Source organism: Amphiura filiformis, chromosome 12, assembly GCF_039555335.1.
Source record: "Amphiura filiformis chromosome 12, Afil_fr2py, whole genome shotgun sequence".
Lineage (NCBI taxonomy): Eukaryota > Metazoa > Echinodermata > Ophiuroidea > Amphilepidida > Amphiuridae > Amphiura > Amphiura filiformis.
In genome coordinates this window covers 15,673,139-15,745,227 of record NC_092639.1, presented here as the reverse complement: position 1 = coordinate 15,745,227, position 72,089 = coordinate 15,673,139, and the positions used below count along the sequence as shown (strand labels likewise).

General features: G+C 35.8%; 1 protein-coding gene across 1 annotated transcript; it reads left to right on the top strand.

Annotated features, from left to right (window-relative positions):
* Positions 1-41,595: 41,595 nt before the first annotated feature.
* On the top strand, positions 41,596-59,071 carry LOC140166656 (monocarboxylate transporter 13-like). The gene is made up of 4 exons (XM_072190155.1): positions 41,596-41,824; positions 45,436-45,579; positions 55,429-56,571; positions 58,404-59,071. Exons 1-4 carry the CDS (start codon positions 41,596-41,598, stop codon positions 58,586-58,588), a joined length of 1,701 nt encoding a protein of 566 aa, XP_072046256.1. The 3' UTR covers positions 58,589-59,071.
* Positions 59,072-72,089: the final 13,018 nt, after the last annotated feature.

The window sequence follows — 72,089 nt, the reverse complement described above, 5'->3', positions numbered from 1 at the left end:
CTGCTTCGACCAAAGGTGACATTGATTCGTGTGATATGAAATTTAAAATCGTACATGCAAAATTACAAAAAATGACTTCGGCAGTTATCGTAGTAGGCTGAAGATTATGTTTTATACATTACCAAACCTGATAACACAAACTCCCCAGCAAACACAAAAACGTTTTAAAAACATTTTAAATAAGTTATATTTTGGCTTTTGGTTTAGCTAAAAACGTTTTATAACATTAAAATGTCGGGTTATATAAAGGTCACGATAACGCACTACAACAATATTTTTAAATGTTTTCACAAAATGTTATTGTAAACTATTTTTGCAAACATTTTTGCCAAATATTGTGTTAATACTTAAATAACATTATGTTAAAATATTTGAACCCAGCAAACACAGAAATGTTCTTAAAATGCTTTTTCAAAACCTTTTAATAACATTTAAATGTCGGGTTATATAAAGGTCATGAAAACGTTTTTAAAACGTTATTGAAAATATTTTGGGCAAACATTTTTCGCAAAATATTTTTTCAACCCCAGAATAACATTCTGTTTATAATGTTTTGTATCAAGTTTTCAAGAATGTTTTTGGAATGTTATTAAAACGTTTTTATACCCTTTATATAACCCGACATTTAAACGTTTTCTGTAAAACATTTTTATTTGCTGAGCAGTAGATTATCAAAAAATGCTTTTTAAGGTTATGAAAACGTTTTATACTCTTAATATACCCTTTATATAACCCGACATTTATACGTTTTCTGACAATCTTTTATAACCTTTTGCGAATGATGTCGAAATCGTTTTGTGTTTGCTGGGTCCTGATGGCACAAACTAAAATCATGATCAGCCTGGGTAACTTTGTTTTAAACGAGTTTCCATATTACAATGCAAGGTAACCTGGCAAACACTAAACGTTTTCGACATTATTCGCAAAAGGTAAGAAAAGTGGCCAGAAAACGTTATAATGGGCATAACGAAAATAACATTCAAAAACATTTTTTGAAAACTTAAGCCCGACAGCAAAATATTTTACAAAATTGTTTCAGTGTTTTTTTCATACAAAACGTTTTAAAACGTTTTCATGACCTTTATAAAACCCAACATTTAAATGTTTCTAGAACGTTTGTACCAATGCCAAGACCCAAAATATAATCTGTTTAAATTTTAAAACATTTAAAACCAGTTTTGTGTTTCTGGGTACCCACATCCTATATAATGAATTCAGAATTTGGAATTAAAATGCTCGTATTGGCTAATAAAAAAGCGAAACAACGAAGCGAAACAACATGCACAAATCGTAAAGGACATAAAGGACATGTCGCTCAGCATTTCAATCAACAAATACTGTCAATAATTTTGAAAATGCCTAAAACTGACACATACATACCCCACCAGTCAAAAATTGCAACAATAAAATTGAAATTTAAAGAGGACGCTATATAACTAAATAATACTCTTTCACGAATAATGCGTTATCAGTATAGCTCAGTATAAATGAAAAATAATCTGGGTTTCCGTTAGGGTAAATGTTGTTAATATTAATTAGTAACTAATAAGATGTCCCGAATAACATTACATTACATTACATTAACCAACACTTATATAGCGCCTTTACCGCTGAATTCAAAGCAGCAAAAACACAAGAAAAACTAAACATAGGAAATCTGAAACGGATGAGTTTTGAGAGCAGATTTGAAGGTGTCAACTGTTGGAGAATTACGAATGTGATTTGGGAGATTATTCCAAGCTCTGGGGCCAGCCACTGAGAAGACCCTGTCTCCAGCACATTTATGTGTCTTAGGGACCTCAAGGTTCAAGTTGTGACAAGGCATAAGAAGTCCTAATAACAGGAATATGAAGTCCTAATTTGTTATTTCTCGACCCAAGGGCTAAGAGTAAAATTGTACAATTGATTTATTTCAACTATGATGCTTTAGCTCATGTAAAATTATTTTCTTGTCATTTGACAGAATTGAAATATTGGTTGACCGAATCAGAGGCACGGTTGTTTGATGTGATCATTTATTAAATTTACTAACAAAACATTATAATGTTCAATTCTAGACCTGGACAACACCAACAATTATCACACTAGTAATACACAGGTACATATATTTCCAGCTCTTTTTATCACAGATTTTCATTTCTTTTTCAACTTATTCATCTTTTTCTGCTTTTTGTGGTAGTTTTATTCTATAAACTCAAACTGTATATTTGTGTGCAAATTGAGGGCGCTATTTACATATATTTTAAATTTAATTTAGCCAAATAATATATTTGTTTAGTTATAGTTATTCCTAATATTTCATGATAAATTTCGTTGCTATTTGTTACTCTTTTTCTGATTTTCATTATACCAGTGCCTATCCGTTGTAAAAATGAAAACACGATTTAAGATAAATAGCGCCATCAATGCTCACCTTTTCTTTAAAATGACATAGTTTTACATCAAACAACCATGGAGGCGGTGTGACGCGTCCCAGGTCACAATTTAAGATAAGAAGGTTTATTACCAAAACATGTGTAAGTCGTACAGTGTCATAAACAAGTCTTTTGAAATCCGTGAATGTTACTGCATGGAATCAAGAATTTGCACGTAAATAGTATTCCTATCAATTTAGAATGATTCCATACACATGTCAAAAGTTTACTGGGAAAACGTAAAAGTGTTAGAGAGGGAGTCAAAGGACTTCCCTCGTAGGGTCTTGGAAGCAATCCACATTAATAGAACTAAGATACCCAGACTGAACTGTGGCAAAGGGTTAGACATTGACCCTGTCTGGGACAACCTACTCCTGTTACGTCATCGGAGGTGCCTGAATATCAGTAGCAACAACAAAACTTCAGAGTAATAACATCCGCTGAAGACCGGTAAAAGGGCTCCGGTGAGTGTACAAAAGTTTGAGCAGCGTAGAAGTTTAATTTTGCTTTCTATGTCAAAAGTTGTTTCAAATTAAAATTCTGATAGAATATCATTCATTTTAGAAGTCAAAATTGTGTCTTGTGTCATTTCTAGTTATCCAGCATAGTGTTTGCTGTCAAAACTCGTGAATTTAAAAGGATGAGATATTATGCCATCCTTTTTTTTTCACAACAAGTGTCATAACAAAGTCATAAAGTTGACACATTACTTTCATTATTTAACAATGAAACCTGTTAAACAAAATACAAAAAAATCTGAATACGTTAAGCTTTCAACAAACTTTTGTTTTGACGTATATTCATAACACAAAGATTGTTGAAAACCCTTACACATGACCGCAATAAATTTGACAAGAAGAATATTTGCCTGTTTGCAGGGACGTTAATCATTTCTTCCTAATAGAACTGCGAGTTGTCAAGTCTTCCTACATCTTGACACATGATAAAAAGAAGGAAATTTTTTGAAACTTGAAAGAAGACAATAGTAAAAAATGTAGGTGTTAAATAAATGATATTTAACCCTCTCCACGCGGGTGTCGAGTGCAAACGATATGTCAAAAATTTCAAACTTTTTCAAAAATTGTCAAAATTCAATTTTTCATTACCATATTTGGATTCAGCATGAAAAATGCATTCATATGAGTACAAACAAGCCTAGTATTGGTTCAGCATTGTTGAGACGGCCTATGTGATATTTGACAATTACGTCAGTTAGTCAACATTTAGCGTGTAAAGCATTATTAAGGTTCCAATAATTATTCCGTACTGTCTGGCGTCCCACAGGGCTCCATTCTGGGGCTTATTAATTGTGTTCATGTTCTTAAGTATGTGAACATGACATGTGAATAATCTCTGTTTATTACTTTTCTTCCAAAAATGTTCCCTGGTTCTTTCTTTTACAACCATGGATTAAGTACAATTACTCAAACATATCATCCAAGACATTGGCAACTATCAATTAAACATTTGCACTATGATGGGCACTGATTGCCTCACTACCAAGTCGAGCAATACACAAAAATATTCCCAGAAGAAGATGTCTTGCCCACTAAAAATATCCGAAAAACCAGAGATTGAAAGCGGCTCATTTTTAATCGGCAAAGTTGCTTAGCTATTCCAGGCATTTTGCTAGCGGCAGGATCGGATTTTTTTCAGATTGCGGCGCCCCTACCATAGCCGGCGGAAGCAAGGGGTGGGATACGTCCCCAAATTTGTTCCATGTTTTCCCCCACAAAAATCGTAATAGAAGAAAAATAAAGGAATGATTGCTCTGTGCACTGGCCCATCAAATACTAAAATTCACCTTGATTTTGGGCTTAAATAGTCTCTTTGTGCGCACATGTCCAAGTATTAGGAATCGGCACATGCTTCTGCCCCTATACTGCCTCCTCCGCGCCCTTGAGTCTGGCTGGATCCGCCCCTCACATGTTATAATCCTCCACCCAATGAGGTAGTCTGCCCAATGATGACCTCTTCCGTGTTGACAATATCCTGCTGGACACAACTTTACACTTTTTTTTTCTAGACCCCATTTCCATAACTTTAACATGATAACATCTTGAATAGCTACACTCTTGATCTACCATATCGATGCTCTTCATCCGCCATCTGGCCATTCTCGCATGCCTTCCATTTTTGAATCTTTTGCATCCATTATGTTCCCACTAAGTTGAACTAAATGTTCCTGAAAAATATTTTAATAGCATTTACTGTGACTGCTTTTAAATTGGCTTCAGTCAATATCTCTGATTTGTGTAGTTCCCCCTTTTGTGTTGTATTACTGTCTCCAAGCTGCCTTGACCCTTTTTGGGTCTATGCTTCGTGAAACATACCCGAAATCAGGATATTGTTAAGACTTCATTGAGTTGTATAATCTCTGAGGCTTGATACTGAGCTAAATCTGTGTATGCTATATGATGACAATACCCGTTGATAGGGTTTGTTTGCCGTTTTGATAAGACCAACATATGGGTGTTCCTTAAATTCACAGTGACCTTGATTTACCCACAATTGGAACTTGCTTAGCATCTTAGTTGATTTGATTTGATTTGATCGGGTTTGACAACCCTGGATAACCCAGGAAAGTATGCTAAGAAGCTTATTCAGTTGGGGTCCATCTGTACACCGGGATGGGTTGGGAACGGTCAGAGGTAGTCTTCTCGAAACTGACTGCGAGCTCTTCTGTACACGTTGCCGGTCCTACGAAGGACTGATTTCTCTCATGGCTCATATATACCCAACTCTAAATGTACCATGGGGGAGAGCGGAAGTCTGAATTTTATCTACACATCTTGCAAATTAAATTCAGACCACCAAACCCCACTCTTCCTTATTTGAATTATCTTAATAGAGAATAGCGCCACTACACAAGGTTTCTATGTCGATATGCACCATCAGTTTGAATATGAACTTTGTCGTGACTTTTGAGGTTATAAAAATAAAGGCCCTGGGAAATGCCTCGTGAATAATAGGAGCGATGACTCACATGGGTTGTAACAGAAATGGCTACCATACCCGAAGTAAAAAAAAAAAAAACCAAGAAGTGTACAACTGTATTTTAATCTTTCATCAGTGCAAATGATCGTTTCCGCTCCTTCAAATTCGTCGTAGTTTAAAACATTTACAGTGACACGAATGAGGTGGATTGAATTTGGATTAGATATACTCTAAAATTTGGATTGAAGTAAATCCTAAACTTTCGGGAAGAACTGTTGATTTAAGGGGGTACTACACCCCTTGATAAATTTATGACTATTTTTGCAGTTTCTCAAAAACTAATAATACACTGGTAACAAAAGTTATCCATATTATAGGGGCAAGGAATTCAGTTACTTCACTGGAATTTCAGTTACTCAAGACAAGTAGTTATTGATTTATTGATCAAATATTGGTTTTCCCTAATTTTTGACTGTAACTCCACAACTGTTGTCTGTGCTGAAATAAAATTTTCAGTGCAGTAGTTGTAGTCCTTGCCCCTATAATATACATATCTAACTTGTCACCAATGTGCTATAATTTTTGAGAAAAATGCAAAAATAGGCTCAAAATTGGGCAGGGGTGTAATACCCCCTTAAGGACTACCAAGTTTGATTTGCATTTAAAGGTCAAGTTGATATGTGTGCTTAAATCACATGACCCAACGTCAAGCGTTCTGAATTATGCCAAACAATTATTTTACTGTGTATATGGAATGCACTGTTCTATTTTTCATTGAAATGTCACAATAGCAAATACAAAAGTCTCAATACCAGAAAAAAAAAAGAAAAGAATAAAAAAGGAAGGGGAAATAAAATAAACGAGGACTGTTTTTTAGTTATTTCACAATGTTGACAACAAAATAGTTAAGCTACTTTTTGGAACAATAATTTTTTCCATTTACTATAATATGAAAAAAAAAAGCGTATTTCGTAATTTGTTTTCTTCATATTACAGGCTGAATCAAAATGGTTGGCACCCCTCTTCCAAATGCCAATATTGGGTCCATTTATAGTCAGTAATATTTTATCACATTAATCTAGTATAAAATATAATTGGTAGATCTTATGTTGCATTTTTTTTTTCAGGAACATTTAGTTCAACTTAGTGGGAACATAATGGGTATAATAGATTCCTAAAAATTGGAAGGCATACAGAATGGTGGATCAAGAGCATAGAGCATAGAGTTAAGGAATAAAGTAAATGACGAGTATGACGAGTTTACATCCAGCAGGGGATTGTCAGCAAACAAGATCAAGAGGTTATCATTGGACAGTCTTCAACATCGGATGATGATGATAACACGCGCCAGGGGCGGATCCAGCCAGACTCGAGGGCGAAGAGGAGGTGACGGAAGTATTAAAATTTAGGGGGTGGGGGACATTTTACTGGGTTATGTGCGCGCACCAAAGGTTATTTTTGATATTAGATGTGCCAGTGCGATTGTGCAATTTGGGCTTATACTGGGGCTAAAAAAAAAAAAAAAAGATGCACAGGGCAATTTTTGATTATTTTGTTCTTGTATTAGAATTTTTAGGAGGGACGTCCATCTATGGAAAAATGTAGAGGGAGGGGTGGGTGGGGCTCCCGCTTCCGCCACTTATGTGACTCTATTGATGACGATATTCCCTTCTCTAAATGTAAAAGAGTGAATTTCCACTCTTTCAAGAATTTGAACTAAGGACAACCCGTTTTCGAGTGGCAAACACTCTAAAATGAAAGAAAGTACATTTTTCTTTAGGCAATATTCACTCTTTTGAGAGTATACAGACTACTTTTTAGAGTGAACATTTTTTTCACTCCTTTTTTCAACTCTTTCCATTCGGTGTACATTTAGAGAGCAGTTGCTTCTGTCATGAGTCAGATGGTGACCTGCAACGACAGAATGGCATGTGGATTTTGTTCATTTTGACAAATGCAGATGTTTTACTCATAGTTTAGCGGCGTTTCACCACTTTCAGACTGGCAACTCATCTGCAGATGTTTTACTCATAGTTTAGCGGCGTTTCACCACTTTCAGACTGGCAACTCATCACATCAGACTGTTTCCTTTCATGGGCAACAGAAACCGTCGTAGAGGGCGTGATGAGATGTGATGAGTTGTCAGTCTGAAAAAAACACTAGTGTAACGGTAAAACGTCATTCAAATGTTAGTAAAGCATTTATATTTATCACAGGAATTGTTTGAAATGAACAAAATTCACAGTATAAATCAACATTCCAAATGAACTTGTTCAAAGATGTGAGAGAAATGCCCATCTTCTACGACTGCCTTCCATACGTCCTTGCATAATTATCGTCTCTCAAGGTTGGAACCATCTCGTCTGGAAATGTGGCCAAAATACGGCAATGTGTTGCACTCGGCGGTGTCATCGTATTGTGTACATGGGCAAGGCGCTTTACCTCAGTTGCCTCTCTCTGCCCAGGGGTGAAATATGGATCTGTTATGAATAGTGTCCATTATAATGTCGAACCCAAGACCGAACCCTATGTTGCTCAATGCGCGTGCCTAGCTTTCGCTGTAGAAGTAGTGATGTAACAGGATTAATTAGGTGAAAACAATGTTTGAATGTATTGCCCTCCACTATACGTACGCTGTAACACTGCATCGCGCCATTGATTATCAAAGAATAGGCATAAATACCTGGATCATATTTCTATGAAAAATGAGTCCATGTACGTGTCACTCGCACCTGTACGATTACATGTAGTGTCTTTGAAAAGAGCGGTATTGTATTCAATCTATGATTGCATACACAGACATGACATGAGTGCAACTAATTTAGAGTACAGCGCAATACATTCAGTTATTGTTTTCACCTATCTACGGCGAATATAGACGAATCCAATTTCACGCATTCCTACACCTCAATGGCAGCCATAGCTGGGTCCCTTGGTGGGGATATTAAACTGTATTCCATCACCCGGGTTACACGTAGACAAAAGAATGATGAAAGTTTACAACACAATACAATTCAACATCGATTTTTAAGCGGATTTAATCCACTTAATTGGGCAGTAACAACACCAATTTGGTGCAGACGGGACCCAGTAATGGCCGACTGAATTCTGACCATCACTTGGCTCGTTGGATTCGTCTATAGTATTGATTGGTGGGGGCAGGGATGGACCGATGGAGGTTGAGTAAGGATTAAGGATGACGCAATTGCAGCGAGGAAACAAGGACATAATAATAGAGCATGTTTTTTCAAACACATTTGACGATCATTGTAGGAGCCTCATAGTCAGGACTTTTACATGTCTAATGCTACATATAGGCTACACGTTCAATTTTTGAGCAATATCAAAGACCCTTGATACAAGAGTGGATTCAAAATCTACCATTGTACACGCACAATGGTAGATTTTGTATCCACTCCTGCATTAGGGTCCGCAATATTGATCAATATTGGGGACCCTAGATGCATGACTGGATACAGAATAATATTTCTCTTCAATATTATTGAAAAAATCCAATCTAGTTAAATTTTTTTGACTGTTGGACAATAAAATCACTATTATGTTCGTGTGTATGGTGCACAATGGTAGATTTTGTATCCACTCTTGTATCTAGAGTCTTTGATATTGATCAATCAAATTGATCGTGTATGGGCAGCATTAGACACCTTTCTCTTTCTGAATAACATGTGTTCATGTTTCAGAAACACTCTAGAAGACATAAAAGTATTAACATTCTACACGAAACACGAGATATAAAAGTCCTACAAACAAATTAAATCATTTGATTGTATTTTAATACGGTATACGCACAAATGTATATATCTTATGTAATTAAATATACTCTATATTTACAAATTTCAAGCAAATACACTTCTATGCGTTAACAAATCATATCATTTTCATTTTTAGCTGTTCGAAATTTCGATTCGAAAAGCCAAGTTTTTGACAAGCCAGGTTTCGCGGTCGAGAAAACAGGTTTTACAAATGTGTGCTTTTCGAATTCGAAAACCCTGGTTTCTCTATTCTATGTGGCCATATAGCCTATCTATGCAGTTTGGATGAGATTGTCGGTTTCTGGCCTACTAAAATTGGCCATGATGTAATGCATCTTTAAATGGATCTGGCTTGTGATTGGTCGCCCAGATCTCGTTATGGTTTAAATCCTCCGGGCACCTGCCATTACCATTAGTAACTACATGGTACACAACTCGTCGCCAGAGTGCTACACTATCGTAAGTGACATTTTTGGCCAAAATGAGATTTTGACGAATTATGGAAGGCCATATAAAAACGCACATTTTAAACCAGGTTTTAAGTTTCAAAATTGCTTAATTATTTTTTAATTAATAAAATAAAAGATCGTAAGTGCAACGCGATTTTAATTAATGCATGCAAGGCTATCGTATGTGCCACTTACGATAGTCTTGCACGGTAATTTTGTTTTTCATTTGCTGCAAGACCATCGTATGTGCCACATACGCTACTCTATTGGGCCTAAACAACAAAATCACGGAATGCTACACCATCGTAAGTGCAAAACAGTCTCTATCACATCACTGGCTGTGACGCTGACGGCTGTATGCGTTGTCATCATGCTGGCTAAGTTCATAGCTCCCGTGACTGGTAATAGAGACGATAAATCCGGTGTTTTTAGTTTTAGATTCATTAATAAATCTTGAGAGATAACATTACGGCAAAAGGTGTCTTGCTATTGTAAATATTATGTTCCAAAATAAATTAACACTTGTTAAGAAACATAAAATGACAAAATATTGGATATTTGAGCCGATATTACGCATATCCTAATTTAGCAATGAATGCTACACTATCGTATGTGGCACATACGATAGTGTTACACTCTACACTTATTTATATTTGAGTGCAACACTATCGTATGTGGCACATACGATAGTGTACACTCTACACTCATTTCAATTTGAGTGTAACACTATCGTATGTGGCACTTACGACATCTATATCAGTAAATAATTCATCGATTTATTAACTTTAACACCATTTATATAGTTTATATTATTAAAATCAAATTGCTTTACAATTCCCATGTCATTTTATGGCTACTTGAAACAAACGGCTACGCTAAACACAAAATGCTCCTCCTGTAAAACTGTCCAAACTGCACTTACGATAGTGTAGCACTCTGCCGACGAACTATACCGCCCTTTGTGTTGTCGGGAACATTAAACTCTCAGTAGGTATATACATGAGCGCGTCTTGTACTTGCTTGCGGTTTAATTGGATTGATAAACAAGTATGATTGATAGTGTGTGTGTTAGGGACTTTGCCCGTTCAAAGTCCCGTTTAAAATTCAAAGTGCATAGTCGATTTTTAACTCGGGCTTTTGCGATTAATAAACTGGCAGATTCTAAAATTATAATTGTTCAGTATTGAAGTACCATTATAGTTATGCCATTATGAATGATATGTTGCATTCAATAATATAAGCCTACGTATAATTTACTTTTAATGTCACAAATATAATTATATAAACTTTTTCATAACCATTTTATACTAGTATTTTGATGTAATAAATATCAGTATAATTTTGAGTTCAATTGAATGCGTTCAACATGAATAACAACATATTTTTATTTATCAAAAATCGACTATGGCATAGTCGAGGGAAATTACAGTTTGATCTAAACAGGCTATATCAAAATGATTGGTACCCATCAGATTGGAGATGTACAACCATCCATAATTGGGGATGTGGCGACCATGTTTTTGTTTGTAAAATATGAGCTTGTTTTGGATGACAAAATTTTATGTTTAATGTAATGGCCGTTTTCAAATGCAGATTTATTTTACAAATCCACATGTTACATTTTGGCGAGGACATCTGGTATGTTTGTCTTTTTAAAATGGGGCTACGTGTTTCATATACGGTATTCAACGAGGCCAGGTAAATGTTTGAAACAGATGTGCTTATTCTAAAGATTGTCCAGCCTATAATTGGCGAAAATAAATGAGACTCATCACCCATAACATCATAGAATGATTATGTACGAGGAGCGGTCAGTATGTAATGAGAGGTGACCTTTGACCCCATACATTGAATATTTGGATGTGATATCTTTAGAGACGCACCGTTAGGACGCACCATTAGATATTATGGGGGGGGGGGCGGTTTTTTTCGCTGCCTTGTGGGGCAATTTTTTTTCGCCGGCGAAGTTGTCTTTTTTCAAATTTAATGTATACCTTTATACAGTGTTGGGTAGGGATTTTTTTTTACTTATCAGTGAGGCAAATTGTTTTATCTCACTAGTGGACAAAGTTTTTTTTCGTCTCACTAGAGGGCGAAGTTTTTTTTTTTTCCAAAAAACTCCCTAGCCCCCACATCCCAATAATATCTAATGGTGCGTCCCTTATGATCACATAAAGACTGTTCCTTTGTGTTTCAACATTATGTGTAAATGATACCATTATACTTGATTACGTAACAGCATTAGCATAAAATCAATAGACTAGGGGCACTGCCAAATCGCGCAAAAAGGCGGGCCTTTCAAATAACAGCAAAGGCACGTGATTAAAACGTCCGAGAACAGCAAAAGTACATGGTGAATATGGCTAGTGAGACGGAATAAACACTAGGTCCTGGGTCTGCCTTTGGTAAAATCTGATACTTGACATTAAACATGGAAATGGGACGTCTTTGAACTTCAACATTTTTAGGACTTGAAGGAAAGCAACATTATTCTGCAAAAATGGCGAAAATGGAAAAGTAGTTATTACAACTGACATTAATTATCTCCAAAATGAAACAGATTAAAATATAATGACTGGTCACATGGGAGAGCTAGTACAGTACGATGATTACTGATGCAAATCAAACAACAATCTGCGCATGTGTTACTGGGATGACCGATACAAATGCTGGAAATGTATGAAAATTGCAAATTTCATGTAAATAAGGCTTAAAATATTACAAAATGCTATGTAAATAGAATTTTAATAATTCATGTGATTTTTTTTAATGGAAGATCTCAACCTCAAATGAACAGAAATTTAAAAAAAAATTCTCATCCAAACGATTACCCCTCTCTCTGTACCACTATTGTATAAATGTAACAACAGTAGAATAATAGTTATATTTTAATCACGGTTTCAAATATTTTCTAGGGAAACTTCCGTTATAATGTTTGGGGATTAGTCAACAGAACTGACAAGAAAAAATAAATTTCCACGTTTGCTATTGTTGGCAATATCAACATTTTTATAGAAAGAAAAGCCTTGTTTTTGTCGAAAATAACATATATTTGACCACATATTATAAATAAATTAAATATTTTCCAGCCCAACAAGGATGGTTTTATGAGCTGGCAGTTTGTATTCTATTCCAAAAGGCAGCAATTCCCGAGAAAATCTCCCTGGAAAATCTAAAATATACAACAATAACCTCATTTCAGCCTTTTATTTACCTTAAGGGGGTACTACACCCCTCGATAAAGTTGTGTCTATTTTTGCATTTTTCTCGAAAACTAATAACACAGTGGTAACAAAGGTTTTGTATATTATAGGGGCAAGGAATCCAGTTACTACACTGGAATTTCAGTGACCTAAGACAATCGGTTCGTTATTTATGATAAGAAATAAGGTACCGCTAGGATGTACCTCGTTTCCTATCATATATACTGAACCGCTTGTCTTGAATCACTGAAATTTCAGTGTAGTAATTGGATTCCTTGCCCCAATAATATACATATATTTTGTTACCAGTGTGTTATTATTTTTGAGAAAAATTCAAAATAGTCACAAAAACGATTCGTTTTTATCCAGTGACTGTAGACCATTGATTTTATGCTAATGCTGTTACGTAATCACGTATTTGATATAATTTTTACATGTGTTGTATGAAAGACAAAGACAACGATAATCTGACCTTAAACCAAATATTACCAGAAAACTTAAGGGATGGGATATGAACGTTTGGACAGTATTTATTGTGGGACATTAGAGCACATCAGACATATTGAATTGCATTCTGAATACGAAGAATGTCCTTCTGATATCAAATAATTTTGATTTTTGAAATTCGCAATGTATACACATTTTATGGCAAATGATTAAAATTTTTTTATATTTAACAGTACTCGAAGTAAGCTTTATAAATCTGATGATTTATACTTAAAGTGTATGTAGGTGGGATGAAAAGCCGACGATCAATTGAAAATTTTGACCTTTCGTATTGAAGATATGAATTTTTTCCCCAAAATACCAAAAACAATTAGGTCTTTTTGGGAAAAAAATCCATATCTTCAATATGAAAGGTCAACATTTTCAATTGATCGTCGGCTTTCCTCCCAGCTACATACACTTTAAGAATATATCATTAGATTTATAAAATTTACTTCGAGGACTGTTATATATCAAAAATGTGAAAAATATCAAATTTTAATAATTTGCCATACAATTTGTATTATATCGTGAATTTCAAAAAATTAAAATTATTTGATATCAGAAAGGCATTCTTCGTATTCAGAATGCAATTCGATATGTCTGATGTGCTCTCATGTCCCACAAAAAATACTGTCGAAACGCTCAAAACGCTCATTCCAGATCCCTTAATGATATTGGGTTCATATGTCATATTTAAACACATATTATGAATAAAACAAATTGAGTAAGCGAATTACAGGAATTGGCTATTCGATTTAAAATCCACACTACCCCTGTGGAAGATTTTAGCTAAAGTCTTCCACAGAGGGAGTATGAGTTTTGAATAAAATAGACAATTGGGTAACTTCAATTTGAAATACGCACTCCAGTTGTGGAAGATATAGGTAAAGCCATAATACAGGGGAAGTATGGGTTTCAAAAGGATGAACACTAACCAATTACATTTGAAAAACATACTCCTTCTGTGCAAGACATTTTCAAAATCTTCCACAGGGGTAGTGTGGATTTCAACTGGAACAGCCCAATAGACATTGGTATTTTGAATCTCTTTGAATTGGTCGGTGGAAGCCATAAACGTCCACACACACACTTGGAAGACATCGTCAGCCATATATGTCAGCAAAAACGTCTATAAAGAAGACGTTCTATTTGGATACACGTGAGATAAAAAAAAACAAGTAAAAGCCTACTTTGATTCTAGTTACTGATTTTGATGAACAATTTTGCAAGATTAACAATGAATGTAAATACATGTTTTTTATAACTGTGTATCTGGATTTGGGACATCATCATATACTCTTCCAGCCACATCATCCATGTACGCCAAATTGTCCTGATCCAGATAATGTCCAGACTGTTGCGAAGTTGACCTAGCAGGAGCCGATGGTTGTTCAAAGCCACCTGGCGCTACGATTTCATACGACATATCTCTTGATCTTTCTGCAGCCTGCCGCGACGTAGATCTGGAAGGTGTAGTTGGTTCAACTCTATATATAGAAGCTACTTCATAGCCGGATGTCCTGACAGCTGCATTGTCACCTGGTTGTCGCGTGGTCGGTTGATTCTCACCACCAATGGTAGTCAGGACATAGTTTGTAGGATCTTCATTTGGAGGAAGATCGTAAGGGGTTTCCCCAAGTTGGTCTCTGATTTGTGAGTCCGGTCTGTTGAGGAATGAATATGCAGGAATTGTATCATCAGTTGATTGTGTCACCATCGGAGGCAATCTTACACCAGACTGGGGTGCTTGTGTCATCATCGGAGGCAATCTTACACCAGGCACGTCATCAACAGGTGTGGTCACATGCTCAGAGTTGTGTGCATTACCAACAGTGCCATTACCAACAGTAACGCCACCGTAAGAATTGATACCTGCGTCAGTTTTGGGTAACTCTGTAGGAATGTCCATTTCTTTGGCTCGCTTATCTCTTCTGTAACGTCTGTACCTGAAGACAGCCCATACGCCAACAAGGATGAAGATGATGAGGAATAATACGACAGTGACTGCTGCTATTGTTCCTGAGTTACTGCTAGTACCACCTGGTATTAAAGTGGTTGCCGAAGGAGTTGGTGTAGTTGTTGTTAACACAGGTATCATACCATCAGGTTTAGGAGCTACAAATAAATTAGTTTGACCTCTTATGAGAACTTGCCGTAGACTAGTAACTTCGCTGTCAAAATAAGAACATCTATACTTTCCAGAATCATTGATAGTAACGCTAGATATCTTAAGGAGGCATATATGTATGGCATCTGTCTCATTTACACCGTTCTGAATCCGAATGTATTCAGATGTGTACACACCATGTTCACCTTTAGGACTCATCACGTTCGAATCAGTCACATTTTCCTCAGCAAAGAAGAAACGGGAATCGTCTATATTATTCGCAGTCCAGTCGACAATCCATGATATCCGATCTTTTGTTGTCTGTCTTTCAGTTAGAGTACAATTCAATATGATATTATCGCCTTCAACTACTTGTTTATCAGACAATTCTTTGGACAGAAGTCTGATTTGGCATTCTACGTGACGAAACAAGCTGCATATGAATATGAGGGCTACAAAGTCCTTAAGCTGTTGAATCACCATGGTACACGTCTATGAATCTAAGAAACGAAGAGGTGTCGTTATATTACCGTAAACCATACCCTTCTTGTCGATATACTTAGCAAAGTCCAATCTCGTTAGTTAATCACCAATCCTTATGTAAAAATGGTGGCCAAATATGAGGTCATAGAAGACCAATATGGCTGCTATGTAGTTGACTTGTCGTGAATAATCGGTTGAACTTCAACAGTGTTTAGATTTGTCATGTCACCTACGTAGCTTGCCACCCATACTAGTCAACCAATTCATCTATTCTTCATGTTCAGTCAGCTGAATCGGCAATAGCAATTAAGTTTGAACTTTGGGTAATTTCTGTGTTTTCCCAAAGTTTTAATATACATGTAGAGGAACTGTTCCACAGGTCAGACAGTTTGAACCATTTTTCCTCATATGGATTTTGTTTAGAATATAATGTAACAAATTTTGAAAACTGGATTAAAATTTTGTGTAATAATTTTCTGAAGACATGCATATATTTGTTTAAGACTCTTTGCGTAGGACAGCGTACTGTACGTGTAGGTGTACCTACCATTTTTAGGATACTTAAGATTACTGGTAAAATGTTTGCTACCGTGACGACATTCGATGAGTCATATATGCAACCACGGATCTAAATTGTAAGAAATATTGACAAAAATTGTATAAAATAAAAAAGTAAAAGATATTAGTCATATAAGCATTAAAATTCTTAAAGGGGAACTTTTGGGGTCATATCGTGTGCAATTAAATCTCCTTCAGCAAACACAAAACGTTTTGCAGAAAACACATAAATGTCGGGTTGTATAAAGGGTATAGGCTACATAATAACATTCAACAACGCTGAAAAACATCCTACCATAATACACTTAAAAATAAAAGTGTTGACTTAATATTTTGCAAACATGTGTGCCTAAAACTATTTTACAAGAACATTTTGACGACATTTTTAAAACGTTGTTGCAGTTGACCTTTATATACCGACATTTAAATCGGGTAACTCTCAGAACATTGGATAAAAAATGGATGTGTAGAAAACAGTTGGTTAAAAAATACCCAACAATGGTTAAGATTCTTGAAGTTGGCAAAATACAGTTTAATACATGGATGGTCAAACCTGTCAATATAGTATTTACATAGTTTGGGTGAATTCAGAGTTCAAAATTACCAATGTTGGTTAGAAGTTTACCAACCTTTGTAAAGAACATTCTTTTCCCGCCAATAAAGTATGGTTTTGCCCAACCATGGTCACTTGGTGTTCCTTTGCGAACTGTGATTGGTCATTTGTGTTGGGCAGAAATGCATTGCAGACAACAAGATGGCCGATGAGTGGCTTGCTGCAAAGCTTATGGATTGGGGTGTTCAAGATCTATTGGAGACGTTTGAAGGTAGAGGAAAATATATTGTAAAGTATATATCATTTTATCAGGTATAACACTTAGTTCAATTGTGTGCGAGGCCGAGACTGCGATCAAGACTTACGATGATTTATCGACGACAACTACCACCACCGTGCCGGTAAGCTTAATTTTTGCATGTAGGCTATTGTGTATCATGTTACATATACAATACATGCATGTGTGCAACTGTGCATACCGTCACTATCAGGACCATGCACAGGGAATATTCCGCTTGCTGGCCCCATGCAAGCACAAGCGGGATTCCCGCGGCATTGACTGAGGTAACCAACTGTTAAGCTTACCGGTTGTGGTGGTAGAGCTGTCGCCGATAAATCATCGTAAGCATGGTAAGTCTTGATCGCAGTCTCGATCTCGCACACACTTAAACTAAGTCTTATACCCGATAAAATAATATAGGCCTACTTTATAATATAATTTCCTACCTTCAAACGTCTCCAATTGTAGTTCACTGTGTACTCATTTAACCCGAGTCTATACATGAACTAACCAACATATTGGTTAAAATGTAAACAGTGAAATGAACTTCCCATTCATAGTGTTTAGCCAACTATTGGTTGTATTTTGCCCAACATATTTTGGTTTAACCAACTAATGGTTAAAAATTTGCCCAACGAGTTGGGTAAAATAATATTAACCAATATTTGGTTAAGATATTTAACCAACCACGAGTTAAACTGATAACCAACCTTTCATGTAGTGAATACATGGTTGGTTAAAATATTAACCAACTTGGTTAAACATTTCTGAGAGTGTAAAACGCGTTTATAACACATATATTTATAACGTTTTATAAACATTTCGACTGCTCAGTGCCAGAAGTGGGCAAGTGCAATAGCTGCTATGTGTAGATGAGTACAATATACTACGTGTAAATTGCCAAATGTTCACAGGGCAGCTCTTACACTTACCCACTTCTAGCACCGAGCAGTCGATTTTTGTGGAATTTTGGAAATAAATCTAGTACTGGAACTTACTTTTTGTAATTTTTGCTACGTTGCGTCTGGAACCACCAGACTTCATCAGGCAACTGACCCGCTGGACTGGTCACGTGATAGAGGGCTCTGGCCCAGTCTGATGCATGAGATAGGTTGAAGCGGAGTCCCCTTCTCTAGTCGACTATCACGTGACCAGTCCAGCGGGTTAGTTGCATGATGAAGTCTAGTGGTTCCAGACGCAACGTAGCAAAAGTTGCATAAAGTAAGATTTAAACTACTGCAAGAACATTCGATTCAGTCGATTTTTGTGTTTGCTGGCTTTATACATTATACAGTCACAAGTTTACAACAGGTTGAACAGGCGCATTGTATCAAAGATATGTTAAGTAGATGACTCAAAGAAAACAAATTGACTGTAACATTCTAAAGACACTAAACTAGTAACATTTTTCTAAACTTTTTGATTTTTTTTCTTCGTTTAAAAATATACCTTAAAATATTAAAGATACACGTTTATTCCCCAAAAGACCTAAAATTTGTAGGTCTTTTCGTGAAGAAAATGTTTACCTTCAATACGAAAGGTCAAAAGTTTTAAATGATCGTCAGCTCAGTACATACATTTTAAGTACATATCACTAGATCTATAAAGTTTACATCGAGGACTGTTAAATATCAAAAATAACAAAAAATTATGAAATTTTAATAATTTGCCATAAAATTTGTATTATATCGCGAATTTATAAAACATCTAAATTATTTGACACCAGAAGGACATTCCTCATTCAGAATGCAACTCAATATGTCTGATGTGCTCTCATGTCCCAGAAAAAAAATACTGTGCGAACGTTGCTATCCGATCCCTACTTTGGAATTTTTAAAAAGTGATGTTCTTGATATCTTTTAAAATGATCAAAAGAAAATTAGATGAATTCGATTCAATGTCTAATTTCCTATTCGGGGAGGATGATTCTGTACACGTTTTGGCGTTTCATACACTAGGATCCACAACATGTTCATATATCAAGGCACAGTTATGTAACCCCAATACATTTGTACATTCATTGAATGACCTTAGAAAATTTGGGTACACAAACTCATACTCCACAACTTGAGGTCAAAGTTTGCTCTTTGATTGTTTAATTGAGGTTATTGAAATATGGCATTGGGATGAGGCCATTGTTGTCCATAGTGATACCAGGAATAACAGGTTCATATCCTGGTCAAGGATGGCCAATTTTTCTTTATTTGACCGACTCGAAAGAAATAATAATTATGTTCAATTAAAAACATTTAAAAAAAATCATTTACTTTATAAAATACTTAATTAAAAATTAATTAAGTATTATAGTTTCATTCAAGTTGTAATTCGATTTATTTTATTTTTCAAATGATACACATACAGCAGAGCATTTATATCATGAACTACATGGAACCCATACAACATAATAAATTTCATGGTCCATTTACAGTCAGTGTTGGTGTTAATGACAAATCGCTCACACAAAACGTTTTGGACATCATTCGTAAAATGTTAGAAAAGGTTGCCAGAAAACATTTAAATATCGGGTTATATAAAGGGTAGGTAAAGGTTATAAAACGTTTTCATAACATTCAAACACATTTTAGATAACTTATTGCAAATATTCTAACATAATGTTATTTAAGTGTTGACAAATATTTGGCAAAACATATTTGCCAAAAATATTTTACAATAACCTTTTGAAAACATTGAAAAATATTATTGTTGTGTGTTTTCATACAAAACGTTTTAAAACGTTTTCATGACCTTTATATAACTCGACATTTAATATTATTAAAACATTTTTACCTAAACCAAAACCCAAAATATAACCTGTTTAAAATGTTTTAAATATTTTTTTTGTTTTTGCTGGGTTATCTTCTACCAATTACTGTTAGTCTATTGTTTTACTATTGTTGTTCGACAATTGTTTTATTTAAAAAAAAAACTTTTTTGCTGCTTTCTTTCTCTTTCTCTTAATTTCACTCTTTCTCCTTTTATAATTTAAATGTAATTTCAGAGCTATATGACAGTAAATGTTGGCAGTTAAAGGCGAACATTTTCAACGTGGATATAAAATAATAATAAAAATCTCAACAATGTTTATAATTATACATTATACTAGACAAAAAGTCAGATAAAAATGCAAATTTTACTTTTTTGTGTATAATTTTCCATGCGCTTTCATATCATTTATAAAGACTAAGCATAAAGTGTAAAATTTAAAAAAAACAACATGTTTTTAGTGGTAAAATACCTTAAAGGAAATGTGTATGCCTAAACTGTGTAAATATACACGCCACTTAGAAAATAAACTGTGTTAACATTAAAATGTAGAAAACAAACACGTACAAGGATGATATAATTATAATATAATTATATTATCCTTGTACTTGTGCGTGTTTGTTTTTAACCTTGTGCGTTTTGTTTTTTAACACACCACTTATCCGTTTTTCAAAGGCATTTTAAAACCACACACCTTAAGGCGGTGTTTATTGTTATACGCTGCTCTCCACAGAAACGCATAATACTAGAAACACCTTCATGCTAAACATGACCGACCTTGTAGAGCATTTAATTCATCTATGCTGTTCCGTGATGGAGCGATCTACAGTAGATAGCAGCATTATAGCGCTTGCAAATGGCATCAATATTCTCACCGCCGCCTCTCTTAAAAGCATAATTTGTAAAAAATCACCGCCACACCTGGGTTTTTTCTTCTCGGTTCATGTGATGTGAATATATACCCGCATTTCACCATTTAACCGACATTTATTAGGACGTGATGCATCTACTTATTCATATAGCGGGGGTTTGTTAGTAAACATTTTACAGCTGATCCTGATCCTGTATGCAGTATTTATATATAAGAAGCAAGGCACTGCTGCATCATCCAAGTGTGACAGTACAGGTAAGAAATTGGCTAAAGCATAGGATAGGCTTAGTATAGTGTCAAAATATATATTTATGTTTGCATCTCCAAAAAATTATTGTATCACATTTTATTTTTATTTTTATTTTTTTTAGTAAAAGCTCAAGGACGTCAAAATGGAGTTTGTATATTTTTGAGTGTGCACAGGTGTATATGCAGGCACTGTGTACATATATGCACATTCCTACACAGCGATACTATTATAATACATCCCTACTATACAACTCCATCCACAACCCTACCGACTATACACCCCTACCCGGGGGGGGGGGGGCACTTCAACATGAAATGGATATAGGTGTAGGGCTGGCACTTTCGCACTAAGGGGCATTCGGTGAGAGCAAAATGCAAAAAATATGGGGTCAATGGGTGAGAGCATGATTTTTGGCATTCGGTGAGAGCAAAATGTAAAAAATATGGGGTCATTGGGTGAGTACATGACCTTTTTTTTTTTTGGAATCTTTGGGTGAGAGCCGAAACAGCTCCACAGAAACCTCGAAAATCGAATTTCTAGTTCTAAATGGCTTCAAATTTCTTTGTTTTTTCAAAATAAGTAACAAAATCAGTGATAAATGAACGTTGCTGTTCAAATTGAACTTGTAAGGGTCTTTTGGGTGACAGATCAAATGGAAAAATAGAGGTCTTCGGGTGACAGATCATGTGTTCGTAAAAGAAATATGGGGTCTTTGGGTGACAGCGACGCTGAAAAAGGGGGTCTTAACAGTCCTACATACGCGTCACCTCCAAAGTTGGAGTACCCCCCCCCCCCCGGGGCACCCCTATCCCTCCATTATGGTAGTTAGCCTATATAATTACGAATTCGCTGACACATATTCAAATTGCTTTTTAGAATAAAATTCATTGTATATAAATAAGCTTCTATAGCTGTGTCTTTTCAGTGTTAATATATTTGATACAACCACCAGGCTATGGGTATGATACCAGGCCATCCCGTTTGAGGCGAGCGATCGCTCTCGCTCGCCACCGCTCGTCCAAACTCAATTTCTAGCGAGCGATTTTAAACTCGCCAAAGATACTAAATATCGCTCGCTGCGAATCGCCCAAAATTGAATCCAATATCAATTTACATGCAAGTTTCAGCACTTCTGTGTATCCTGTATCGATCTACCGTAATAAGTTAGCCTTAAACCAGATACGAAACAAAGGTTGTGAAGCTTTGTGAACAGTGTGTAATATTGTTTCAGATTAGTATATAAATAATGTTTCAGACCTAGCGAGTGATTCGATTAAAATGTAGAGAGTGATTCGACCACTCGCCTAGCATCATGCTAGCGAGTGATTGACCACTCGCCTTTAAAATCTAGACGGCAAGGCCTGGGTATGGACTACCCCCACTCCCCTCACCCCCAACACCAGTGTGGGGAGTTGATGTGATAAAATGCGAAGAACCATTATGATAATATTGTTAAACATGCAAGCATAATAAAACACTTATTATAGATTAAAAATTTATAAATCATCATTTATTTATCTGTTTTACTCACAAGTTACAATATCATTTAAAAGCCGTGTATCATTATTTCAGCTAGAATAGTTTTGAATATTGACCTTTTCGAAGAGAAAGAAAGAGACAAAGGGGAGGGAGAGAGAGCAAAAACAAACCTTGTGAATTTGATCTAGCTTTGTTGACCAATCTATGCGGACTACAAAATCGAAATGAATTGTAAACATCTATTCGCGGTAAAAATGATGATGTATATCGTGAATATTGTGAATATATCGCACTGCACTAGTACGTTCACGCAGTAGCCTACATCTGTATTGAACCATAGATGTCAAAGAACAGGGATAAAAACCTGGATCGTAATTTTATTCGCCGTAGAAGTGACGATGTATTACCGGATTAACTATCATAGCAATAGGTTAACACATTTTTGAATATATCGCACTGCACTAGAACGTTCAAGCGTAAACACCATATAGGCCTATATTTTATATCAGTATATAGATATCTAACTCACATTCACTGAGAGCGTGGCTTCGTGTTCGAATTCTCGTCTCTTGTGCATGAGGTCCCGGGTTCAATTCCCGGTTGTGGAAAACTTGCTGGGGTATTGAGTCTAATGACTATTGATCTAAAAAACGAAGTTTAAATTTCATTGACAACATCTCTTCCCATGGTGCATTTAGAGTTAGTTAAGTGAACCATGAATTGATTCCGTCCTTCGAAGGGGACATTAAGTCCTATATATACAGAAGAGCAATACTTGCTACAGCATGCCTACATCTATGTGTAGCTCACAGTCAGTTTCAAAAAGAGTCGGGCGTTAACCCCTGAGTGTCTCAACCTGTCTCGGTGTTCTCCACAACGGAAAGAGGTTTTAAAAGAGATTTTCTTGGGTATCGTATATCCAGGGTTGGTTGTTAAACCCGAACAAATCAAATCATGCATGCATTCTTACCTGCATATACCTACACACCTACCTTCCTGATACCCCTGACTCTGTTTAGAACTTCAATTCTTTATGACATTTTAATAACCAACTTGATTATTTTACCAATTTCAATATGCACGGCTAATTACATCAATCTATATAAAGGAAGTGGTACCCTCGATGTCGGTGATACAATACAGTAATACTCAGTTATATAAAGTATTATTTATTGAAAGGCTATATACATAATTGAAAAATAAAACGGGTTGTAAAATATAAATGAAAAAGGTAAATAGTAAATAACGATTACAAGAAACACCCAAAAAACAAATACCAAAGATATAAAATATAAAAGATTATCCCTATCATTAATATGAAATTAAACATATTTTTTTTAAGAAGAGTTTGTTTCCAAAAGGCGCTAAATCCAACGGCTGCTTTATGTAAAATTCAATTGCAGATATTCCTAAGAGTAGCAGTAACCTTGCCAATCTAATAACATTGAACCACTAGAATAGTTCTAACAATTCTTTGGATATCTTTAAAAAATAATTGCAAATCTCTTAAACCTCCCACGTGCGAAGACAAAAACAATAAATATAAAAGAAAATAATATTTTTTGTTCCAAAAGGCGCTAAATCCAATGGCAGCTATTTTAAAACGTTGCATTGGAAAATTTTTAGGGAACAAAATGATTTTGAAAATAGTTAAAAAATAAGATAGAGTTACTAACATATCCATTCCAATTGTTAAATGTCATTTAAACTTTAAAAATGTTAAAATATACCATAAAAATGTGACACAAGGCAGCTATTGGATTTAGCGCCTTTTGGAAACAAACTCTTATTAAGAAGCTCTTTTGTTCATTTAATAACCGTGATCGTGATTATCCTGTATTTTATTTCAACACATTTAAACAGATATACTTTCACTCATATCCCTTAAGGGCTGGGATAGCAACGTTTGCACATTATTTTTTGTGGGCACATCAGAAATATCGAGTTGTATTCTGAATACGGGGAATGTCCATCTGATATCAAATAATTTTGATTTTTTGAAATTCGCGATATAAACAAATTTTATTGCAAATTATTACAATTTGATAATTTATATATTTTTGATATTCAACAGTCCAAGAAGTAAACGTTATAAATCTAATGATATGTACTTAATGTGTATGTAGCTGGGATGAAAAGCCGACCATCAATTAAAAATTCTGGCGTTTCATATTGAAGATGTACATTTTTTTTGCCAAAAAGACCTACATTTTTTTGTGTGTTTGGGGAAAAATATCTATATCTTTAATAGGAAAGGTCAAATTTTTCATATGATGGACAGCTTTTCATCCCAGCTATGCACTTTAAGTACATATCATTAGATTTATACAATTACTTCGAGGACTGTTAAATTTCAAAAATATCAATTTTTAATCATTTGCCATAAAATGTGTATTATATCGCGAATTTCAAATTTGATATCAGAAGGACATTCCTCGTATTCAAAATGCAATTCGATATGTCTGACGTGCTCTCAGGTCCCACAAAAAAGTGAAAACGCCGGTATCCGAGCCCTTAAGCACTAATGTTAATGTTCAATTCCACCATGTTCTGAAACATACTGTATATCACTACATTTGGATTGTTCATCTCATTCGTCGAATAAATTATGTGGATAAAAATATTATTTCTACTGTTACTTAATCATTAATGCAATACTCAATAATACCCATTCAATCAATGTAGATAAATTATTTAAAGATACAATTTTAAATATTTGAAAACCTTACGTTGAAATATCTGTTGTAGCAAAAAACAAGAGAGAGAGAAGAAAGAGAGAAAGGCATACAGATAGACAGACAGACAGACAGGCAAACAGACCCGGGGGGGGGTTCTTCGAAAAAAAAAAATTACGGGGATGTGCCACGCAGACTTTCGGATGCTGACTTTCTCTATACCTACTTTTACTGTTTTGCTACCCATCAATATACCAATTTTCAACAAAAAGCACCCCAAAATCACCTAAATTTGCCCTAATTGGGCGCTTTTAAGGGCACTTTTGCCAAAATGCGACCAATTGGGCGCACTGGTCTCCACTGAAAACCCACCCATCGATATACCAAAATCGCTGAAAAGGTACCCCAAAACCGTGGCACATCCCCGTATAGGCCTACCTTCAATCAGGGAGAACCCCCTCCGGGAAACAGACATACAGAGATCCGGGACAGAGACGTACCGACAGTGGCATGACGAATAGGCCTAGGATGCACAGAAACGAAAAGAGTGAGATTTACGTTGTTAAAAATCAATACAAAAAGATTTAAAATAAAAATTCCTCAATGCAGAAGAGGTCTTGTAAATAGTTTGAGTCACCGTGAAAGGCATTTTTTAGGATCACGCTTACATCCATGTTACTTGACAGTTCACCAAACCATCAATGGTGAGAACATGCACACTGAAACAGCAAAAAACATTAACTCCTATAACTCCTGTCAACTCTTTAATTCATTACTCCAAATTGTTCTGTATTGTTGTCTTTACTGCTTTTTACCCATGCTTATTATTAAAATCAAGAAATACACTGCAGTTGTTAGTTAAAGGGCATTTCGTGATCCACACCTCATCCCCCACTTTTCTCAAAAAAAGTTGAGATTTTTATATCACTGGAAACCTCTGGCTACATAATGTTTATGTACAAAATATTTCTTGCAGATTAATTCGTTTTGCAAAGATTTCGTGAAATTTGAATTTCGTTCTGGTGCACCAGAACGAAATTACAACGCATTGTCTATGGAGCAGTGTAATACACATAATCATGCATATAAACTCGCAAACGCAAAATCGGAATCAACTGAAATTTTGGGAATAGGCTTTTTTCGTGGATATGTACTGAAAAATTTCATAAAAAGCCGGAGGATGCTAGGATCACGAAATACTCCTTTAATTCGCTATGTTAACTCAACTTACATGCACATTTTATTTTAAAATAATTTTATATTATTTCGCAATGTATAGTTTACTATAAAGTAGATAGTGGCAAGCACATGATAAAGGACTGATCATTCACTACAATCTTCACTTTTAAACTGTATTTTTTTTAATGTGTTGATTGTTAGTCCGAAACTCCTGCAAAGCTATGGACATGGCATCTAACCTACTCCATTCTGTAATAGTCTGCATTGTGTGTTTTCTCAGTCTTCAATCATTTTGTTGAATGTAATTTTATGAATCAAATAAAAAGATAGAAATTGGCCTCACTTTAGTTATGTGTCATTTTACAGTATTTATAGTTTATAAAGTAAGACAATAATTTATTTATTTTCTATAAGTGCATGTCAAAATATGGGATATATTGTTCAATATTATAGCTAGCCCCTAAAAAACTTTATTTTCAATCGGATTTTTCCCGTTGAAAAGACAAAACTGATGTTAAAGATAGCAATAATATCATCAATAACATTTTGAGTCAATTTTATCCATAAAACGATACAGGATAGGATAGATAATTACTTTGACTTCAATGTGGTCCATATAATGAAGATTTTGATTCTTCAACATTATTAGATCTGTTATCAACATATCAATTATGCACTCACAGGCAACCAAACATCATGCTATGCTCAGTAGTCCACTGATATGACCTCGTGATCATTCCCCCGCTTTGACCATGTCATTTTTTTGATATGCTGATTGTCATTTTACAGTATTTATAGTTTATAAAGTAAGACAATAATTTATTTATTTTCTATAAGTGCATGTCAAAGTATGGGATATATTGTTCAATATTATAGCTAGCCCCTAAAAACTTTATTTTCAATCGGATTTTTCCCGTTGAAAAGACAAAACTGATGTTAAAGATAGCAATAATATCATCAATAACATTTTGAGTCAATTTTATCCATAAAACGATACAGGATAGGATAGATAATTACTTTGACTTCAATGTGGTCCATATAATGAAGATTTTGATTCTACAACATTATTAGATCTGTTATCAACATATCAATTATGCACTCACAGGCAACCAAACATCATGCTATGCTCAGTAGTCCACTGATATGACCTCGTGATCATTCACCCGCTTTGACCATGTCATTTTTTTGATACGCTGATTGCTGAACAAGTTTATGTTTATATGTGTAGGCCTAACCTATGATAACTTTTTAAGTCATAATTAATTCAAACATAACTTTGGCAATACTCAATCGTTTTCGTTCGTTGAAACGGCAAAACATACTTTCTTTTCCTTGCAAATCGAATTAGCAGACATCAAAAACATTTCCACCACGAGAAGTAAAAAAAATTCATACCAATAGAAGAAGGCTATAATCTTAGCTAATCTTTAGTGTACACAAACCCCATCTCAGAAACAGGTACCAGCCCTATGGGCTGGCGAAAAATTATTCCAATGACCGTGAAGAACGATTATTTTATATCTACTTAAATTAATGTCGGGAGAGATAGATAGGGAGAGAGAGAGGGAGGGGGGGACAGCAAGCCAATAAAAGTCATTTTATATTTTTCAAGGTTTGTTTTCATCAATCCGAAGCTTATATCGATATACGAGGGTCATTCAAAAAGTTCTACCCCCACCTTCATATCTCAGCTTCTGCAACTAGCAGCCCATTCATATTTTCCATGATGATAATCTATGGTCTTTACTAGCTTATGTTAAAAGTTTGATTTAATATAATTTTCTCTTTGTTATGCGGGAAGTAAATATGAAACCAGGGTTCAGGAGAGTGGGGGTAGAATTTTTTGAATGACCCTCGTAATAATGAAATTTATTGCACGCTTTGAAAATACCGCACAGGTGTATCCTTTGATCAGCTGAATTCGTATTGCAATTTCAAACCCAACCATGTGTATTAATTGTTATACTTATAGACGTAATTTCCCCACTGTCTTTCTGACTCTTTCCATGTATTAATTTTCATTGGGCTGTTTCAGATGAAATCCACACTACCCCTGTGGAAGATTTTGGAAACACCTTCCACAGAGTAAGTTATTCAAATTTCATACACTCCTAGATAGTGAGAACCAATCAGAGCCTCCGTTAGTAAATTAATAGCCGTGCATAAATGTTGTACAATTGCACAGGCGCGCACTCCGCGTAGTACTCGCAGTGCTTTCAGACGCGTTCATTTTACTTGCGGGTTGTTGCATTTATATTTGCCTGCATTTTCCAAATTTTTAGTGACAATTTTGTTATAAAAATGCAAATTATCACAGGGTTTTTTAGTCGTGTATGAAATAGGTTAATAAATGCGTATCACTTATTGCTCGAGAAATTGTACAAAATAATGCACTTGTACTGAGATGTTGATGCGTCTAATGCACTCCCCCCTTCGGGGCTCGTGCACTAGACGCATATCTTCCACAACTGGGGTGAGTATATTTCAAATGGAAGATACCCAATTGTCATTCTATTCAAAACCCATACTCCCTCTGTGCAAGACTTTAGCTAAATATTCCACAGGGGTAGTGTGGATATTAAACGGAATGGCCCATTTTCATTACCATTCACGAACATACTTCATCTTCTAGAGTTATTTTCCATTCAAGAGCCCATATATTTTACACCAATTAGGGCACTTCATTACTAAATTTTTATAATGAAGCGAAAAGATAACTCAGTGTTCAACACGATCCATCACTATCATTATACATTAATATGCTTTATGTCATTCTAAATTATGTATAAGAATAAAATAATGCTACCTGTTAGCTTAAAATCTTTTCAAAATGTACTTTTTGAAATTTATCTCTAGGCTATAGCAATGGATTTTTAATATCACTGTTTTTTTAGCAAAAAACCCCAAACAATGTGATAATGGGCCATTCCATTTATGATCCACACTACTCCTGTGGAAGATTTAGATAACGTCTTGAATAGAATAGACAATTAGGTAACTTCCATTTGAAATACTCACTCCAGTTGTGGAAGATATAGGTAAAGCCATTATACAGGGGGAGTATATGGGTTTTAAAATGATTAACTTTGATCAATTACATTTGAAAAACATACTCCCCCTGTGGAACATATGTGACGTGTCATGTCAAAAGGAGACACTTTTGGGCAGGATCATAAATGGAGAAATAGCCAAAAATCTGCCCGGGGTGATTTTTTACAATTTGGGTTTGTTGCGAATTTGTGATGTTATTAATGTTGAAAATATTGTCTGATATTTTCAGACCGAAATATAACTGGCATCTTGTAATTTTTGAGACATTTTTCAAGGTAATTCCTACTCTCAACATAATCAATAATATTTTTAAAGGCCGATATCTCAATTTCCAATTTTATAATACCATAACTTACGAACTCAATATCTTCGCTTAGGAATGTTCGATTTCATTGGGGAAAACGGCATTGTGGAGCAAAATATCTCTATATTTAAGATATATAAAAACCTCAAAATTGATAACCTGCCCAAAAGTGTCTCCTTTGACATGACACGTCACATATTTCCAAATCAGCCACAGAAGGAGTGTGCATTTCAAGTGGAATAGCCTTATACAATTTAGTTATTAAATCAACGATAGTAAAATCACTTACAAGCAACGTTCCTTTACCAATGTTCATAGTATTATGCTAGGTTATTTTTACTTATAGTTATAAAGACTGTAATTATTTATCAATTTAATCTAGGTCAATGTTATGTAGAAAGTGTCCATACACATATTACCAGGCACTGAGAGAAAATACACAATGAATATAACAGTATCGCCAAAGGCACGTAGCAAACAATTTGCCAGGTACGCCTATTATATGAGTATTTGGTAGAATTCTAAATAGGTTACATGAATTAAGGTATATATCTTTTAAGGGGGTACTACACCCCTCGATAAATTTGTGTCTATTTTTGCATTTTTCTCAAAAACTAATAACACAGTGGTAACAAAGGTTATGTATATTATAGGGGCAAGGAATCCAATTACTACACTGGAATTTCAGTGACCCAAGACAAGCGGTTTGTTATTTATGATCAGAAATAAGGTACCGCTAGGATGTACCTCCTTTCCTATCATATATACTGAACCGCTTGTCTTGAGTCACTGAAATTTCAGTGTAGTAATTGGATATCTTGCCCCAATAATATACATAACTTTTGTTACCAGTGTATAATTATTTTTTTGAGAAAAATGCAAAAATAGTCACAAATTTACCATATGGGTGTAGTACCCCCTTAAGGAGGTGTTCCCCTTCCTGTTTTCCTATAATCGCAGTTTAACAAAACAACGGTCATTGAATGAAAGCCATTTGGGAAGGGTGTAATTATTGTATCATAATGATGTTATAATGACAGGGCTTAAACATCATCTACCGTAAAACCTCGTCTACAAGCATATAGTGTGATGAAAGCTAAATTTATACGAGACAGCCGTAAATATATGCCAATACAATAGATTGGTCTTACAATAGCACTTATTTGTATATGCTTGTATCGGTAATTAATTTGCTCATACTCCATAATATTATAAGTTTTTTGATGGATGGCGTCTGGATTAATTTAGCTTTCATCAAAACCATTCTATATGCTTGTAGACGAGGTTTTACAGTATGTTGTTGCAATAGATTAATCAGGATTGTAATGTCAAATTAAGTGCAATAATTATGTAGACAAATTCAAAATTCTACTCATTGTTAGACAGTTTCGTCACCCAGGATTCTGACGGGAAAACAGGTGGATCATCGCATTACCGAGGACGTCACCCGATCTGGGTGACAACACTGTCTAACAGGGAGTAGAATTTTTGATTTGTCTACATAATTATTGAACTTAATATCTGTGTTGGTTTTACTTGTTCCCTCATCAAGCTGGTATACCTTGCTCTATCCTCCTACTTGTTCCCTCATCAAGCTGGTATACCTTGCTCTATCCTCCTACTTGTTCCCTCATCAAGCTGGTATACCTTGCTCTATCCTCCTACTTGTTCCCTCATCAAGCTGGTATACCTTGCTCTATCCTCCTACTTGGTCCCTCATCAAGCTGGTATACCTTGCTCTATCCTCCTACTTGGTCCCTCATCAAGCTGGTATACCTTGCTCTATCCTCCTACTTCAGTGGTCCCTCATCAAGCTGGTATACCTTGCTCTATCCTCCTACTTGTTCCCTCATCAAGCTGGTATACCTTGCTCTATCCTCCTACTTGTTCCCTCATCAAGCTGGTATACCTTGCTCTATCCTCCTCCTTGTTCCCTCATCAAGCTGGTATACCTTGCTCTATCCTCCTACTTGGTCCCTCATCAAGCTGGTATACCTTGCTCTATCCTCCTACTTGTTCCCTCATCAAGCTGGTATACCTTGCTCTATCCTCCTACTTGTTCCCTCATCAAGCTGTTATACCTTGCTCTCTCCTCCTACTTGTCAAGCACCAATATTTTTGAAAGAGCAAAATACCATCGAGGCATGATAACAATTAAATGACGCACTGGCTTTGTCAAAACGAGTTATCGTCATATTTACACAAAATACTGCGACAGGTAAAGTATCTCTTGATGCAAGAACCCAGAAAGTCGACCATAAATAATTCCTTTGCTCTTTATGCCAGATTGAATATTTGGACTAAATAATATTTTTTCTTCTTTCTTAATGTCAGATAATATCTTGTGAGCAACTTGTAAATGTCATATTCGGAACTTTAAGCACGGCTGATTTTGATATTCAAAATACATATTAATAGCGATTTCCGATTAAAATTTCTTTATCGTAAAGAAGATGCAATGATAAAAAAAGTCGTCAGTTCTATTGCTTTGATGAATTTTCAATCATTGATTATGATCATTGTAGCGACGTTGGAGTGACCCATAAATGTCAGCAAAGATAATTGTACTACAATTGACGATCGTTGGAAATAGATGCGACTCAAAATATGTACTACAGTGGTCAGGACTTAGGTAGGCATATATGCCTTTGGAATTGGAAAAAGATATCCCTTTGGAATTGAAAAAAGAAAGAAAGAAACACACAAAGAAACATACTTATCATTAGTGCTCTGATTTCTTGTCCAATAGTTATGACAAACAAATTCTCTTTGGAGCCGGCAAAGACAATTTCAACTTGAAGTTGATCAAGATTCTTTCTCGTTAATTCAATATATTAACTGAATCTCAAGGTTGACACAATCTCGTGCTTATTTTGGAGGTTTCAGATTTTATTTTTAGAACTAGATGCAAAGATTTATACTGCCATTTCAAGATACGCCGGCTTGAATTGGCATTTCGAAAATCAAAAAACTCATTAAGGTTGGTCTGAACCCTGGAATTATAAAAACTTTCGGGCCTCATAACTGCTAAATTATTAGTCTAAAGAATATAAAAGTATACATTTTTAGAATGGAAATGACTTGATGAATTCATCTGTGAGGCCCAATTTGGGCCAAAATGCTCATTTTGGAGAAAATCCTAAAAACGGTTTTTTGGCCCAAATTTTTTCGTGCAACGTAACAAAAAAATTGTTTGGCCAAAAAAAATTTTTTATTGATTTTTAAAAACTAGATAAAAATATCTAGGGAGCGTTTTTTCATTTTTTTGAATTTTGACCAACTTCACCAAAAATATTTGAAATTTGGGCGAAAATCAGGCTTTTTTATGATTTGTTTGAAAATTTTGCATTTTTGACCATTTTTGGTGCAAATTTCTCAAAGTTGGTCAAAATTCAAAAAATAAAAAAAAACGCTCCTAGATATTTTTATCTAGTTTTTAAAATTAATAAAAAAATTTTTGGCCAAACAATTTTTTTGTTACGTTGCACGAAAAATTTGGGCCAAAAACCCGTTTTTGAGATTTTCCAAAATGAGAATTTTGGCCCAAATTGACCCTCACAGATGAATTCAGCAAGTCATTTCCAGTCTAAAAATGTATACTTTTATATTCTTTAGACTAATAATTTAGCAGTTATGAAGCCCGAAAGTTTCCATAATTCCAGGGTTAAGACCACCCTTAAGATAGGAAAAATTAATGTCTTGGCTGAACTCACATTTTAAACTTTCGCTAGTAATTCTCTCAGGATATGTCTTATGCTTAAATGACGTGATTCGTAAAAACAGACTGCCTTTTATCAAACTTAATAATTTGGCTACAACTTGGAAATAATTTTGTACTACAAAACGGTTTACTATATACGGTATGGTATGGGAGACATGTCTGAATCTTACCAACGCTTTGTGTTTTCTCACGCACGCACTGTTAAAAGGCGTATGTCAGAAGCCTTTGACAAATATAAATGTCCAAGAAATTTAAATCACATTATGGGTACAGAGAAAATGGGCTTGCTCCCATCAATTTGATTTGCTAGTCTAGGCTTCCATAAACATGTTAGACATTGTTGGCACGCAACTCACGATTCGTCAACCTTTTGAAAACATATCATTAACATTATATGGTCTTGGTATGAGTGATATAATATACTAAATAATAAATACAAAAAAGTAAATACTCTGCCGACTAGACAAGATAAAAGTAAAGGTAAACCAATCAACTTGAGTTGCCAACCACATGAATTTACACCAATGAATACGAGTTGTTACTTTGCAGCCTTCGCTATTTTGTAATTCAATAATGAGAAGAGCTACACACGCAAACTTGAAAGTGCAAAACGCACATTATAATACTTTACCAAATAGTGGGTATGGTGATGTGTGGTGTGTTTAGCGACAAGAATAAATGACAGTCAAAATGATTTCCTTAGTTATCTTTATTGTATGCTGTGTTTGTACCTTTGACATTTTCCTAACTGATAAGTAAGTTTCAAGAAACTCTTCAACTTGCTTTAAATTTTGAGTGCTGTTGCTTTGGCATTAAGCAACTTCTGTTTATACTTTATATTTATATATATTATAAACCGAAGAACAAAGAAACATTTGAGGTGCACAGTCGGAAATTTTATACGTTTTGCTTTAAGAATCGGAGTTCTACACGACAGTCTTTCAAATTGTCCGATTCTTTATTTTAGTACGATCATATTACATTATCTTTTGTGGAATTTTTATATTTGGGAAAGGTTTTTTTCGGGTCATTCATGCAATCATAGATTCGTCGAAATCTTCATGGCTATCAGCGCTTACACTTCGCACTCTAAATAATCAATGATGTTTCAGACTAAATCGCTTTCTGTCGTTAGCAACCACTTTATGCGCCACTCTAAATGTGCTTTTTTATCAAACAAAAAAATGTGGGTTCTTAACAGCTCTTAAGGAGACTGTAAATCAAAATACGATTGCTTGCCCACGACACTATAAAATACACCATTACTTTATCCTGATACATTTAATTTATGGTGTCAAATAAACTTACAGTATCTCTGATATGAAATGTAAAAAGCTTCTTCGCTTGACAACGAAATAACACGAATTTGATTTCCTATCCGAGGTCAAATCATCTACGCCACGTTAAGCAAGTTTGTAGCCGACGGGAGAAATGGATTTTTCTGCGAAACGAAGGAGAATTTCAAAGCTTGCTACTCTGTCACGAGTATGTAAATGTGGTTGATGTTTATTGGCGCGAAAAAAAAAGAACATTATATACTAAGTGCAGACGGATAGAACGTGATACAAAATGTGAACTGTGATGGGGGCCCCTAGGAGAATTTATATCTAGGCACAAGACTATACTTGAATGTAACATAATACATAGTAGAGAGGAAACATTTTTCACATACAATAGAGTAATGGAGTTTATGAAAAAGCAAACAATTACAGTTAAGAATTAGCAGCCCGTCTTTAGGCTTACTCTAAAACTGGATATCTTTTTTGTGACAGCGCGAAGCATGCCTGTTTCATACTTGTGAACTGAACATTGTAGAACTATAATTACAAACTTTAACAGAGTGACTCTGAACAATCCATCTTTTATCGAGTGATTATATTTCGACCATATTTATTACATATCACTCATACATAAATTCAATAATATTTCAAGAAAATTTCATGTTTTTACAACCCAACATGGCGCAATGCATTAATTTTATCCCCGTTTCATTCATATTTACCCGTAATTTAATTTCACGAGGTAACGCATTCGCAAATCTCACCACGAAGCCGTCTCTTCCTTGTACGTGCGAAACACGCATACTGGAGCAACATTTTGATAAACGCGTGTTTTGACGACTTGAAAGTCTGAAATTGGGAAGCGAAGCCGACTGCTCATGGTCAGGATAAACTGCTATTGGAAAACTGAACTTATACCTTAGCTCCTAATACACGTACACGTATTGGTCGTGTGGTGAAATCTCCCTTGCGTTTGAACAGGGCGCGGAAGCTCGTCACGTATTGCGCGGCACGAGTCATTGGGATCAGGCGGCATAGGAAGCGCAATACGCGACGTACGAGGCTGGCGAAGATACAGGGCTGACAGCCCCATTCAAAATACACGGTTAGCAATTACAAATGGAAAATTAACATACTTGCAGTGGGGTACTTTGCAGAACCCCAACGGTTTTAGAGTAAGATAATTTTGCTTTGACACCACATAACAAATTTAGAATTCTCGCTATTCGCAACAAGGGCGCCGCCAGCGGTTTGCGATGTAATCGTGATGTATCATGGGAAAATCGTGATGTATCATGGGAAAAGGTCGACATCCAAGGCCGCGCAATACGAATATTACCATGCTATTACATAGGAACACGTGACAATATTTTTTAGTTTGTCAATATAACGGTATTACAAATCGCAAATCGATATTGAGTAAAACACCTTTATTTTGTTAATTGTCACGTTTCAAAATAGCATTATTAATATTCGTATTGCGCGACTTGATGTCGACCTTTTTTTGACATGATACATCACGATTATTATCGCAAAATCCGCTGGCGGCGCCCTTATTGCGAATAGCGAGAATTGTTTGAGAAGATTTCATGATTATGTGTTAATCCAATGGCGACCTCAAAATTGGCGATATCGCTTCCATCACCGCCTGATTGGGATGGTCTAAGCTACCAAACACCTTAATATCAGATGGTAATCAACCAATGAATTGTCTAGAATTTATGGTCTTGGCACGAGTGATATAATATACTAATATTGCATATCTCTCAGAAATCAATTAATACGTACAAAAACGTAAATGCCAACTAGACAAGATAAAAATTAAAGGTGGAAATGAATTAATAAGATAAGTACAAAAATGTAAATGCTCTGCGGACCAGACAAGATAAAACTAAAAGTAAAGGTAAACCAATCAACTTAAGTTGCCAACCACATGAATTCACATCAATGAATGCGAGTTGTTATTTTGCAGCCTTCGCGATTCTGTAATTCAATAATGAGAAGAGCTACACATGTGATCTTGAAAGTGCAAAACGCACATTATAATACTTTACCGAATTGTGGGTATGGTGATGTGAGATGTGTTTAGCGACAAGAATATGCCAGTCAAAATCATTTCCTTATTTATCGGTTTTGTTTGTTGTAGTTGTACCTTTTCCTATAACTGGTAAAATCTGTTGCTGAAATTAAAAGACAAAGAAGTAACAAAACAAATAAATACAAATACGGTCTTAAGTTGCAAGAAACTATTCAAAACACACTTGTTGCTAAAATCAGTTGCTGAAATTAAAAGGCAAGGAAGTAACAACACAAATAAGTTTCAAGAAACTCTTCAAAAACATGTACTTATTTTGAATTTTGGTTGCGGTTGCTTTTGCATTTTTGCTTAAACGTAATATAGCTTTGGCGAATTGTGCCCTAAGAAACTTCTGCATATATTTATGTATATTATAAGCAAAGACCAAAGAAACATTTGAGGCGCGCAGTCAGAAATTTTATACATTCTGCTTAAAGAATCGGGCATCTACACAGCAGTCTTTCAAATTTTCCGATTCTTAGTTTTAGTACGATAACATTACATTAGCCTTTGTCAGTGTTTGTGGAATCTTGATACTTTGGAAAGTTTTGCTTTTTTTTGCAGTTCAGATCATTCATGCAATCATGGATTTGTCGAAATCATCATGGCTATCAGCATGATCAGCGCTTACACTTCGTACTCTAAATAAGCAATGACGTTTCAGACTAAATCACTTTCTATTGTTAGCAACCGACCATTTTATGCGCCACCTTAAGTGTGCTTTTTATCAAAAAAATGTGGCTTCTTAAGGAGACTGTAACTCGAAATACGATTGCTTGCCCACGACACCATAAAAGACACCATTACTTTATCTTGATACATTTAATTTATGGTGTCAAATAAACTAACAGTACCTCTGATATGAGATGTAAAAAGCTTCTTCGCTTGACAACGAAATAACACGAATTTGATTTCCTATCCGAGGTCAAATCATCTACGCCACGTTAAGCAAGTTTGTAGCCGACGGGAGAAATGGATTTTTCTGCGAAACGAAGGAGAATTTCAAAGCTTGCTACTTTATCACGAGTATGTGAATGTGGTTGATGTTTATTGGCGCGAAAAAAGAACATTATATACTAAGTGCAGACGGAATGAACGTGATATAAAATGTGAACTGTGATGGGGGCCCCTGGGAGAATTTAAATCTAGGCACAAGACTATACTTGAATGTAACATAATACATAGCATAGACAAATGGATATTGTGGACAAAATAATTGATTTTAGGTTTTTAAGAATGAGCCGCCCGACTTGCTCTAATCCTTGCTTAATCTAAACTGGATTATGGTACCATGATCCAGTTCCTCGGCAATTATTTTTATAAGTATTTTCAATTTTGTCTTTTGAATACTCTATCTTGTTGCTGTTCAATTATAATCCATCTCTCCATCCTCGGATTTATCCCCATATTAATGTTATGCCTAGGACCTCCACACTACGAACATTTACTCCAATTTCACGCATTCCTACACCTCAATGGCAGCCATAGCTGGGTCCCCCCTTAGGTCTATCCCACCTAAAATGTGAAATGATGTGCCCTTGGCGGGGATATTAAACTGCATTCCATCACCCGTGTTGCACGTAGACAAAAGAATGATGAAAGTGTACAACACAATACAATTCAACATCGATTTTAAGCGGATTTAATCCACCCAATTGGGCAGTAATAACACCAGTTTGGTGCAGACGGGACCCAGTAATGGCCGACTGAATTCTGACCATCACTTGGCTTGTTGGATTCGTCTATATATTCATCTAATGTGATGAAACCGTATCAAGAGATACATATTCCATGACACAAATCTTTGGCGTATTAAAAGAGTGGCATGATTTGAAGAGTGACATGATTTGACTAGCTTTTTTAAGAAAAAAAAAACATCACCACCAAACTATTGAACCACGTCATATCTGTCATATTTTATACCACAAGTGTTGTCTGTGTTGGTCTTTTTTAACATGTTTAATGGGAACGCATGTGTTCTGAATTTTGGTAGACATCCACGAGGGAGTTGGATATGCAACCCGCGTTGCATAATTATGACACACATGTACCAACTGCTCCATTGTTGAAGCGAACATTTAATTTCCTAAGTGCTCCTACCTGTATCGTTTCGTAACAAGACGAAGCATGTCTTCTACATACTGTATGATGTACGTTTTAAAATAAACATCTCAAAAAAAGTAACTAACCCCCCGTAAGTAATGGCCATTATTCAAAAAGGGGCTATTGTATATGTATTACAAATCTGTAAAATGCGTTGGAAGCAGAATTTATTACTGCGTATTTTGACACTTCATTTGATACGATAGCCCAGAAAAAAATAAAACACTGGTCAATTTAATGTAGTAAGGTCCAGATTTGAAAGTTGCACTTACATACAAAATTTTACAATACAAAAACACTCAGATATGATTACACATATTTCCTTCCATTACACTGAATACAAAATCAATAAAATTTACTGCAACTTTCAAATTTTGGGTTACATTGATTTAAATGTGCGCTGTGACGTCAATATTTAGTCAATTGCTGCAAATGAGGTGTCAAAATGTGCAGAAATAAATTCTGCTTCCAACGCATTTTACAGATTTGTAATACAATCACCCATTTTTGAATAATGGTCATTATTTAAGGGGGGTTAGTTACTTTTTTTGAGATGTTTATGATGAACATAACCTACTTATGTTCGAACTCTGACGGTGGTTAGTACGCTCTCGTGTTAAATTTGAGTTAGCTTGAAATTCCCCTGGACAAGGAACTCACTGGCACTGCTAAATGTCTCGCTGTGACCCGTACGAAACACGGAGAGCTGTTCCTGGCTGCGATGGTCAATTGTGGAATGTGTAGGTGTGCGTTTCTTAACTGCAATTTCCTGTGTTGTATGGTTTATGGAAAGATATGGGACCGTAGTGATCAGCGACAACCTGAAAAGTGTGCTGAGGCTTGTGGATCAACGTATAGGCGTTGTGCCTGTGCGTAGCGCACAATAAATCACTGCGCTTTTTTCAAACTTTAACAGAGTGACTGTGACATGAATTTCAAGGTCACCGGCAATCATACAACCATTGAAATTGACATATACTATTATCTAAGTAATAAAAACCAGTTTTGTGCATCGTGTTTTGAAATGTATTGTTTAGACGATGCTAAAACTACTTCGTCACATTTTGACCACAAGAACTGTTGTTCTGATCTAGCTGAATGTGTATGCGTATTCGAATCTAGGAAACCTTAATCTGTGGTATTTTAATGAGATATTCAAAAATATAACATTTTGGGCCCCACTATCATTAAAACTACGTCACTGAAAACACTGCGCATTCTTCACACACAATAGCGTTCATAAAGTTTCAATCTGGTATGAGCGTTTGGGCAGTATTTTTTGTGGGACATGAGAGCACATCAAGCATATCGAATTGTATTCTGAATACGAAGAATGTCGTAATGATATGTACTTGTAGCTGGGATGAAAAGCCGATGATCAATTGAAAATTTTGACATTTCGTATTGAAGATATGGATTTTTCCCCAAAAAAACAAAAACAAAAAAAAAAAGAGGTCTTTGGGGGATAAAAATGTACATATCATTAGATTTATAAAGTTTATTTCGAAGACTGTTAAATATCAAAATATCAATTTTTAATCATTTGTCATAAAATGTGTATTATATCGCGAATTTAAAAAAAATCCAAATTATTTGATATTAGAGGGACATTCTTCGTGTTCAGAATACAATTTGATATGTCTGATATGCTCTCATGTCCTACAAAAAAATACTGTCCAAACGCTCATACCAGCTAGCACTTAATGCATCGCAAAATATTGAAACTTTATGAACGCTATTGTGTGTGAAGAATGCGCAGTGTTTTCAGTGACGTAGTTTTAATGATAGTGCTAGTGGTGCCCAAAATGTTATATTTTTGAATATCTCATTAAAATACCACAGATTAATTTGCACTAAATTCACACTGATGTTTCGAATTTTTGAAAGGTTGATGTACCTGGTAAGTGATCGTTGATCCTAGATATTTTGTCAAACGAATGAGCCGTAAAGTCGGCAAATTGTATTCTGAGTTACAGTGTAAAATGTACATGAAGGTCATATTCATTGGTACCTCAATTTGGTTCTACATGTATCTCATTTTGATAGCACCAGTCAAACACCTTTTAAACAAATCAATAATCCTATTGTTGAAGAGGATAATAAGCTTCTACCTATGTCTATAGAATTTTTAACTAGCTCTAGTCTTTGTTTGTTTGGCTAAATCCTGTTCAAGTGGTGGTTTACAAAGCATTGTATTTTAGGTATGCATAACCAACAAGTAACAATGAGAGGACATTCCTGAACCTCGTTGACTTGGGGATGATTTGAAATGACCGCCAATTATGACTGTTTGATATTTATTACCAGCAATGTGGAAAAAGAGACACATGTAGAATCGAAAAAGGGTACCATTTGCTTGAAGGAGCAATGTTCAACAAACTATAACCCCGCTTCTGGATATCGTTTGAAGTCAACTGATATACCATTTTAAAGCTTATGATATATATTTTCTAAACACAAAATAAAACAAACTTTAACAGGGCCGACTTTACGGGTTATTCGTGGTGTACGGTCACATATAACCCATAATAAAGTAATAATACAATAAAGTATGTATTTGCTCGCTTTAAAAAAGTTTCTCTTTTTTTTTTCTAGAATGACTGAGGACTTGGGAATCCAGGTGCCTCATCCTCACCAGCCAGCTGTCAGGGAAGGCAAATGGCGCTGGGCCATTCTCATGGGTGCATTCGAAGCGCTAGTGTTCACCATGGGTCTACTACAAACCATGGGTGTCTATGGAGTCTCCGTTGAAGATGAGTTTCAATCCACGTCTGCCGAAACTGGATGGATAATAAGTTCAGCTCTTGCTTTTCTACTCGCATTTGGTACGTCAGCCCAATTGGGCGACTTTTGAAGATTTTCCCGCGACTTTTGACAATTTCCTGTCCCATAGAAACGAATGGTTAAGAAAACATTTGGGCGACTTTTCAATATTGGCTCCCGCGACTTCCGATAGTTTCCTGCCCCATAGAAACCAACGGTAAAGAGAAAAATTGGGCGACTTTTCGATTATTTGACCCGCGATTCGGGCTGAAATGTTGTGGCAACCCTGGTACGTCAGATGATATTAGTGGGTATGAGAGGGATAGGTATTGTATCTGATTTCCAGGGGTTTGCGAGGGGAATTTAATATATCCATGGCGGTGATTGTCTAGGGTAGCTAATGGTAGTTTGCATTGTAATTGATTGATGTAGTGGAGTATGAGAAGCACATTGACAATTGGATGGGTTTTGGGGAAGATTATTAATGGGGCGATTTATGTTATGGTAGGGAATGCTAATAAATTTGTCCTCGCCCTTGTTATACGATACTGTTCAGCTTAGACAACGCTGGATAGTGTTTAAATATCGTCAGCCTGCTACGCTAATTTCCTAAGTCATTTTTTGTAATTTTGAGAACAAAGAACAAAATGTGGTTCAAGCATGCATCAGTTATGTAATTACCCTAATTATTTTGGATTATTCCCTTTTATTAGTATCATTATCATTTATTCTTGTGCAAAGATTGGTGAAGAAATATGTTTAAATGCATGCTTGAACCATATTTTGTACTTTGTTCTCAAAATTACAAAAAATGACTTAGGCAATTAGCGTAGCAGGCTGACGATATGCTTTATTGTGCCATACTGCTGTTCATATTAGGCATTTCTACTGGGTTGTCCATATAGTATTGCACGGAGTTAATAAAGAAGAAATTAAATTAGTGTTATTAATTAAAGATTAATGTGTGATACAACTTTAACATTAATGTAGACTTACCACTACCGGGGTTACCAATATTTGAAATTTGGTGCAAATTTTCATTACTGTAGATTTATCACTACCGAGGTACCAATATTTAAAATTTGGTGCAACTATAATATTAATGAAGACTTACCACTACTGGGTTCCCAATCTTTGGTATTTGATGCAACTTTAACATTAATGTAGACTTACCACCACCAGGGTTCCCGATAAGACTTAACCACTAAAGAGGACGCCACTATTTGGAATTTTGCGTAACTGTATCATACAGGGTGTCCCAGAATGATCTGTACCGGGAAAGATAGAATTTTTTAGGTATGAAGGGCATGTTGAATGGTCATATTGTTTTGCATTTTAAGTTCTACATATAGTTAGCTTTCTCAGATTTTTTAGTTTTTAAAATTTGGACGTTTCTAGTAGAAGTTATAGAAGATTGCGTAAAAATGGTGAATTCTAAGTTTTGACAACGCAACCTATTTTGAAAATCCGTAACATTACTAACCGTTCAGCACAAAGTTATTTGGAAAAAGTTATGCAGGTATTTTAGTTGTGCCCTGTTCATATTTCCACTAAATAGCCGATATCTATCTATTATTTATGACGTTACGAAGCAATCATTATATGGAATTAAGGATTTGTGGCCTAATCCCATTCTCTCTTTGGCGGTAGTTTTAAATATAGTTATTGTGGTGTGAGGTCCATGTCATTTGAAATGCTTGCAGAGATCGAACAGGTTGTGGTACAGAAAAGTCGGCTCCTCAATTTACTGTACAGCAGCGTGGATTTCTTTCAAAAACTTACTGGCAAACCGGCAGCTATGTTGAGACGCAAAGAAGATTCATTAGAGATAGTGTATAACGTAAAGAAGTTTGACGAGCACGGAACTGTCAGGAATCGGCAGAGTGAAGCTTCAGGTGCTCGTAAGACTGCAAGAACTAGAGCGAACATTGCAGCTGTCCGGCAAGCTTTAAGGCGGGCTTTAAGGCGCAACCCCAACAGTAGTTGTCGTCGAAATGCTGTGCCAAACATCCCACGTTCTTCACTTTAATCGTATCGTGCCATTTTTCAAAGGTATCCGAGTCGTTTTTCATCGATTTTACATTATTGCATGCCACGCCAAAACAAATAAAGGTAGCGTGCTGAAATTAACAGAATAAGTAGGAGACATATCCAACATTATAATGCTGGTATCAAAAATAGATACACTGCCCGTCTTCTATTTTTAGTTATTTTTGCAAACACGGTACAAATCATTCTGGGACACCCTGTATCATTAACGTAGACTTACCTCTATCGGGATTCCCGATAATATGAAATTTGGTACAGCTTAACATTATTAGACTTGCAAATTAATTTGATTCAACATTAACATAAACATTAATATTAACATTAACATTAACATTAATGTAGACTCACCACTACCGAGGTTGTAAATATATGAAATTTGGTGCAAATTTTCATTAAAGTAGACTTTCCTCTGTCGGGGTTGTCAATATTTGAAAATTTGTTGCAACTACAATATTAATGTTTAGTTGACTTACCACTACCGTGGTTCCCAATATTTGAAATTTAAGGCAACTTTAACATTATTGTAGACTTACCACTAAGTCGAGGGTGCCACTATTTGAAATTTGATGCAATTATAATTTAATGTAGACTTTCCAATACCGGGGTTCCCGATGTATATAAGTTGGTACACCTTTAACATTACTGTAATTTTAACACTACCAGGGTTGCTGATAATACAATTTTGAACAACTTTAATATTATTGTAGACTCACCAATAACGAGGGTGCCACTATTTGAACTTTTGTGCAATTTGGTACAACTTTAAGATTATCGTAAACTTGCCCATATTTGACATTTGGTGCAACATTAACATTAATGTAGACTTACCACTACCGAGGTTGCCAAGATTTGAAATTTGGTGCAACTCCAATTATATTAATGTAGATTTTCCTCTTTCAGGGCGCCCCACAATTGAGCTTTGGTGCAACTTTAATATTAAGTAGACTTACCACTAACAAGGTTCCAGGTATTTGAACTTTGGTGCAACTTTGACATTAATGTAGATTTACACTAGCGGGGTTGCCAATATTTGAAATTTGGTGCGACCTTAACATTAATGTAGACTTAACACTGCCGATGTTTCCATACATTTTAGTGCAAACAAGACATTAAGGTAGATTTACCACTAACAATACTTGAAACCTTGGTATTACCATTACCGCTACCGAGACTGCCAACATGTGAAACGTGGTTTCAAGCATTACATTATTATAAAAGTATCATATTAAATCACTTAATGATTTTGAACATATATCACGGGGCACCAACACAAACGTGGTGTGTACTTTGGAAAAAATAAACCATTAAAGAAAGCGTTTCATGAGACAAAACTATAAAGATTAAAATAGATAAATATGCCAAACTGTATTTCTCGGAAATCGTGATTAAAACACACTCTATATCACTATGGACCACAATGGCCTCATCCCAATGGCATAGTTCAATAACCTCAATTAAACAATCATACTGCAAAATTTGACCTCAAGTTGCAGAGTATGAGTAGTTGTACCCAGATTTTCTAAGGTTATTCGAATAATGTACGTATGTATTGGGGTTAAAGAACTGTGCCCTGATAGATGAGCATGTTGTGGATCCTAGTGTATGCGTTTCTTGCTATGTACAGGGCCTCTTGGTAGCAACAGTGTAAAGAGATTCGGATGCCGTAAGACCGCTATGACGGGTGGTGTACTGACAGCTTGTGGCTTTGTGGGTGGTTCCTTCGCTTCATCTTCCATACAACTCTTTGCCTGTGTTGGCCTTATCTCAGGTAAGATAAGAATGCCCGTACCTTCTCACATTACAAACACTGCCGCAGACACCCCCACCCAACCCCGACACATGCCCTACACACTACCCTCCCCCACACACCCCTACACCCACACCCCAACATATTTGTCAAATCTTCGTTTTGTTTGACCTAACTTCAGCTTAGAATAGAGAAATAGTACCAAAATGTTAACACAACCAATCCACCAGTCCTTTCTCCCGGAAAAAGCGTTTTTTCTTTAAAGGGGTACTACAACCATTGCATTTTTTCGGTTTTTTTTTGCATTTTGTGAAGAAATGAGAAAAAAATGGACAAAGTGGTATGCAAAATGAAGGGGCAAATCTTCTCGTTCTATTGGTGGCATCGGTATCAATGTAGCTTACATGTTTTTAAAGGTAGAAGCCAAAAAGTGGTACATCACTGATGTAATTTTGACGAATAATTGCGTCACAGAATCAATTAATTACGAATGGTTTTTGACGAGATTATATTGAATTAATTAATGTACCCAATCATGGTAAACAAATCGTTGATGTTCCTTTAAGGGTAGACTAGGTATTGTTGGTCGAAGCAGCCAAAAAAAATCGATAGTTAGTATATTATTGAGAAATAACACTTTGATGTTTTGCAAAAGTTCATTCTACAAATCATATACTTGCTTGATTTATTGTTGTTAATGAGTTATGTACGTTTTACAAAAGTGATGTTGTTTCAGCCCTCTTACAACATAACTCAAGAACCACAGGTCCTACAAAAGTATATCTGTGATTATTTGAATTCTTCTTCACACTCGCTATGAAATGATCAATGCAATTTTTGCCAAAGCTCACTTCCATTCGCAACTTCTGTGAACTACCAAATTGCAACAGTTTAAGATAGTTGCTAAGGTCTATTGCCATTTGGTCTAATACCATTTCGTCTAATTCCCGTTTAGTCTATATTCAATTAGTCTATTAACAGACAGGCTAATTGCCAATTAGTCTAATAATCATAATAGTCTAATGTCTATTTAGTCTAATATTGTCTGGTCTAATAACCGGTATGTCTACTAACCATATAGTCTAATAACCATTTGGTCTAATATTTTTTAATAACCATTTGGGCTAATACCCATTTGGTCTAATAACCGTTAGGTCTAATACTCATATGGTCTAATATTACTAGTTAGTCTAATACCATTTCTATTTATTAATAAACTAAATACTTGTAAGACTAAATGGTTTGTAGACCAAATGAGTATTAGACCAACTGGCTATTAGACCTATTGGTTATAGACCAAATGGGTATTAGACTAAATGGTTGTTAGACTAAATGGTTTTAGACTTATTGGTTATTAGACTAAATGGTTATCGGACCAAATGGTTAACTGACCAAATGGTTAAGGACCAAATGATTATTGGACGTAGTGGATATAGACTTAATGGATTTAGACGAAATGGATGTAGACGAAATGGATATTAGACCAAATGGTATTAGACCAAATGACAAATCCCCGTTGCTAACCTTAAAGCCATATTATAAGATTGCTGAGGAGGACGCCCTAAATATTTTTCAAAATTCTGTTTTTTACACGATTATATTATATTTTATTAAACCAACATACCCTGCAAAAATCAAGACCCTAGGTGCTGTAGTTTTGTCAAAATCCCAGATTTTGAATAAAACGCAGGAACCGTCGTTTTATTATCACGATGGAAATATTAGTCGAATGTATAGGCCTATACGCGATGTTCATAACACAGTACGTACATGTCGTGCGGGACTGTGATCTACACAACAAAGGACCATACTGTAACACAACCGAAGTTCCAATTTTCTTTGCTTGCCTTAGTTGCTTGGCTCAAAATTAAAAGGGGATATATCTGACAGTAAAAGCTAACATTTTGTAGCAAAGAAATACTAATCTATTTTGTATGAAAATGTTATAATATGGCTTCAAGTAGGTGTATTTGAAAATATAATTTATATTACTGCTAAGTCTCGGACAAATCAAGCGTAAAATAAGGTAATAGAATAATATCGACATTCTACAATGACCTTTATATGCTTAACTCTCTTCACGCGGGTGTCGACTGCAGACGACATGTTTAAAAAAAATTAAAAAATTAAAAAATTTCAGAAATGTAAATTTTCATGACCATATTTGGAATCAGCTTGAAAAATGTATTAAAATGAGTACAAACAAGCCTTGTATTGGTTCAGTAGTTCTTAAGATAGCTCTTGATATTTTGAGAAAATATTTCAAAACTTGCAACTTTTTCTGTTGAAGCGCATGGCTATAGCATGTAGAGCATTAACAGGAAAACACGGTTAGTTAAACCATAAAAGTCAATTGGCTATGTAAGGTTCCAAGTCAATTGATTATGTCAAGTTCATGTAGATTGGATTAGCTCCGTGGTCGAATGTATGCAAACACTATGGACCACAATAGCCTCATCCCAATGGCATAGTCCAATAACCTCAATTACATAATCATAGTGCAAAATTTGACCTGAAGTTGTAGAGATGAGTATTTGTACCCAAATTTTCAAAGGTCATTCAATGAATGTACAAATGTATTGGGGTTTAAGAACTGTGTCCCTGATAGATGAGCATGTTGTGGATCCTATTAAAATCTGTAAATATAAAATTCTGCAAAACATAATTCTTGGAAATGTGTGATAATGATCATTCGGAGACAACATCAGACTGATTTGTTTGTTTGAATTAAGATGTAGATGTAGATTTTGTCTTATCATGGCATTTGCATTACACACTTTCAGAATATGCATTGATGAATAATAATAATATTATGCGCATCGAATGCCATATTCATGGCAACTACCCAGCAAACACAAAACGTTTTCGACATCATTCGCAAAATGTTATAAATGGTTGTCAGAAAACGTTTAAATGTCGGGTTATATAAAGGTTATATTAAGAGTATAAAACGTTTTCATAACCTTAAAAAACATTTTTTGATAATCTACTGCTCAGTAAACAAAAATGTTTTAAAGAAAACGTTTAAATGTCGGGTATAAAAACCTTTTAATAACATTCCAAAAACATTCTTGAAAACTTGATACAAAACATTCTAAACAGAATGTTATTTTGGGGTTGAAAAATATTTTGCGAAAAATGTTTGCCCCAAATATTTTCAATAACGTTTTAAAACGTTTTCATGACCTTTATATAACCCGACATTTAAATGTTATAAAAAGGTTTTGAAAAAAAATTTTAAGAACATTTCTGTGTTTGCTGGGTTCAAATATTTTAACATGATGTTATTTAAGTATTGACACAATATTTGGCAAAAATGTTTGCAAAAATAGTTAACAATAACATTTTTAGAAAACATTTAAAAATATTGTTGTAGTGTGTTTTCATACAAAACGTTTTAAAACGTTATCATGACCTTTATATAACCCGACATTTTAATGTTATTAAAACGTTTTTACCTAAACCAAAAGCCAAAATATAACTTATTTAAAACGTTTTTAAAACGTTTTTGTGTTTGCTGGGTAGTATTAGGCTATGTTGTTATGCACAATATGATATTCTTGGAACAACAAATTTTTGGTGTTTCATAGCAAGCTTCAAATCAAATAGAAGAAGTAATTTAGGCCTATATCACGTTATAAATGTAATAATGTAACCATTGATTAAAATACTGCGGAAAGATATTTCAAGAAATTTTCCTGACCTATAAAAGAGTTCAATGTCACCACATTGAAGCAATAATGAGTTTTCAGAATCCGAGCGACCAAGGATAAATATCTGATGCCTTCCCTTGACAATTACAGTGGCTAACAGCCATCTTGCATATATGATGGAATTAAACTATTTTCAACCACTTGAATATTCAATGTTTCACACATATTCTTAATTATCCGCATTAAGAACAAAATTTAAATTCAATGACAAAACATTTTCAAAATTATGGAAATAGTGTATATGTACTCTGATCAAGTTTTATTCTTTTTAGGAATTTGGTTATAATATCCCTGCACTATTAATGTATCTATCGGGATGGCCAAGACATTATACAAAAAGAAAAAAGAAAAAAAAAAGAATGAAAACCGCTGCACCAACGTAGTCTTACCACTACTGGGATAACCCCTGATTAAGACTTCGTTCATTCTGTTGGAGAATTTGGTTATCATGTACTGAAACTAATGTAGTTTTAATAATAAATGATAATAATAAGTCTTACCGTTACCGGAATGGACACTAGTTAAGACTTCGCTCATTCATTTTTTTTGGAAATTTGGTTATCACGTCCTGGCACTAATGTAGTCTTACTACTAGTAGTACTACCGGAATGGACAATAGTTAAAGACTTCATTCGTTCTTTTGAGGAATGTGGTTATCATGTCCATGCACTAATGTAGTCTTACTTCGTTCATTTTGATGAGGAATGTGGTTATCATGTCACATGGTACTAATACCACTACTGGGAGGACCCCTAATTAAGATTTCGTTCATTTTGTTGAGGAATTTGGTTATCACGTCCTGGCACTAATGTAGTCTTACCACTACTAGGATTTCCCATAATTTAGACTTCGTTCATTTTGCTGAGGTATTTGGTTATTACGTTCCGGCACTAATAATGCAATTTTGGATCTATACCGGGATGGCCAAGACTTCGTTCATTTTTTGTGTGTGTGGAATTTTGGTTATCATTATCATACTAATGTAGTATATTATACCCCGAACCGGCTAACCAAAAGACTTTACTCATTCTTTTAGGGTATTTAATTATCACGTTCTGGTACTTATGTAGTCTTCTATCTATCTATCTTGCGGACGCATCCGAGAAAGAGTTTACAATTCTTTTCCAGGAATCTCTATCAGCCATCAGATTTGGGAGGTCGTTAATTTCTTGATTGACGTCCCTTGCCACACAGTCGATGTAGTTGAATGGTCTTCTTCCTCTACATGTTCGTGGAAGCCTCATACAGATGACATCTGAAATTATTTGGTCTTTTGCACGGTAGCAGTGGCCTGCAAATCTGGCTCGCCGTTGAGCAACGATGGAGGACACTTGTGGAACACCATCATAGATCTCTGCTTTGGTTTTATGTTCACGCCAGGATATATTTCGAACCCTCATCAACAGCCGGGTGTAGGTACCATCAAGACGGTCCTGAAGATCTTTCTTCATTGTCCAGGTCTCACTTCCATATAAGAGGATACTCTCTATGCAGGCTCTAAAGAAGGCAAGCTTGGTATTTCTTGATATGTTGGACTGCCAGATGGTGTGCAGTTTGTTGCAAGCTTTCCATGCTTGAGCTTTGCGAGTCAGAAAGTCTTTCTTGCTGTCGGCAACAAATGAACCAAGATATTTAAAGTCCGACACCTCCTTGAGTTGTGTGCCATCCCGAGAAAGGATTGGAGTTGGGTTCTTATCTCCATTAATACACAATGTAGTCTTACCGTACCGGAATAAACCATAATGAAGACTCTGTTCATTATTTTAAGGAATTTGGTCAACACGTCCCGTGTCCCGGCATTAGTGCAGGCTTACCGCTACTGGGATGGACAACAATAATGAAGACCTCGATCAAGAAATCTTTCTCAAACTCTGATTTTTAATCAATTATTTGTTTGCTTCTACTTTGCTTAACAAAGCTAAAAGTCTATAATAATGCATCACATGTTTAAAGCAAGTTCTTAGCAATATGCACAGCGGCTGCATAACATTTTACACATCTCCAACGTCCGTACACATCTATACTTGTAAAGGACATATGAATAGATGTTGTCCTTGGCTGTTTTATAAATCAAATTCTAAACCAAATTACAAAAGCCATGGAATCTCTAATTATTAGCCTTGACCCGCTAGCGTGAATAGAAGTCATTCTGCTCATCGTACATTGCACCAATAGAAAATAATTATGTCAGTGGGCAATTTATAATAGAAGAGAAAAAAGTTGTTTGTCACAAAATATGATTATGTTGCAATATACAGTTTTGATAGACCGTGATTTTACATTAACATACAATAGTGTCTACAAATGAACGCTTAAAAATGGACGCCCTTTAACTGCATTTCGGTGGTGATGTTCATAATGCCAATATAAGTTGCTGTTATTGTCTTCTATTAAAACTGCAGCTGTCAATAGCGTTTAAGGGGTGGGGTATGAACGTTTGGACAGTATTTATAGTGGGACATTAGAGCACATCAGACATATCGAATTGCATTCTGAATACGAACAAAAAATGAACATTATTTGATATCAGAAAGACATTCTTCGTATTCAGAATGCAATTCGATATGTCTGATGTGCTTTCATGTCCCACAAAAAATACTGTCGAAACGCTCAAAACGCTCATTCCAGATCCCTTAACCTTTGCAACATTATCGGCTAGGTGATTGAACCACATTTTTTTTTCAGTTCGCCATCATATTTATTTCGCAATCTCATTTGCAAATAATGATAAATGACAAAGCGAAAATTCCTTATTTCCTTCTGTTATGAATTAAACTTTAAACTTTTGAACTAAAAATGCGCTGATTCCATGCATTTGGTTATTCCAGTCGAACTCCGTGACCCTGTGGAAGACATGATCTTAATCTCCCACACAGGGGGTGTATAATTCAAATGTCTCCAATTCAAGTAACCCCATTTGAAATTTACACTTGTTGATGATTATGGGGGGGTGTTTATTTCAACTGAAATTGCCCAGCGACACTGCTACAAAGATCTGTGGTCCCGGAGAGAGAATGAACAATGGAAATAAGCAAAAAATCAAACAAAGAATTATGCAAACAAAACAATTTATACATGCATCTATTACGTTTACAATTGTTTAGCAGAAGACATTGAAGTTTTTGAAATCCATTTGTCATTTTTATTTGTGCCAATTATCAACTTTTATCCAAACATGTTTGTTTTTCATGGTGTATGTTCTCAGACAGATCAAATCGGTTGGAGACATACCAGCACTATTATGAATGAAGATGTACCACAATACCAATGACTACAGGGTGTCCCAGAATAATTTTAATAGTATCTTTTCATGTGAAAGTTTAGCATTTTGCGGTTTTACTCGACCGTAAATGATCAAGATGACCAATATTGCATTTTGGTATCAAATTTGCAAACAAAAATAAAACATAAAAAAAACCCAGAAAACAAGCGCATTTTTCTATAAAATTACAAGGTTGCAAACAGGCCCGTAACCACTACTGGGATGACCCCTCATTAAGACTTCGTTCATTCTTTTGGAGAATTTGGTTATCACGTACTGACGGTACTGGCACTAGGGTAGTCTTACCGGTACCGGAATGGACAATAGTTAAGACTTCATTCATTCTTTTAAGTAATTTGATCATGTAGTTTTTACCGCTACCGGAATGGACAATAGTTAAGACTTCACTCATTTATTTTTGGGGGGGGGGGGGTTTGATTATACATGTCCATGCAATAATGTAGTCTTACCACTACCAGGATAACTCCTAATTATAACTTCGTCCATTCTCTTGAGGAATTTGGTTATGCGTTCCGGCACTAATGCAGTTTTGTATCTACCGGGATGGCCAATAATCAAGACTTTGTTGATTTTTGTGTGTGTGGAGTTTGGCACCAATGTAGTATTATACCACTAACCGGATATCCAATAATTAAGACTTTACTCATTATTTTAGGGAATTTATTTATCCTGTTCTGGTACTTATGTAGTCTTACCGCTACCGGGATAAACAATAATTACGATTTTGTTCATTATTTTAGGGAATTTGGTCAACACGTCCCGTGTCCCGGCATTAGTGCAGGCTTACCGCTACTGGGATGGACAACAATAATGAATACCTCGATCCAGAAATCTTTCTCAAACTATGATTTTTAATCAATTATTTGTTTGCTTCTACTTTGCTTAACAAAGCTAAAAATCTATAATAATGCATCACATGTTTAAAGCAAGTTCTTAGCAATATGCACAGCGGCTGCATAACATTTTACACATCTCCAACGTCCGTACACATCTATACTTGTAAAGGACATATGAATAGATGTTGTCCTTGGCTGTTTGATAAATCAAATTCTAAACCAAATTACAAAAGCCATGGAATCTCTAATTATTAGCCTTGACCCGCTAGCGTGAATAGAAGTCATTCTGCTCATCGTACATTGCACCAAGCTACATGGTCATTTATATTGATGATATTTTTCATTTACTTCCTCACATTAACTCTTTTTATAAAGTCTAACATTTAATAGAAAATAATTATGGCAGTGGGAAATTTATAATAGAAGAGAAAAAGGAAGTTTGTCACAAAATATGATTGTTGCAATATACAGTTTTGATAGACCGTGATTTTACATTAACATACAATAGTGTCTACAAATGAACGCTTAAAAATGGACGCCCTTTAACTGCATTTCGGTGGTGATGTTCATAATGCCAATATAAGTTGCTGTTATTGTCTCAAAACGCTCATTCCAGATCCCTTAACTGCATTTCGGTGGTGATGTTCATAATGCCAATATATTGCTGTTATTGTCTTTTATTAAAACTGCAGCTGTCAATACCTGCATCAGACATTGAAGTTTTTGAACTCCGTTTGCCATTTTTATTTGTGCCAATTATCAACTTTTATCCAAACATGTTTGTTTTTCATGGTGTTCTATCTGTTTGTATGGCATATCATTAAGACTCATCAAGTCATGGTAGTTATATACCTGAATGATCAAATTGGTTGGAGACATATATACCAGCAATATTATGAATGATGATACACGACAATACCAATGACTACAGGGTGGCCCAGAATAATTTAAATAGTATCTTGTCATGTGAAAGTTGTGCATTTTACGATTTTACTCGGTCATCAATGATCAAGATGACCAATATTGTATTTCGGCAATTTGCAAACAAAAACCAACCAGAAAACAAGAGCGTTTTTCTATAAACTTAAGGGATCGGATAGTAACGTTTACACAGTATTTTTTGTTTAGGACCTAACATATCGGATTGCTTTCTGAATACGAGGAATGTCCTTTTGATATCAAATAATTTTATTTTGATAATTGAAATTCGCGATATACATGATGCAATACACAATTTATGGCAAATGATTAAAAATTGATATTTTTGACATTTAAGGGGGTACTACACCCCTTGATAAATTTGTGCCTATTTTTGCATTTTTCTCAAAAATTAAAGTGCATTGGTGACAAGTAAGATATGTATATTATAGGGTTTAAGGACTACAATTACTGCACTGGAAATTTTATTTCAGCAGAGGCAACAGTTGTGGAGTTACAGTCAAAAATGAGGGAAAACCAATATTTGATCAATAAATCAATAACTACTTGCCTTGAGTTGCTGAATTTTCAGTGCAGTAGTTGTAGTCCTTGCCCCTATAATATACATATCTTACTTGTCACCAATGCGCTATAATTTTGAGAAAAATGCAAAAATAGGCACAAAATTGGCCAGGGTGTAGTACCCCTTAAGAGTCCTCGAAGTAAACATTAGAAATCTAATGATATGTACTTAACTCTCTCCACGCGGGTGTCGACTGACGACAAGTTTCACTCAGAAATGTAAATTTTCATGGCCATATTTGAAATCAGCATGAAAAATGCATTAAAATGAGTACAAACAAGTCTAGTATTGATTCAGTGGTTCTTGAGACTCTTGATATTTTGAAAAAATGTCTCAAAACTTTTTTTATGTTGAAGCCTATGGCTAACATGCAAATCATTAAAGTATATGTAACGGGGAGGAAAAGCCAACTATCATTCGAAAATTGACCTTTCGTATTGAAGATATCTCACCACTCGCGTTACTTTTCAAAATATTTAGCCTAATATTTGTCATCTTCTTATTCTTATTTGTCATGTCCCATATTCTTATTTCCAGGTTTGGGTGCCTCCCTTGTCTACGTCTCAGCTGTAATAGTAGTAGGAATCCATTTCCACGACAGGTATACAATTGCCAATGGGATCGCATTTGTAGGACCTGGCGTGGGCGTCTTTGCCTTTCCACCACTACTCCGCTTCCTCATAGACTATTACGGCTGGCGGGGAAGTCTACTCATCCAAGGTGGCCTTGCGCTTCATATCCTCATTGGAGCATCTGTTTTCAGACCTATTAAAGTAAGGCGAGATTCCATTATATCCAGCACTGGAATGCTAGCCCGAGTACACCAAGGTGGACAAGAGGCAACGGATCCTAATTTGCCCCAGTTACAGGTGACATTTGATAAAACGGATACCTCATGCGAGTATGTGTTAATAACATCTCATAATCCACAGACAGAACTAGAAGGACAGAACACCTTCACCACAGAAGCCGTAGCGTTTGAAGAGACCGCTGCGCAATCAGCTAACTACACACATCTTTCTACGCACGAAAGGCACAGTTTTGACAGTAATCAAAGACATAGTTTTGATAGTAACCACAGTAGTCATCATTCATATGCGACAGTATCGAGACATTCCACGCAAAGATCATCAGGTGCGCTTTCAGTGGCTCATTCCGAGCTACCTGAAGAGGGCATCATAGATTCTTCTGTATATAGTTGCGGACGAAGAGTGAAGAGGTCTTTGTTAATGGATAAACCAGCTGTCCTGCTTGTATGTTGTGTGGATTTCCTTATGTCGTTTGCTCATATGGCAGTCCTGATTCATATTGTACCTCAAGCAGAGCGATCTGGAGTCTCCGACAAACAATCTGCATTAGTACTTTCCGTGATTGGGATGGGATCGATAGTAACCAGAATATCACATGGATGGTGTGTGGATAAGCAACTCATTTCGCCTCTTGTTTTAGACTCACTTGCTCTAGTCCTATCAGCAGGTGCATGCATTTTGAACCCAATGAGTGGGACCTTCATTGGTGTTATGTTTACAGCTTTAGTCGTGGGGTTATCGTGTGGTATATATTATCCCATTGTACCTGTTGTGCTGAAGGATTTAGTTGGACTCTCTAAGATGACGACAGCCTATGGGATGGCGTTGTTTTGCGATGGTATTGGAATGGTAGCTGGTGGCTACTTCGTTGGTGAGTATATTTGTATAGGTTTGTTTAAACGGTCGCTCTATGCTGAGATACGCTTGGGTCCTGATGGGACCAGAATAAAAACATGCTCAAGCCAGGTTAAAAGGTCCATAAACATGCTGGCCGCCATTATGGAAAGAAAAAATAGAACCAGGTTTAAAGATAAAGATCATGCAAGGAAAAGAACTTCCAAAGGAATGAGATAATACTTTCTGGTTGACCTGCCGAATTCCAAGCAAAGCAAAAATATAAAGTCCACTGTACACTTGCATTTACAAATATACCGTGTGTCGAAAGTCCGTTCCGCCTATATTCCGACTTCCCATGGAGCGTAGCATCAATATGGAAGTACCCCCTCTGTTTATTTGCCTTTGGGCTACTAGCTGCAATGAATCCAAAGGCGCATTGCAAAGAAAAAATATGTCGGCTGTTGTTCTAGATTTTTAGAACTAATTTTGTATGTATTGACGGATTCAAAGGTCTACAAACCTCGGATTTCAATAGAAAAACAACAATAACCGAGGTTTGCATACCTTCGGAGGTTATCGACCATAAAGAGACAACAACTTCAAATAAATTGCTAAGTGACATTTTAATTAATCTAAAACAATAACCAGTAACAAATTAATATCAAATTAATTGTGTAAGTTTAATTTAAAGAATGTTAAAATGGTTTTCTTATGGGGGAGGAACAGACTTATGACACACGGTATATATCCCTTGCGTATAAAATCATCGCACAAAAATGATGCTGCATTCTCCAAACACTTAACTCCTTGTGCAGATGACAATCTCCAAAAAATTGAGCTTCTTTCACAAATCACTCTCTTTCTCCAGGAAACAGGCTGCTTTCTGCACTGCTCCACTTTATTTACAGATGTGTTGTTTTTTAAATCAGACTTTCATACATGTATCCAAAACATACACTAAAAATCGTTGCTGTATTAAAATAGCACATTATTGGCTATGCATACTGGTTCAAATGTACCTCCTTTTGAAGCACAACGAAGGCCAACACATATAAAATCCACAAACTCTCTTCATATTCTGCCAAAAGCGAACTCCAATGCTTTCACCTTTTTATATACCCCAAAACCCACAATCTATTAATAGACCATTCTGTCACATTCAGCTTATATTAGCAAATGGGGGTTTCCCAGTTAACATTAGGCAACACTGAACATTTTGGAATAGTGGGGAGTTTCCAAGATTATCAATAACTCTGACTGAGTTTGTTTACTATATAAAGGGATTTCCCCTAAAACATGTCATAACACACAAACTCTTGGGTTTCCTCTTTCACTTATTTCTCAGGACATAGCTTTAAGGGGGTACTACACCCCTTGATAAATTTGTGTCTACTTTTGCATTTTTCTCAAAAACTAATAACACAGTGGTAACAAAAGTTATTTATATTATTGGGGCAAGGAATCCAATTACTACACTGTAATTTCAGTGACCCAAGACAAGCGGTTCGTTATTTATGATAAGAAATAAGGTACCTAGGATGTACCTCATTTTCTATCATATATACTGAACCGCTTCTCTTGAGTCACTGGAATTTCAGTGTAGTAATTGGATTCCTTGCCCCAATAATATACATAACTTTGGTTACCAGTGTGTTAATATGTTTTGAGAAAAATGCAAAATATTCACAAATTTACCACAGGGGTGTAGTACCCCCTTAAGTTGTAAAACAAATACAAATAATAAAATTAAATTACTCAGGGCACATCACAATATAAAATTGCATAATGACAAACTGTGTGTAGTAGAATGTAAAAACTACATGACCATATTAAATAAATCCATAAACATTGTCTTGTTTTTTCTAGGTTTGCTGCGTGACGCAACGGGTGACTATGATCTTTCATTCTACGTAACAGGAGTAATTTACTCTCTTGCATCCGGGATATTGATATTAATACCACTCTTTAATTGTTGCAAAGAGTATAGAGAGCGCCATCAACCGGTACCTGAGGATAATAACGTTGAAGAATGCAAACCAGACCAAGTGTAAGAGCGCGGGCGCTCTTCATAAATGAATAGGTTTTGTGTTTACAGCTGTTCATGGGTTAACATTAAAATATTGGTAATGTTGTATTACTTTGAATGTTGCTATACGCAAGTAGTATTATGTTATTTTTAGCAACCATTTTTATACTGTAATATTTTACAAGTGCAATTTAGTATAAAATGTAATACAATAATGTAAGAGCGAGTCCCCGGGAGGCGATTTATTGTTCTGCAAACATAATGGACCGCAATGCGATAATCCTTAACTTAACGCTAACCTTAACTCTAACTCTAACTCTAACTCTAACTCTAACTCTAACTCTAACTCTAAACCCTAACCCTAATTACATTAACACTAAAGGTTAGGTGCATTGCGGCCCATTGTGGTTGCAGCAGCCCATTGTGGTTGCTGAAATGTATTTTACAGCTTTGCCTGGGTTGAAATTATGAATACAATTGGTATTGTTGTATTTCTTTGAATTCACCTTAAGTAGTAGGTTACACATTTAAGCAACCATTTTATTCCGTAATGAATTAAAAGTGTAATTTAGAAAACAATATGTACAAAGTGTGACACAACAATGGAAGAGCGAGTATATAGGTACTGAACCACAGTGATACGTAACTATTTTCATCGCTCACACTCCCTTACGCAGCTGAAATACTTAGTTATGAAAATTATATATTTATCTCTGCCTTTTTGTTACATTTATTGATCTAGCATATTGCCATCATAAGCGACATTCGGACATTCCCGTTTTTCAGTAATATAATAGGCCTATATATGGTGAAAACTTTCAGTCGTAAACATGGTAAAGTTTTGTTCTACGACATCCTGACCTACTTCATATATGTATGTTTGTTCTAAGTATGTGTAGGCAAATGTGTGTGACCCAGTCACGTTTCAGTTTTATGTCCTTATTCACAGGTGCACCAATTATCATGTGTTAGCAAAAACAAGATCCCTTGAAATCTATTATTGATTTCATGGGATCTTGTTGTTGTTTTTCAAACCGTATCTTATTATAGCTGTATAAGACGTGTCCGCAGGCCCGTACGCAGGATTTTTTTTGTTTGAAAAATTGGACTTTTATCAAGAGGGGGGAGGCAATTTTGTGAAAAGTGGACTTTCTTTCCACAATTTGCACCTTTTGGACCGAAAAAGCGTAAAAAACCTGAATTGTCATATTTTCGGACTTTTTGTGTACTTTATCAAATTTGCGACCGCACCCCCGCACCCCCCTGCGTACGGGCCTGCGTGTCCGCTATTGATTTCTGCTAATTACACATGAATTGAACAATACGTTATAAACACAACAAAGACATAATTCTTATTAAATTTTATAAACGTCAAAAGGTTTAATTACATCTAAATATCGGGTTAACAACATTTTACTCATCTTATGAATAAAGTGCTCAATTTCAAAACGGAGTGCGAATAAAAAGAACAGACCTTCCAGAATAGGAAGGAACGGCTACTCTGAGTTTCATGCCTAAAAGGCAATCGTCAGACGACACAATGATATGCTTTGGAGAGACTACCATCTCTTGGAATGTGAATGAATATACATTCCATGGTGTTAACACAGCCAAAGTCTATCCCAGAGTCAGTCTGTCTATCGGAGATAGTCAGAAATATCGGGTTATATAACATGTATATACAGGTCATGAAAATGTTTTTAAAACCATGAAAACGTTTTTGTATGAAAAACACTACAACAACATTAAAAACATTGTTGTAAAATATATTTTGCATGGAATGCTGGGAAGGTCCTTTGTTGCATGTATTTTGTTTTTAATCATCTATGGTATTGTACTGGAAATGTTTTGAAGCATTAACACAGGTACATTAACAAAATATACGTCAAAGTATCTTGAAAACAATTTGCTCACGTGCGTCTTTGACGAAATAACAGGTTTCAACCTGTTACTTGCATGTAAGAAATAATTATACATTAAGACGACATTTAACCTTTGATAGCTTATTCGCAATACTATGTTAAGGGCAGAGTAATGGGAGAGAACATGAACCTTTTCGAGCATCATTATTTCTGAATTGTATGTCCAAAATATATAAAACTATACATTTTTGGAAAGGAAATGGGTCAAAGAATCCCATGGTGACGTCAGATTTGTTCTAAAATCTCGAGTTTTTGAAAAAATCACAAAAAATCACTTTTTTACCCCAATTTTTTTGTGACAAACTTAGAAAAAAATCCGTTCGGAGTAAAAAAAATCAGTTAGCTTTTCAAGAAGAAGAGACATGAACTTAGGGAAGGTTTTTTTATTTTTTTGAAATTCGTCTCTTTTTTCAAAATATTGAAAAAAACATGTGGAAAAAGCAATTTTGTCACTCTATTAAGCTAAAAATTGCACATAATGGTGTATATTTCTGTTTAAAACAAATATTTTGAAAAAATGAGAAAACCTTCCCTAGGCTTTGATGTACTCTAAACGATAGTGCAAAAGTTAACCTTTTGTTTGCATATTTTTCGAGTCATCTTGTCACAAAAATCGTTCAATATTGTCAAAAGTGAACTCTGAGAAATGGACGTTTTAGTAAAAAAATGTCAAAATTATGCACAAAACGTCCTTATATTTTAAAACGGTAAGACTTTCACGCTTGTAAAAGCTGTATCTGGTGCATGGTCTAAATATGCATCTTTTTGCACCAATAAATCTATAATGTCTGCTTTCAAAATAATTAAAACATCTATTCTAAGTGGCATTTTGACTGCAAATTTTTGTTTTGTTTACACCACATTTACTGGCGTGAACAACATACCGAATGCGCCTTGACTGCGTTTGACATACGCGCAGAGTTGCGCCGCGTCACGCGGCATGAATCGCGCGCGTTATCACAATATTTCGCATTCGCGCATTTCTGACTCATTATTTCCCGCCAATTTACTAAGCTGTCTTGAGCCATGTGACTTTTTAGAGTTGAAAAGAGTGACACAAATCAAGCAAAAATACGAGTAAATATTAGAAAGTTGTATTTTATCAGTTTCAAGCGAAAGAATACATCTTAGTGTAGATAAATATCAAGAAATCTCAAATTCGGGCGTGGACGAATGTGTCTTCCATTACTCTGGCCTTGGAAGGGTTGTTTTGGATATATTGTGCCATCTATCAGAGAAACAATAGAATAATTCGCGGTTATTGGGTTGTGCTTATACTGCAACTATCCCGTTTAAGCTACTTATTTTGATATGGTTATCTTGCATTTGTTGTTATAAAAGTACGCACCTGCGATGACTAATATTTGACTATTGTCTTTCTGGTTCATTGCACTTCGTATTTCTAACATGTAATATAAAAACAAACCGTGTTATAAGTATGTTCAACTACAATCCTGCGGGCGAAAAAGGTTGTTTTAATTGACCAGCATCCTTCCCCGCTCCAATATTGCAATGTTGATTTGGACAACATCGTCATCATTTCTACATTATAGTCTCCAAACATTATAATATACATTAGAGAATGAATTTGGAGAAAACCTTGGAGAAGGCCTTCCCTCTAAGCTTTTAATCCGATAAGCTGATTATCGATTTGTTTTCATGAATTGAGAGACATTCTTTGATGTATGACTGAGCTCAATCATCTGAAATTACTGGAGCGTGAGCCACCCAGGCTGGTGGCTCAGCATAGTATTTTATTAACAGAGGGTTTTCTCCAAATTCGTTTCCTAATGAGATCGATCTGTGTGAAAATTATATGAAAAAGGTCTATTCAGCATAAAATACTTTAACAGGGTAACACATTATATGTGAAAATTCCATGTGAATTGACATTCCGTTCTTTTAATTACACTTTCGTCAATATCTTAAAAGATATTGACGAAAATGTAATTTCAGATGGATTTTTTGTGTACATCTGACTCAGACAATCATGGCGAAAAAGGATGCCACACCACCAAAGCAGTAGTTGGCCAACACCCTTCCCTGTTCCCCTATTACAATGTTGATTTGGAAAATATCGTCATCATTTCTACATTATACATTGAAAAATTGGGGTGGGGAAGAAGAAATTGCCGAAATATGACATACTTAGCTCTGGCGAGTGAATGCTGGTGTGGCACCGAATTTCTGCCAGGATAGTAATTTCAACTATTTTATAATAATTGTAAAGAAAGAAAATATCAATGGATTTCCTAAAGCGTTTTGACTCGAATATTCTCATTACCACAAGTTATCATAGACCGAGTGACAAATTATAATGAGCTGTGGCATCATCACCCAATTTACATATCGCCGTCCACAGCCAATACAGTTGGAGCACCATTGACCTGCTTGCCAAATATTCATGAGAGCCGCATACACTGCTACGAGAGGATGATCATTATGTAAATGAGAATGCACACAATGACCTGCGCATGCACGGCTATAGAGGTTGTGCATATGACGTATCATACCGTAAATATGGCGGACTACTTAAATGCATTCAACAAAAACATGACTGCAATCTACCGTGACAGTTAATCTCACACACCTAACAAACGCACTGCCAACCAAATAGGTTGATGACAACATTTGATTGAATGAACTGCACTGCGCTACTGATTACGGTGAAGGACACCGGTTCAAATACTTTGTCGGAATGTGAACATGCTATGCAATATCGATCAACCAAGCAGAAGGCAAATTGCTCAAGTGGCCATGAGTCGATGCATGATCAATTTGCATAAAGTTGGCTCGACTAGGTGGTTTCCGACCAATATTTATGAATATTGCATGTACATAAAGGAAAAATACCCGAATGATGTCCAAATTGGGCTCAAATATACGTTATGGTTTATACGTCTATTATATCTATACAATCATAAGGTGCCCAGTGTTGTAAGGATTATTTTGGAGCCAAAATCTCATTTTGGACAAAATGCACGTAGGGCCTTTGACTTAGGGCTCTGGATTTGTGGTTATCAATTATTCTGGGATCAAGTCGTGACTTAACTGTGGCAGGTGATTGAGGAAATACTGCATATATATTAATCATGATTATCTTGCCAAGTGTATGCAAATACCAGGTACCTATGATTTGCCCCCAAAAGGGCAAACAACCCTTTAATATTGTACTTATTTGGCCAACCCCGACCAAACTTGTGGAACTAATTGTGCATCTTTCCATGAATACTTAAAACCATAGAAGCGGTTTTACCTAGCTGGGGGGTTTTCAACCCCCCAAGCTAGGTACTGTTTTGCTATCCGATTCTTCTTTCTTTCTTCTTCTTCTTCTTCTTCTGGCAACAAACTTCAAAATGCTTCTCCTCCTACATGTTACACCCTACAATTACGTAACTTGCACATATGTATCGGCTATATCCAGTGGTCATATGGTGCAAACAGAATTGGGATCAAAGGTCATTAAAGGGGCATTTTCGGTATATAACCAAATATCTTCAAAATGCTTCTTCTGCCACATATTACATAGCACAATGATGTCACTTACACATGTGCATCGGCTTTACCCAGTGCCCATATATTACACACAGAATTGGGGTCAAAGGTCATTAAGGGGGTAAAATCTTACAATTATATTATCTGGACATCTGTAAGGGGTATGGGGCTCAAACTTAGTGACAACAAATATCATGACCAAGGGAACATTTTGCAGGGGTCAGGTCAAAGGTCATGCAGAGGTCAAATTTTAGAAATGCATTTTCTGGACATCTGTAAGGGGTGCGGGGTTCAAACTCACTGACAACAAGCTTAATGACCAGGGGAACATTTTGAAACATTTTGCAGGGGTCAGGTCAAAGGTTATCTGGTTCTTCTGCTTCTTCTTCTGGCAACAAACTTTAAAATGCTTCTCCTCTTACATGTGACACCCTATAATTACGTAACTTACACATATATATTGGCTATATCCAGTGCCCATAGGGTCCAAACAGAATGGGGGTGAAAGGTCATTAAGGGGGTATTTCCAGTATTTAACCAAATACCTTGAAAATGCTTCTTCTGCCACATATTATATAGTACAATGATGTCATTTGTATATATGCATCGGCTATACAACACACCTATAACTTGTTCTTACCTAGCTGGGGGGTTTTCAAACCCCCGAGCTAGGTACTGTTTTGCTATCCGATTCTTACCTAGCTGGGGGGTTTACACCCCCCAGCTAGGTACTGTAATGCTCTCCGATTCTTCTTTCTTTCTTTCTTTCTTTCTTCTGGCAACAAAAATTTCAAAATGCTTCTGCTCCTACATGTTACACCCTACAATTACGTAACTTGCACATATGTATCGGCTATATCCAGTGCCCATAGGGTGCAAACAGAATTGGGGTCAAAGGTCATTAAGGGGAATTACCGGTATATAACCAAATATCTTCAAAATGCTTCTTCTGCCACATATTACATAGCACAATGATGTCACTTACACATGTGCATCGGCTTTACCCAGTGTTCATACCTTGCACACAGAATTGGGGTCAAAGGTCATTAAGGGGGCAAAATCTTACAATTGCCTTATCTCGACATCTGTAAGGGGTGTGGGGCTCAAACTCAGTGACAACAAAACTCATGACCAGGGGAACATTTTACAGGGGTCAGGTCAAAGGTCATGCAGAGGTCAAATTTTAGAAATGCATTTTCTGGACATCTGTAAGGGGTACAGGGCTCAAATTCCGGGACAACAAACTTAATGACCAGTGGAAAATTTTGGAACACTTTCCAGGGTCATGTCAAAGGTTAACTGGGGTCAAATCTTATAATTTAATTTTCGGGATATGTGTATGGGGTATGGGGCTCAAACTCAGTGACAACAAATCTCATGTACAGGGGAACAGTTTGCAGGGGTCAGGTCAAAGGTCATGCAGAGGTCAAATTTTTGAAATACATTTTCTGGATATCTGTAAGAGGTACGGGGCTCAAACTCTGTGACAACAAACTTACTGACCGGAGGAACACTTTGGAATGCTATGCAGGGGTCAGGTCCAAGGTTACCTGGGTCAAATCTTAGAATTTAATTTTCTGGGCATCTGTAAGGAGTATGGGACTCAAACTCGGTGACAACAAACTTCATGACCAGGGGAACATTTTGCAGGGGTCATATACCTCCAAAACACCAACATGCCCCAGCTAGGTTTGTGGTCTATGACCACCATTTGCCACTAGTTCTATTTTTATTCTTATTTGTTGGGGGCCAAGGTTAGTAATAAAATTGTATCATGCATGAATCACACGTAGCACGCATTTAATAGTAGACTGTCCCACAGTCTCGGTTCCATCTCTGGGTAAATAATTATTATTTTAATTATTTATTATTATTTATTATTAATTAGAGCTAAAACCACCTTCTCCTTCACTCCAAAGATTAAAACCAACACACCACTAAGCCCTAACTAATGGCAACAAAGTTATAGTGCTCCTGGAGCACTGTGCGTCGACGAAAACTCAATTAATCTACAAACCAACTTGTTTATTTTTTTATAATAGCTCTCCTAATCCGAGACTGTTCCGCTTTGATAGTAAACTGACTTCCAAATAATTATCAAGCTATGTAACGTGACTGTGGCGTCAATTATGATAGCCCCGCCCCATTGTTAATTCAAATATGTGACCGTACAGCACGAATGAGCCGTAAATGTCCTCAATTGTATTCTGAGTCACAGTGTAAAATGGGCATGAAGGTCGTATTCATAGGTACCTCAATTTGGTGCTACGTGTACCTCATTTAATGAGATACAAGTAGCACCAAATTGAAATACCTATGAATACGACCTTCATGCCCATTTTACACTGTAACTCAGAATACAATTGAGGACATTTACGGCTCATTCGTGCTGTACGGTCACATATGGTAGGCACATAACATGCATGACCCAGTTCTATTGTCATTTTGCGCGCGCGTTGGTTATGATCAACAGACTATCAATGAAAACTCATTTCAAATATCGCCTTGCTTGCTGAGCTCTACATTTTATTTTTTACATTGATTGGTCAGGCTGAGTAGCCGCTTACACAAGTCTTACACAAACGGCAAGACAGTGAGACCACGGACGTGATATATATAGAAAACTCGTCTGACCCAGGATGTAAAAGTGAATTCCCACAAAATGCTGGGAACTGGAAGTCAATTTGCCTACAGATTGGAAGGGTCCATGTACCGGGTTTATTTAAAGGAGTATTTCGTGATCCTAGCATCCTCTTTTTTTGACATTTTTCAGTACATATCCACGAAAAAGCCTATTCCCAAAATTTCAGTTGATTCCGATTTTTTGCGTTTGCGAGTTATGCATGATTATGTGTATTACACTGATCCATAGACAATGCGTTGTAATTTCGTTCTGGTGCACCAGAACGAAATTCAAATTTCACGATATCTTTGCAAAACGAATTAATCTGCAAGAAATATTTTGTACATAAACATTATGTAGCCAGAGGTTTCCAGTGATATAAAAATCTCAACTTTTTTTGAGAAAAGTGGGGGATGAGGCTGTGGATCACGAAATGCCCCTTTAATGTTATATAATCTACATTACCAGTCGTTCTCCATGGACCCGAGGGAGGGTCTCGGGGTTGTTTAATGTTGTATAATCTACATTACCAGTCGTTCTCCATGGACCCGAGGGAGGGTCTCGGGTTTGTTTAATGTTGTATAATCTACATTACCAGTCGTTCTCCATGGACCCGAGGGAGGGTCTAATTTAATAGCTGCTCAGTTGTTCGTTTTTAGGTAAATGGCTACCAGTAACATAAAGAAGGACTTTAATATGTGAAATTCAAAGATATAATTCACAGTTTGTGTATCAATGTTGATCGTTTTTAGCTTCATGTATAACTATGAAGTATAGTATTTGCGATTCTGATTTAGATATTCCAGCATTAACTAAGATTTCCATTTTTTAACATCGGATCTATACTTGAAATGACCAAATTCATTACGATAAAACTCCTTAACAAATCAGTCCTGTTTTACCAACTATTTTGCTGCAGCATTACACCTGTTACCTACTGTCAACATTTGATGACCAATTGGTCACTTTCTGGAAAGCGGGACTGAACAATGGTCATCTAATGTACCTGATTCCCCTTCTGCGTCATATACTGCCCGTTACTATAGCTGAAACTGTCAAGAAGATTATCGCTCTTAACAAAAACTTAAAAACAGCTGTGAATTTATTTTTAAATCCTTGTAATTTAGAGTGTACCCGTAGATCCAGCTATAATATTTTAAGTGGATCCAACACTTAATTATAATTTTAATACACATGTCGCATATAAACGTGTAAGCATTCACTGCCTTTTTTTTTTTATTTTTTTTACTTACGATGATTATATTGTTGACAAATTCTTATCATGATTATTGTTATTAGAAAATAGAACTTTCAATATTAAGACACAATAACAGAACAATTGAAAATAAGTTTTACATGTATAAAAATTAAGAGCAACTTTTAGACTTTAACGCAACAATTAGTTTGCTCACTGATGGAAGTACTCTCGCTTCAACAACGGACATATTCATGTGTGTAATTGCTCTTGTATGATTTGAACAACACGTGTACGAGTGATTTACTTTTGGAGCAACTATTACCGATGCTGATGCCGTACACCCGGGCCGTACACAAAATGAAATCACTTCTTGGTGGTATACTATTGTGTTGCAGCAAAGGCTCAATCATGCTCTCCTCCACTGCCCATGAATCATGAAAAATTTGTCATCAATTCTATGATTTTAAGGTACTACACTCCTTGATAAATTTGTGACTATTTTTGCATTTTTCTCAAAAAATAATAACACACTGGTAACAACAGTTATGTATATTATAGGGGCAAGGAATCCAGTTACTACACTGGGATTTCAGTGACTCAAGACAAGCGGTACGTTATCTATGATAAGAAAATAGGTACCGCTAGAGCTAGAATGTACCTCGTTTCTTAACATTATATGAACCACCCGGGGGGGGGGGGGGCCACTCAAATATGAGAGTGTACGCATGCGTGACCAAATTTTTTTCGAACACCCCTAAACAAGTTTTTCTCTGTGAGCAAAATGACCCCCTAAACAAGTTTTTAGCGCGCTTTCCCAAAATATTTGACCCCCTAAACAGGTTTTTAACTAATTTTGACCCCCTAAACAAGTTTTTGTCTAATTTTGACCCCCTAAACAAGTTTTTGTCTAAATTTGACCCACGTTACAAGTTTTGATGGATTTTGACAAATTGAACAAATTTGTAGGCCTACTACTAGTTAGTAACTTGTCATTGAACACTTGAACTGAGTCCACCTCCCGGATATAGGCCTACCCCCTCCCGGTAGGTATACCATACCGTACCACTTTAAAATATAAATAATTCAGATTCGTAGCTTGTTACATGAATCTGATTGGATTCTCGTTAAGTAGTTTTGTGAGAATATACCAATATTCAGCGTTATTTATCATCATAGTTTATCCCGAGACGCAACGTTAAAGCAGTATTCACATCGTATTTGGTTCCGAATTCGGCACCTAAAGTTGATTATCGTGTCCTGATATCAGCGGCCCTTTTCATGCTTTCTACTGCATATATAATTTCCTAAAGTAATCCAGAGAAGGGAAACTCGCAAATCTACCAGCAGGAGTAGTAAATTATGTAAGGAATCTATAAAGGTCCTAAAAATCTTTTTGAAATACATGATATTTTCATCAGTCCGGATTTTCGTCTCCCCGTTTTCCCGGCCCGTTTTGTCCACTGAACTATATACCCATCATCATAATCATGACGTCATTAATTAATATGCACGTTTTTTAATTTAAACGGTATTTTACATAGAAGTACGAGGCCATGGTTAAATCACATGTAACACGTCATGAAATATATTTGCATAACATAGTGCTTTAAACATTTATACGACACTGGAATAAACTTTTTTCGGAATCGGAGTTTCAGCAGATTTGAAAAGCGGATTAAAATGGTACCCTAAATGCGTTACAAACGATTTTAAAACAACCCCTTTTCATGAAAATCACCGTTTTTGCCCCCTTAACGCGTCAGGCGCGTAACGTGCCCAACCGAAAAAAACACCCCTTTTCACGCGTTTTTTTGGTCACGCATGCTTACATCATTATATTTGAGTGGCCCCCCCCCGGGATGAACCACTTGTCTTGATAACTGAGATTTATAATATACATAACTTTTGTTACCAGTGTGTAGTTATGTTAAAAGTTATGTATATTACAGGGGCAAGGAATCCAGTTAGTACACTGGGATTTCAGTGACTCAAGACAAGCGGTATGTTATCTATGATAAGAAAAGAGTACCGCTAGAATGTACCTCATTTCTTAACATAATATGAACCACTTATACATTGGTATGCGGTGTTTTGTGAAATTCACTCAAAAAGTGTGCTGAAAGTGGTGGGAATATATCTGATATCATAACATCCACATATGAACGGAGGAAATTCACTCAAAGAGTGTGCTGAAAGTGGAGGGAATATATCTGATATCATGTATGTTTGATGCACTCTACAAGGACAAACCTTTAGCCAACCTATTATTTATTATACTACATTCTTGTTGTTGACAATCTACTCATGTTACTCTCAACCATTTATTAATAACAAGTAATAGCTGCCCTGTGTTGGATGAACCACTTGTCTTGAATCACTGAGATTTATAGTATACATAACTTTTGTTACCAGTGTGTAGTTGTTGTTTTTGAAAAAATGCAAAATTAGTCACACAATTTATCAGGGGGTGTAGTACTACCTTAAAGTGTCATTAAAACGTTTTCAATTCTAGCATTAAGTATTGTATTTAAATTCAAGTGCAATCTTTGTATATACATCATATTTATATTTATATTTATAAGTAAAATCACAACGAAATTCATAGTGTTATAACTCGTAGAGTGCAATAATAATTACATTTACCTTATATCATTTATTTTCTTTCTAAAAACGTAATTGACTATTGTCAATGTGTTTATCTATTGATATATGAGGGTTTAGAGAGAGAGAGCCAGAAAGCCTTAACTCGCAACGACCTGATCCTACCAAATGAGCACAAAGTCGCCAGTGCACTATAGAAGATACAATCCATTAAACAAGACAAATCCAATAAAAAAGCAAAAGACATTATAGAGGAGATGTTGATTTTTGAAGACCAAACCAAGGAGCTATCCTAACATGTTTGGTATAGTTTTAAAGGGTGTAAAATAAAGATAATCTCAGAAAGTTATTCTGTCAACTAGCTATGTGCTAATTTTGTGAGAGCAGTACAATGTGCGTTATGGCTTTTTGGTTCTGAATCCTCGAATTTAGTTTTCTCTGCTTCAGTGATTCGCTGGTAGAAGTGCCATACGGATGTTAAGAGTTTTAACCGTACAGCATTATGCCAGGTGAACGACCATGAACGCGTTACATGCAACGCGTGATGTCAATTTAGTGCCAATAAGAACACTGATTGGTTACAGCCGCTTCCATGTCTGCACTTGGTCGTTCATCGTTTATGCTCTTTATGAAAATTTTGGGGATAAGACAATGTGATATATGATATCAAAAGTAGAGGTGCTTGGTGCAATCCCGTCAGCGCCACGCTTGTTATGATTTAGGGTTTGCTAAATCATTTACATATTATTTGTAGGCGAACTGTTGACTCCTACATTCTAAAAATGTACATGACAGTGTTGTTGTAGAAGAAATTTACATCAGAACGCCTTTTGATGTCTACGAGCAGGTTTCTATGGGGCGGCACCGGCCACCTCTTTTTACTAAAATGCCTAAACATTATAACTGCATTTTTAAGCTACCGAGCCAACTCAGTATATAATATTTGGACTTTCTCAACGTCATCCCCTCGCTTTTCTCAAAAAAAGTTGAGATTTGTATACCACTGGAAACCTCTGGCTACATAATGTTTATGTACCAAAAATTTCTTGCAGATTAAATCGTTTAGCAAAAATACAGTAAAATTTGAATTTCGTTCTGGTGCACCAGAACGAAATTACAACAGTGGCCTATGGAGTAGTGTAATACACTAAATCATGCATAACTCGCAAACGCAAAATCGGAATCAACTGATATTTTGGGAATAAGCTTTTTTCGTGGATATCTACTGAAAAATATCATAAAATGAGGATGCTAGGATCACGAAATCCTCCTTTAAGAGGTTTGTTTGTGTGATTAAATCACATGAATCTTGTGTTCTAATTAAATACAGGGTGTCCCTGAAAGAACTATGCTGTCGGAAACTTCAATATTTGGTTATTTTAGGGCCTCAACCAACCAGAACTAAATAATTGTTGTGGTTAAATAATAAAACTGCTATCATGACCTTTTGAATGTTGACGATGGTATTCAGGTACTACACAGGTTTAATAACAATAATTTTGAAATCATCGTATGCCCCTCCGGTCAACGACGTCCTATGCATGACGGTGACCCGGTATAGGTTAGATAAACAAGTATTATATATCATGGGTATATTATATTGATAGTATTTGAAAGTAATTAGTTGATGACTTTAGAAGGTATCATTCCAGCAATTGGTATCATCGATCATTAAGGTGGTACTACA

What these genes read in the sequence shown, in the direction of transcription:
- LOC140166656 (XM_072190155.1), top strand. Translation starts at nt 41,596, where the DNA reads ATGACTGAGGACTTGGGAATCCAGGTGCCTCATCCTCACCAGCCAGCT. An exon ending in TGCTTTTCTACTCGCATTTG is followed by an intron (nt 41,825 to 45,435) that starts GTACGTCAGCCC and finishes TGCTATGTACAG; the next exon opens with GGCCTCTTGGTAGCAACAGT. An exon ending in CTGTGTTGGCCTTATCTCAG is followed by an intron (nt 45,580 to 55,428) that starts GTAAGATAAGAA and finishes TCTTATTTCCAG; the next exon opens with GTTTGGGTGCCTCCCTTGTC.